Source organism: Pelophylax lessonae, assembly GCF_965119305.1.
Source record: "Pelophylax lessonae genome assembly, chromosome: 2".
Classification (NCBI taxonomy): Eukaryota; Metazoa; Chordata; class Amphibia; order Anura; family Ranidae; genus Pelophylax; species Pelophylax lessonae.
The window spans coordinates 136,080,438-136,152,526 of record NC_138769.1 but is presented as its reverse complement, the minus strand read 5'-3'; the positions used below and the strand labels follow the sequence as shown (position 1 = coordinate 136,152,526).

Here is a 72,089-nt window from a genome sequence, read left to right as displayed (position 1 = left end):
AAATGAAAAAAAAGTTTTGCCTATAGTTCTACTTTAACCACCTACGGACCGCCCACCGTGTATTTACGTCAGTACTTTGATGTTAAATACCAGGGTTATGGTTCTGCTGTAGCTGTAGGCAAGAACATATACTAAGTTCTACTGCATTGGAACTTAGTCAGGTGACACACGTGAGGTATACTAACTTCTACAGTATCGGGACTTAGTGAGCACGGTCTCGTGAGAGCAAAAAGAAAAAATACCAGGGTTATGGCAGCAGATAGCTGCCATAACCACAGTATTTTTTTAAACGGCGGGCGGCCTGCTTTAACATAAGGGTGGTCCCAGCGGCGGATTCACTGCGGGATCACCTTTATGGGCGGCGGGAGAGGGCCCCCCTCCCCTCCCGCCGCTTTCCAATCCTTTTCCCAGCTTACCGGACCTGCCGATAGAGGATAAACGATCTGGTCCGCGCTCCTCTCAGGCAGGAAGTCGAGTGAGGGCAAGATGGCCCTCATTCGACTCTATGGCCATGGAGGACCGGAGCGACATCATACATCGCTTCCTGGCAATGGATTTAAAGAGCCCATTTTTTTTCATCATGAAAAAAATTATTTTTTTTTTTCTCCTTTTTAGTGTAGATGTGAGATCTGAGGACTTTTTGACCCCAGATCTCACATTAAAGATGTCCTGACATGCCTATTTATATTACAAGGGATGTTTACATTACTTGTAATAGGAATAAAAGTGATCAAAATAAAAAAAAAAAAAAACAGTAAAAATATAAAAAATAAAAGATACCAAATAGGGAAAAAAAAAGGCTTGCATGCAGAAGCGAACGACTACGCCCACATATCAGTGGCGGAGCTAGACTTTTAAAACAGGGGTGGCAAAGGGGTGGCAAGGTATTATTTTGGGGGGTCAATATACATGCGTGTGTATATATATATATATATATACACACACACACACACACACACACACACACACACACACACACACGCACACACACATACATATACACACACTTTTATAACTAAATGTAAACAAACATCCTAAGCGGTATTAAAACATTTTTAATTAAATAAACAATTATCAAAGTAAACATTATTCTTTTAAGGCCGCACACTGATCACAGGGCTCTGCTCTAAAGGGGATCTATGGGGACCCTGCTCTAAAGGGGGATCTATTGCATAGATCCCCTTTAGAGCAGGATCCCCATATATCTCCCTTTAGGGCAGGCTAGGGCAGGTCCCCCATAGATCCTCCTTTACAGCAGGCCAGGGTGAGGTGAGGTCCCCTATATAGATCCCCTCTTACAGCAGGCCAGGGTCCTCCCCCAGACAGTCCCTATCAGTCTCCGCACCGACAGGATTGGATTCGGGAGCTGAGCAGCCAGAGGCAGAGAGCAGCAGACAGAGCGGCGGCGGCCATGGCGGAAGCACTGCATGAGGGTGATTAGGGTGTGCCTAGGCACACCCGGCACACCCCGTGCGCATGCCTATGAGTAGGGCTGCACAATATTGCCCCCCATCAATGTAGTGATCAGCATGCCCCCCCATCAATTGACAATGTAGTAACCAGCGTACCAACCCATCAATGTAGTGACCAGCGTACCAACCCATCAATGTAGTGACCACCAGCGTACCAACCCATCAATGTAGTGATTACCAGCGTACCAACCCATCAATGTAGTGATTACCAGCGTACCAACCCATCAATGTAGTGATTACAAGCGTACCAACGCATCAATGTAGTGACCACCAGCGTACCAACCCATCAATGTAGTGACCAGCATGATTGCCAACCTATCAATGTAGTGACCAGCATGATTGCCAACCTATCAATGTAGTGACCAGCGTGATTGCCAACCCATCAATGTAGTGACCAGCATGATTGCCAACCTATCAATGTAGTGACCAGCATGATTGCCAACCTATCAATGTAGTGACCAGCGTGATTGCCAACCCATCAATGTAGTGACCAGCATGATTGCCAACCTATCAATGTAGTGACCAGCGTGATTGCCAACCCATCAATGTAGTGACCAGCATGATTGCCAACCTATCAATGTAGTGACCAGCATGATTGCCAACCTATCAATGTAGTGACCAGCATGATTGCCAACCTATCAATGTAGTGACCAGCGTGATTGCCAACCTATCAATGTAGTGACCAGCATGATTGCCAACCTATCAATGTAGTGACCAGCGTGATTGCCAACCTATCAATGTAGTGACCAGCGTGATTGCCAACCTATCAATGTAGTGACCAGCGTGATTGCCAACCTATCAATGTAGTGACCAGCGTGATTGCCAACCTATCAATGTAGTGACCAGCGTGATTGCCAACCTATCAATGTAGTGACCAGCGTGATTGCCAACCCATCAATGTAGTGACCAGCGTGATTGCCAACCCATCAATGTAGTGACCACCAGCGTACCAACCCATCAATGCAGTGACCACCAGCGTACCAACCCATCAATGTAGTGACCAGCATGATTGCCAACCTATCAATGTAGTGACCAGCATGATTGCCAACCTATCAATGTAGTGACCAGCATGATTGCCAACCTATCAATGTAGTGACCAGCGTGATTGCCAACCTATCAATGTAGTGACCAGCGTGATTGCCAACCTATCAATGTAGTGACCAGCGTGCTGTGTCCCCTTCAATCATGCAGAGACCAGAGAGAGACTTACCTAAGGTTACAGGTAGAAGAAGTGAACGAGAGGGCCCCTGTGTAGCTAGTTCTCTGTGACTGTCTGTGACTGAGCGCGGTGAGCAGCAGCGGCGCCGTGATTCGCTGCCCAGCTAACCAATCACGCGTGCCTGCACACCTGATTGGTTCGCTGTGCCACTACTCACCGTGAGTAGCGGTACAGCGAACCAATCAGGTGTGTAGGCACGCGTGATTGGTTAGCTGTGCAGCGAATCACGGCGCCGCTCCTGCTCAGCTCACCGCACTCAGTCAGAGTCACAGAGAACAAGCTACACAGGCGCCCTCTCGTTCAGTTTCAGCTATGCTATGTAATGTTATACGCATAAGCGAGCGTGAGCGGCAGGGGCATTGCTAGGTGGTAAAAAGACCAGGGGCTGCAGACGGAAGGTAAATTTGATAACCCCTCCCACAAGTCCCGCCCAAGATCCACCCAATACCCGCCCCCTCACCCCTGCCCAATGCCCCACCATAAAATGACTCACCCTTCGCAGCTATAACAGGCACAGATGTTGGATGAGAAGCCCTGACCTCACAAATGTGCTTCTGGAAGAATAGAATCAGAATAGTCAGGGAGGGAGAGAGGGATAAAGAGAGAGAGAGAAATAAAGAGAGAGAGGGAGAGAGCGGGAAAGAGGGAGAAAGAGGGGGGTAGGGAGGGATAGAAGGAGAGGGAGGGAGAGAGAAGAATAGAAGGAGAGAGGGATACAGGGATAGAAGAAGAGAGAGAGGTAGTGAGAGAGTGGGAGAAGGGGAAGTAGTGAGAGAGAGGGGGGTAGTAGTGAGAGAGGGGGGAGGGGGTAGTGGTGAGAGAGGGGGAGGGGGGAAGTGGTGAGAGAGGGGTAGGGGGGTAGTAGTGAGAGAGGGGGGAGGGGGTAGTAGTGAGAGAGGGGGGTAGTAGTGAGAGAGGGGGGTAGTAGTGAGAGAGGGGGGAGGGGGGTAGTGGTGAGAGAGGGGGGGTAGTAGTGAGAGAGGGGGGTACTGGTGAGAGAGGGGGAGGGGGGTAGTGGTGAGAGAGGGGGGTAGTAGTGAGAGAGGGGGGTACTGGTGAGAGAGGGGGAGGGGGGTAGTGGTGAGAGAGGGGGGGTAGTAGTGAGAGAGGGGGTAGTGAGAGAGGGGGGTACTGGTGAGAGAGGGGGAGGGGGGTAGTGGTGAGAGAGGGGGGGTAGTAGTGAGAGAGGGGGGTAGTGGTGAGAGAGGGGGAGGGGGTAGTGGTGAGAGAGAGGGGGGTAGTAGTGAGAGAGGGGGGAGGGGGGTAGTAGTGAGAAAGGGGGGAGGGGGGTAGTAGTGAGAGAGGGGGGAGGGGGGTAGTAGTGAGAGAGGGGTAGTAGTGAGGGAGGGGGGTAGTGGTGAGAGAGGGGGAGGGGGTAGTAGTGAGAGAGGGGGAGGGGGGTAGTGGTGAGAGAGGGGGAGGGGGGTAGTAGTGAGAGAGGGGGGAAGGGGGGAAGTAGTGAGAGAGGGGGGAGGGGGTGGTAGTGAGAGGGGAGGGGGGTAGTGAGGGGGGGTAGTAGTGAGAGAGAGGGGGTGGTAGTGGGGGGTAGTGGTGAGAGAGAGGGGGGCAGAGCCAGCAACACAAGTCCAGGAACCAGAGCTAACACCATCCATCCATCCACCCTGCGGCTGAATCCTTCCTGCCCCATCCAGCTTCAGTCAGTTTCTCTCTCTGATGGTGGCAGGGAGGTGGGTGGAGCCAATTTCAGGCGCGGAGGATGAAATGAAAATCCTCCTGGCTCTGAATGCTGGGGGAGGATGGGAAGCTCAGCCTCTGTGTGCCCATACAGCAGCTACAATTGGTCCCGCCCCCTGCCAGCTTCCTTCCCAGCCAGCTTCTGTTTCTCCACGGAGCAAGGGGGCGGAGCCCCGCCCTCCCCCGCATACGGCCCCGCCCACACCCGACATCAATGCCTAAATTTGACAGCTGCAATCACATTGCAGCTGGCCCCCTCCCCCGCCGAATCAACCATTTATCACTTGCTGTGCTAGTGTGCTGCCTTTAATGTTAAAGTGTTGATATGTAGCCCCGAGTTCCCGGTCAAACCCCTCCTGCCCTGAGCAGGGTGGCAACAGGGGTGGCAAGGATTTTGTCTGGGGTGGCAATTGACACCCCAGCTAGCCCTCTGGCTCCGCCACTGATGTGGGTAAACAGTGTTCAAACCACATGTGAGGTATCGCCACAATCATTAGAGCGAGAGCAATAATTTGAGTTCTAGACCCCCTCTGTAACTCTAAACTGGTAACTTGTAGAAATTTTTAAAGTGTCATCAATGGGGATTTTTAAGTATCAATGTTTGTCGCCATTCCACGAGCGTGAGCAATTTTGAAGCATGACATGTTGGGTATCTATGTAATCAGCGTAACATTATCTTTCACATTATAGAAAAAAAATGGGCTAACTTTATTGTTTTCTTATTTTTAGAATTAGAAAAATTTAATTTCTCTTACGTCCTCCGACAGTCGCCGCCATCTTCATATTCGTCACAATGGGTATTAGACTTTGCTCCGTAGGAGTAGCTAGGCAACAGAATATGTCAATATTAAAGCTTTTAACATACCCCCACCCCAGGGGGTGGTCCCCTCAGTCTATACCCTCCTGCTTCCTGTTTCATACTCCAGTTTCAATGTCTAGCTTGTCAGGAGTAGCTGGATGTCTCTATGCTGGGGCATTTTGTCTCAGCCTTTCTCTATTCTTTTTTGATTTTTGTTTGAGTTTTTTCTCTCTCTTTACTTAGCTGTTATTTTTGTCAGCGTTAGTTAGTTCTTCTGATGAAGAGGATTCGTGCGGGCTGGGTCTCGGGCTGATCCCCCTATTAGCAGGTTGTGGGTCAGTGGCTTCCCAGCCTGCCATCGAGCGTTCAGCCAGGTAACGCTCCTGGCGCAATGAACGACCCATTCCTGTTCGGTGCAGGGATGCTATGGTGAGGTGGCTACCTCACTGGACGCTGTGCGGTTTCTCAACCCCATTTTTGCTGAGTCCTGGATGCGACTCTCCCTGTCACATGTGCAGTGGCTTGTTTGCCTGTGCGGGTTCCCCACGCCATCTAGGAGGTAAGTGTATCTGTGTGGGGACCTGTCTGTCTGGGGGGTGTCAGTCTGGGACTGTGTTACCCTGCCTGTGTTCACACTGTTAAGTTCCCTGTCTCTCTGGCCGCATGCTGTGGGCTGCGAGGAGGGGGGATGTGCTGCACTATCTGTGGCAGACTGTGAATGTGTGAACGGCTGTGTGCTGTGGGGCATGTTTATTTCATGTTTGGGGCACATTACAGCGACCGCTGCGGCGGTCCGCCATGTTTTAATACTGTGGTGTGTTTTCTCCACTTCACTGAGGTGGAGGAGCGGCGTTTTCAGCGCCAAACGGCGCCATTTTGGCAGCGCTCACTCCGGCCGCATGGTCTCACTGCGGGCGGCCATTTTCTTGTAGCCTTCCATAGGCTTTCATAGAGCGCCCCGTGTTGCATCGCTTCCTTTCCCTGGGCGCACCGATCGAGGCAGCAGCAGCAGCGGTGGTCTTTACAGGTTTTTACCTCCCTGTCCCTATTTCCTTGCCTGAGTTGAGTTTTTTCTCCCTGTGGGGGTCAAAATTGTGTTAGTGTGTGTGTGCGGTGGGCAGCCCTCGCCGCGCTTGTTTAAGGGGCTGTTAACCCTTTATTCTCCGGCATGGTATTGGGGCAATGGATTCTCAGGAAAGCATATTTCCTACCACTTTGGTGGGTGACCAAGGTACTGCTGTTTCCCCCCCAGGGGGGGATTTTGGCTGCGGTTGTGGCTAACATTGCTGCTCAGGTGCAAATGCTTGTGGCTGCTCGATCCACAGAACGACCCAGAGTTTCAATCTCCTCTGATCGGAGGGTGATGGTGATGGGGCTGCTATAGCTGGGGTCTCCTTATCGGGGTCCCGTTCCTCCCTGGATCTTGTGGGGTCCGTGGTGGAGGCTGAGGTAGAAGGGGTGGGTAATTCTCCCCCTGGCTCGCCTGAAGAGCTTGCACTCATGGATGAATTGATTGCTTTTATCAAGCAAACACTGCGTTTACAGGATGAACCATGTCCGCCTGCTGCCCTGGCAGCTTATGGGACGCAGAAAAGACGGATGACATCGCAGGTCTTTTCTTGCACTGATGATTTTAAGCGCACTGTTAAGGAACAATGGCGCAATATACGCGAGCCCTTTGCTGTACCAAGTAGGTTCAGGCTGCGGTATCCTTTCACGTCCGCTACTGATGAGCGGTGGTGTGTGCCACCTCCGGTGGATCACGCGGTGGCGGTTTTGAATAAGTCCACTGCGATTCCTGCAGAGGACACCCCGGTGTTCCGGGATGCTGCGGACAGGAGGCTGGAGTCTCTTGCCCGTCATACTTACTCTATTATGGGTTCTATGCTAAAGGCTCTATTTGCTTCGCTTATGACAGCCCAGGCTGTCGCGAATTGGAGGCAGGTACTCAGGCGCGTCCTGGTGGCTGATTCAGCCTCACCGGCGACATTGGATTTGGTGGATCAAATCCATCAGGGTGTCATGTATTTGTGTGATGCGGACTTGGATATAGTACCGTTGGCTGCACGTGTACACAGTTTGGCGGTGTTGTCTCGTCGCCAATCTGCCCTATGATGGATCTCGCCTTTTTGGAGAATCCTTGGATACACTGATAAAGGGGATCACGGGTGGTAAGAGCACGCTCTTGCCCCAATCCCGCAAGGCTAAGGTTGCTCATGGTAAGAAGCATGCTTCTTTTAGGCCCTCTCGGGGGTCCTTTCGGGCGCACTATAAGGGCAAGCTGTTCAATGGTGAAGGCTTCCAAAAGAAGCCGTGGTCAGGTTACCAGAAGTCCAGCCAGTCCGGACCCGCTGCCCATAACAATGCGGCCTGCAGGGGCGTCCTCACCAAGTTTTGGGGTGGGGGGACGCTTGCTCGGTTTTTCTTCAACCCTGGTTGGCCCGTGTTCTGGCTACAAGATCGAGTTTTCTCTCTCGGCCGGAGAGCAGTTTTTTTCCCTCAGGTGGTTCCGGTGCCTCCTCGGGACAGATTTTGGGGGTTTCTCTTCCACTCTGTTCACTGTGCCCAGGAAGGAGGGCAGGGTACGTCCAATTCTGGACTTACAGGCTCTGAACCGCTTTTTGCGGGTTCGCAAGTTCCGCATGGAATCCCTGCGGTCGGTGGTGGCTGCCCTGGTTCCGAGGGAATTCATGGCTTCCATCGACTTGAAGGATGCGTGCCTTCACATCCCGTTTTTCGAGGGTCACCAGAGGTACCTTCGATTCGCCATTGCGGAGGATCACTCCGATTCGTGGCGTTACCTTTTGGTCTCGCTTCGGCTCCACGGTTTTTCGCCAGGGTGCTTGCACCGGTTTCTGGTTTGTTGACAGCCCAGGGCATCTCTGTCCTGGGGTATCTGGAAGATATTCTGGTTCGGTCTGCGACCAGCCAGGGTCTGGAGGAGGACCTGTCCATCACGATGCTGACTCTACAGGAGTTTGGTTGGACGATGATTTTCCAAAGTCGACGCTGTGCCCGTCGATTCGTCTTCCCTACCTGGGAATGATTCTGGACTCGGTCCGGGCGAAGATCTTCCTACCAGACGACAAACTCAGGACTCTTCAGGAAGGAGTCAGGTCCCTTAGGGACGTTCCGTGCTCGTCACTCCGGACGTGCTTGAGATGTCTGGGATTGATGGTCTCGGCTTTCGAGGCGATTCCCTTCGCCCAGTTTCACACGCGGGGTCTCCAAGCGAAGATCCTGTCCAGGTGGGACGGGCAACCGCAATCTCTGGATCTCCAGATTTCGTTGGGCCATCGCACCAGAAGAGATCTTCTGTGGTGGCTCCAGTCCCCGGCGGTGTCGGGGGGCAAGTCTTTTTGTCCTCTCTCATGGACGGTGGTCACCTCGGATGCCAGCCTGTTGGGCTGGGGTGGTGTTCTGGGCGTTCTGTCCGCCCAGTGAACTTGGTCGGAGGAGGTTTCCTTCCTTCCGATCAACATTCTGGAATTGCGTGCGGTGAATCTCTGCCTTCAACGTTGGCCGGACGGGCTACAGGGCTGTCCGGTTCGGGTGCAGACGGACAATGCCACGGCGGTGGCTTCCGTCAATCGCCAAGGGGGCACCAAGAGAGCCCGAGCGGCTCGGGAAGTGGTCGACATTCTGTCTTGGGCCGAGACACACGTCCCGGCGATTCACATTCGGGGGGTGGAGAACTGGCAGGCGGATTGTCTGAAGCCGCCAGTCCCCGGACCAGGGGGAATGGTCCTTCCACCCGGATGTCTTCCAGATGTGGTGCGCGAAGTGGGGTCTTCCGGAGGTAGACCTGTTCGCGTCTCGTCTGAACAGCAAGGTGAAAAGGCTTCGTGGCAAGGCCGCGCGATCCTCGGGCAGACGCGTTGGTAGCTCCGTGGCATCAGTACCGACTGATGTATGCGTTTTCACTGTTTCAATGGCTGTCCAGGTTCCTTCGCAGGTTGAACTCGGAACCAGAACACAGTGTTTCTTGTGGCACCGGACTGGCCTCGCCGGTCCTGGTACGCAGACCTCGTGCATTTGGCGGTCGACGCCCCGTGGCGTCTGCCTCTTCGAGAAGATCTCCGGTATCAAGGGCGGATATTCCATTCTGCTTTACAGTCGCTGGCTTTGACGGCCTGGCTGTTGTGACCGAGGTCCTGAGGGATGGGGGTCTCTCCCCTGAGGTCATTCACACTTTGATCGACGCGAGGAAATTTTCCTCGGGGAAGGTCTATTACCGTACTTGGAAGGCCTATTTTGCCTGGTGTGAGTCCAGGGGGTTTTCACCTCGCCCGTACTCGGTGTCTAGGGTGTTGTCCATCCTTTGAAATGGTGTTGCCAGCGTTTGGCGCTGGCTACGATCGAGGGTCAGGTGTCTACGATGGCCATTATCTTTCAACGTCCTAGGGCATCTAACTCCTTGGTTGGCACTTTTGTTCAGGGGCATCTGGTCCCTCCTAGGAGGGTATATTCAAGTAAAAACAAAACCTCCTGCGCTCAAGTGCTGTCTGATGGAGTAGAAAGAGGTGCACTACAAGCTCAGATGTAGAGAGAGGTGTTGGGTCTTGCTGCCCCCTTCAGGATCAAGGGTATCCAGAACCACTGGTAGAAAGGAAAAAAGAAAAAGAGGGGCGCACCGACCTAGTGCATTACCATAAAAACATTTATTAAAATATTAAAAAGTGTACAAAGTACTCACAAAACTGGTGTGATACAACACACATCAAGAATAACATATACAGTTTCCAAGGTAGCCAGGTCCCGATTGTGACGCATTAGCATGCAGATGGTCGCATGGAGCTGCTATGGCTAGGCTGACGCGTTTCAGGGGCGAACCCCCTTCCTCAGAGCCAGATGAAGTGCTGCTGACAATAGGGCTCTTCATCTGGCTCTGAGGAAGGGGGTTCGCCCCTGAAACGCGTCAGCCTAGCCATAGCAGCCCCATGCGACCATCTGCATGCTAATGCGTCACAATCAAACCTGGCTACCTTGGAAACTGTATATGTTATTCTTGATGTGTGTTGTATAACACCAGTTTTGTGAGTACTTTGTACACTTTTTAATATTTTAATAAATGTTTTTATGGTAATACACTAGGTCGGTGCGCCCCTCTTTTTCTTTTTTCCTTTCCTCCTAGGAGGGTGCCTCTGCCTCCTTGGGACTGGAATCTTGTTCTGTCCGTGTTACAACATGGTCCTTTTGAATGGATCAGGTAGATCTCGTTGTCTATGTTGTCCAAGAAGGTCACCTTTTTGGGTGGCGATCACTTCGGCTCGCTGAGTGTCGGAGCTGGCTGCTTGTCCTGCAGATGTCCGTATCTGGTCACTCACTTGGTTAAGGTGGTCTTGCGACCTAGCCCTTCTTTTTTTCCGAAGAGGGTTTCGGAATTTCGCCTCGATGAGGACATTGTCTTGCCTTCGCCTTGCGCGAAGTCTATGCATCCGAAGGAGGTGGAGTTACACTTCTTGGATGTTGTTCGGGCGATTAGGATTTACCTACAATCGTCTGAATCTTTTCACATGTCGGATTCTTGTTTGTCCTTCCGGGGGTCCTCGGAAGGGCGTAGCGGCGTCGGCTTCTGCCGTTGCCAATTGGTTCGGACAGGCCATTGAACAGGCCTATGCTTTGCAGGGAACAGTTTCCCCTATGCCTGTGAAGGCGCACTCTGCCAGATCTCTGAGTACGTCTTGGGCCTGTCGTCATGGGGCTTCTGTGGCCCAGGTGTGTAGGGCGGCGACTTGGTCGACCGTGCACGCCTTCACTCTGTTTTTACAGAGTGGAGTTTCAAGCATCGGCAGATGCTACCTTTGGCCGCAAGGTTCTTAGTGCGGCGGTTCCTTAGGGTCCCTTGTTTTGGACCTTTGGGCTGTTTGGGATTTCTTTTTATCCCTGGGTTATTTGTTTTTTTCCTGGGTTATTGCTCCCGTTGAGCAAGTTTTTTCTCATGTTGCCCAGCTGGTTTCCTTCCTTTGGTAAGGTTACTTTCTTTGATGTGGAGACTGCGTTGCCTTTAGGCGCGGCTGCGTTTCCCACCCCTCATGTTTGCACTGCTTTGGGATGTCCCCATTGTGACGAATATGAAGATGGCGGCGACTGTCGGAGGACGTAAGAGAAAACTGAATTTTTGTAAAATCTTACCTGTAAAATTCCTTTCTCTGAGTCCTCCGACAGTCGCCGCCCCCGCCCCTCTTTTGGGGTTTAGGTACTCTACTGCTATTCCACTGAAACTGGAGTATGAAACAGGAAGCAGGAGGGTATAGACTGAGGGGACCACCCCCTGGGGTGGGGATATGTTAAAAGCTTTAATATTGACATATTCTGTTGCCTAGCTACTCCTACGGAGCAAAGTCTAATACCCATTGTGACGAATATGAAGATGGCGGCGACTGTCGGAGGACTCAGAGAAAGGAATTTTACAGGTAAGATTTTACAAAAATTCCGTTTTTTCCAAACAAATTGCGTTTGTAAGACCGCTGCGCAAATACAGTGTGGTGAAAAATATGCACCGATCTCCATTTTATTCTCTAGGGTCTCTGCTAAAAAAAAATATACATAATGTATGGGGGTTCTAAGTGATTTTATAGCAAAAAAACAGATTTTAACTTGTAAACAACAAGTGTCAAAAAAAGGCCCTGTGTGACGTGAGAATTACCTACCCCGTGAGAAAAACCTACCCTCGTCACTTCCGGCCAGAAACAGCTGAGCAGCGCCGCAGTGCGCATGCTCAGAGCCCCCGATACGTAATGGAGCAGTTGAGGATCAGACTAGTGCGCATGCGCACTAGTATGAAATTATCACGGTGTCCGTGATAAAAACCTACCGACGCGGCGGTTAAATTAAAACAGCTGGGCTGCACTATGAGTCATCTCCGCTCCTCTCCCTGTCACTACCCTGATCTTGGCTAGTAAATATAAAAGCGGCTCTGGGCTCCGTGATTTATCTTTTCATACAGCCGCCGCCGCTTTTATATTTACTAGCCCAGATCAGGGAAGTGACAGGGACAGGAGCGGTGATGACTCGTATTGCAGGTCAGCTGTTTTAATGAAACCGCCGCATTAAACACACTGCCGTGCAAGCGGAAGTGACGAGGGTAGGTTTTTCTCACGGGTAGGTAATTCTCACAGAACACCGGTCCAGAAGTGTTTAAAGTCTAAGTATTTTGTCACGTGATGAATGGGAGGGATGACGGGATCACCTCACCAAATGCCTAGGCTAATGTAAGCAGCATTTTTTTTCCAACAATGGTACCCTAGCACCTTCTCTATTACCCTTTATCCAAATCAGCAATACTGTTTTCATAGGTTTAGGCTCATATAGGAGTTTGAGGCGGTAGTCAGTTTCCCCTTTTTATGAACAATTTGACATATGATGAATTAGCAGCAGTCACAAATGCATAAAACTGAATTCCAGCATTGTCATCAGTCTTACACAGCTGTACAGGTTCCTCTCCTGTACTGAAAACGCTTACTGATTTCACTGCACACTGTGGGCTTCTCACAGTGCGCATTAGAAGCTGCAGCAAATCAGATAGAAGAGGCGGAGGACATTCAGCATCATCCAAGCTCTTTGATCCCCAGACTTGCTGCCACTGAACTTCCCCCTTTTTATTCATTTAATTTCAGTGCTTTCAATCATGGAGGATCTGTATCATGTGTGGGCGTTACCTAGGAATGTATAAATGCAAATGCAGCCTGCACCCACTTCTGCAGACTGACACCCACTTATCAAGGCATTTTGATGTTGACATATCTCCTCCCAAGAGTCAGCCCCCAGATCACATCAGGGCTGAGGACTCTTGAGAGAAGAACTGAGACAGGGTGCTGTGATGTTTGTACAGCACTCAGCAAGCCCCTCCCATGACCGTGATCTGCCTGCATTGCATATAAAAACATAGAGACCCAGAAATGGTGTCAATGAATGTAAAGTAAGCAATAAAAGCAAATATAATTTATTTTTAAGTTAAATTGAATTATTGAAAGTAGAGAGAAGGAACCAAAAAAGGATAATAATTAGCAGAATAAACCCAAAGTATAACTAAAGGCAAATTCTTTTTTGTAGTTTTGGATAGAGCAGAGAGGGGTTAGAACACCTTTCATTTTTTTTTTTATTAGCTGTCCCTGTTAAAGCGATTCACCCTCTTTATTTGTTCAGTTTACCATTATCATTGAAAGTAAAAGAAATTACCAACATTTTGGGTTGTTCCCAGAAAAGTAATATAGGGGGAATCTTCCAATGGGGACACTAGTTCTGGTGACCTGGAGGTCCCGCAAGGTATTCCCTTCATTTGCAGGGATTTCCTCTCACTTCCTATTTGGCTATGAAACAGGAAGTGAAGGGAAATCTCCGCAATGCCACACAGATAGCAAGCAAAAAAAAAAAAACAACGGAATTTTTGTAAAATCTTACCGTAAAATTCCTTTCTCTGAGTCCTCAGACAGTCACCGCCCACTCACAAGTCTTCACCAATGGGTATTGGGCTGAAATGCTTCACCTTTCCTGGGAAAAATGCTGCTTCAGGTTTCCCCCAGTGTTCACACAACTTAAAGAGGTTGTAAACCCATGAACGTTTTTTTTTTTTTTTTTCTGTAACCTGAAAGAGAAACGCATAATGAGCTAGTATGCATCATCGCATACTAGCTCATTACAAAATACTTACCTAAGAACGAGCCCCCCCGCCGTGCCGCTCACTCACCTGTATGACGGACGACATGTCCAGTCGCCCGTCTTCCGGGATCGCGGCATCCGGCCATCTGATTGGCCGGAGCCGCGGTGACGTCACTCCCGCGCACGCGCGCGGGAGCCGACGGTCACGGCACGGGGCTCTGAAGAAACGGCACCAGCGGACGTTCCTTCAGAGCGCATGCGCCAGTGACGTCACTGGCTGCATGTAAGGTAAATATCTCCTAAACGGTACATGTTTAGGAGATATTTACACTACCAATAGGTAAGCCTTAATATAGGCTTACCTATAGGTAAAAGTGTCAGAGGAGGGTTTACTTCCTCTTTAAAGTATAACTAAAGGCAAAAGTTTTTTTTTGGTTTTGGATCGAATGGAGAGGGGTTAGAACACCTATCAGTGTTTTATTTACTGTCTGTGTTCCTGTTAAGGGGATTCACCCTCTTTATTTGTTCTGTTTACCATTTTCATTGAAAGTAAAAGAAATGACCCAAATTTTGGGTTGTCCCCAGAAAAGTAATAGAGGGGAAATCTTCCAATGGGGACACTAGTTCTGGTGACCTGGGGGTCCCCAAGGTATTACCTTAATTTGCAGGGATTTCCTCTCACATCCTATTTGGCTATGGGACAGGAAGTGAAGGGAAATCTCCGCAATGGCACACAGATAGCAAAAAGAAAAAGTTGTCAGGGGTTATAACCCTTCCTTACTCCATCCAAAATGAAAGAAAAAAGTTTTGCCTATACTTCTGCTTTAAGCTTTAACCACTTGCGGACCGCTCACATTGCTGCTACTGGAGCAGAGCGGCAAGGCTGGGTCTGGTGACGTAAACCTACGTCGCCAGATATCTCCCTTTCTCTGTGGCGCCACCACAGGCTCACTCCCACTGTGTTTAGACACAGCGGGAATCGGGCCAGGGGAGGAGAGGCGGTGATCACCGCCTCTCATCCCCGAACGTCGAGGAAAGACTGAGGAAATCCGCCCGCCCCCCACACACACACGTCAGTAAGCATGAGGCATACATTTAACCCCTTGATCACCAATAAAGTTAACCGCTTCCCTGCCAGTGTCATTATTACAGTAACAGTGCATATTTATAGCACTGATTACGGTAGTAATGTCACTGGTCCCCCCGAAAGTGTAAAAAATGTCAGTTAGGAGTCCGATCTGTCCGCCGCAATGTCACAGTCCCGCAAAAAAATCGCAGATCGCCGCCATTACTAGTAAAAAAAAATAAACAATAAAAATGACAAATCTTTCCCGTAGTTAGTAAACGTGATAAATTTTGCGCAAACCAATCAAAATACGCTTATTGCGACTTTTTTTTACCAAAAATATGTAGCAGAAAACCAATTGGCCTAAAGTGTTAAAAAATTTTGATTTGTAAATTTTTTTGGGGGAATGTTATATATCACAATGTGAAAAATATAGTTTTTTTTTTCAAAATTGTTGCTCTTTTTTTCAAAAATTAAAAATCACACAGGTGATCAAATACCACCAAAAGAAAGCTCTATTTGTGTGGAAAATTAAAATAAAATAAAAATTTAATTTGGGTACAGCTTCACACGACCGCGCAATTGTCTGTTAAAATAACGCAGTGCGGAATCGCAAAATATGGCCTAGTATGGGAATGAGGTAAAATCTTCCGGTCCTAAAGTGGTAAAAAATATGCTCATTGAGAATTTTTTTGTCAAAGACATGTAGCTAAATACATTTGGCCTAAATATATGACAAAAATTGAATATATTGGATATTTTTTAACTGTCAAAGTAGAAAATGTCAATTTTTTGCAAAATTTTCGCTCTTTTTTTATTAATATCGCAAAAAATGAAAAGCGCAGAGGTGATCAAATACCACCAAAAAAAGCTCTGTTTGAGGGAAAAAAAGGGTGTAAATTTCGTTTGGGTACAGCGTTGCATGACCGCGCAATTGTCAGTTGAATTTGTGTAGTGCCAAGTTGAAAAAGTGGCCTGGACGTTAAGCAGGAAAATCCTCCAGTCTTAAAGTGGTTAAATTATTGACTGGGTAAAAATTGTTATTCATGATGTTATTAGTATTGGTCATTATGAAGAACAGATCTTCTTCTCCTTCTCAGTTATAGGTGTTCATGTTTTTCACTCTCGTTTTTAGAATCTCTAATTTTCAGTGAAGATTTAATCTAATTTCTAACATTCCACTGTCTTTCAGAGCCCAACTGAGGGAGAAACACTGTAGTGCTCTCTCACATTCAGTGAGTTTGGTTGAAAAGGTACAGTGGAGGAGTTCCCCCTTACACTGGTGAGCAGTAAAAAAGGAAGCAGATTTAATTTCTCCTTTCCCTAAGTATTATGCGATGCATACTTGCACATTATGCCATTAACTTGCAAGTGGGGAGTTTTATTGACAGCCTTTACTATTGCATTAGGTCAAACGCTGCCAAAGCCAAGTTATTCAGTTCCAGTCTGGCTATTCTGTGACCTGCAGTGATATAGCATTTGTAGAACATTCTACTAGTGCTCCTTGCCTGTCTCCATTGCTCATCAGTTTGGAACCCACATTGGCTTTCAATGCAGAGATGCCAGCGTGCCCCCTTTCAATGTACAGAGACCAGCATGCCCCCTTTCAATGCACAGAGACCAGCATGCCCCCTTTCAATGCACAGAGACCAACCAGCATGCCCCCTTTCAATGCACAGAGACCAGCGTGCCCCCTTTCAATGCACAGAGACCAGCGTGCCCCCTTTCAATGCAGTGACCAGCGTGCCCCCTTCAATGCAGAGATCATCGTGCCCCTTTCAATGCAGAGACCAGCGTGCCCCCTTTCAATGCAGAGATGCCAGCGTGCCCCCTTTCAATGCAGAGATGCCAGCGTGCCCCCTTTCAATGCAGAGATGCCATCGTGCCCCCTTTCAATGCAGAGATGCCATTGTGCCCCCTTTCAATGGAGAGATGCCATTGTGCCCCCTTTCAATGCAGAGATGCCAGCGTGCCCCCTTTCAATGCAGAGATGCCATCGTGCCCCCTTTCAATGCAGAGATGCCAGTGTGCCCCCTTTCAATGCAGAGATGCCAGCGTGCCCCCTTTCAATGCAGAGATGCCAGCATGCCCCCTTTCAAATGCAGAGAGCCATTGTGCCCCCTTTCAATGCAGAGATGCCAGTGTGCCCTCTTTCAATGCAGAGATGCCAGCATGCCCCCTTTCATTGCAGAGATGCCAGCATGCCATCTTTCAATGGAGAGATGCCATCGTGCCCGCTTTCAATGCAGAGATGCCAGTGTGCCCCCCCCCCCCCGCGTGAGACCAGCGCACTTACCTCAGCCTTGCTGACAGTGTTTGGTCTCTTCTAGAGGCAGCCTCAGTGATCAGCGCTCCTCCATGGACTCGGTGCGAGAGGTGTTGGGCTCCTGGGGCCCCCCCCCAATGCGGTGAAGTCCGGCATGGAGAGGGAGGTGAACTGGCTGCGGACTTTCTGGAACTGGTCGGGCTCGGTGTCCAGCGGTGGCTCACGGCTTCTCTTCAGTTCCCTGGCGTGGCGGCGTCTCCCGCCTCCTCCCCAGCCAATGGCATGGTTTGCCTTTCGACCAATCAGGAAGCGCGTATCGGACCCGCTTCCTGATTGGCCAGGAGGAGGATCCGTGTGACAATAGCGAATTTTCATTCGCTATTGCCACACAATGGGTGGGCTCGGGGTGCACTGCTCTGTGCCCCGGGTCCACCCTTTCCTTGAGCCTATTAGAGCCGCTGATTCTAATCAGGTGATTAAAAAAAAGAAAAAAGCCCATTGAACTCCTTGCGTCCAGCTCCCCACATGTAGATTAGGGGGCCGGACGCATGGATAGGGGGGGCGGCTCCCCTGCGCCCCCAACACACCGGCCGCCACTGCTGCCAACCTGCCTGTTAGTGAGATCTAGCTAAGTTTTAAATGTTGCTTTGTATTGTTGGTGTAGTCTACTACGTACCCTAATCTTTAAGTCATTGGTTCGAGGTATACAGAGTGTCCCTTGCTATTCCTTATGTAGCTGTAATATGGAACCTTGTCTGTGTTATACAGCCAAGGCATACATTAGTTGAGGTGAGTGGGAGGTGACATATGGCAGTTCACCTAACCGGGGGGTAAAGGGCACTGAGGTCATGAGTATAAATCTAGAACTGGGTAACAATACCTTCTAGTGTAAATCCTGAAGAACAGCAGAGCTGTTTAAAGTGTCTCTAAAGGCAGAAGGCTTTTACCTTAATGCATTATCTGAATTAGGGTACAAAGGCTTATTTGTGCATCCCCCCCCCCACCTTCCATTATACTGACCTGAGTCTAATCTCGATCCAGCACTGTGCCTCGAGAGCAGCAGCTCATATGCCTCTTTGTCCCTCCTCACTGGTCATGGAGGCAGTAGCAGGAGCCATTACTCCTGTTGCGGTCAATCACAGCCTGTGAGTAGGGGCGGGGCTGAACTGTGCTCTGTGTGTCAATGGACACTCTGAGCTTGGTTCAGAAATGAGCTTGCACGAGTGCCCCCATAGCAAGCAGCTTGCTATGGGGGCACTCAGGCAGGGAGGAGCACCGGTGGGGGACCCCAGAAGAAAATAATCTGGGCTGCTCTGCGCAAAACAGAGCAGGTTAAGCATAAAATGTTTGTTGTTTAAAAAGAAAAACATTTTTTATTTTTACATCACTTTAACACCATATAGCACCCTCCTAGGTAGGTGCTAGTGAGAGAGTATAGTTTTGAGCTCAGTTTGCTTACCAGAGGGGCTGTAGGTAAATCTATATTGTTCTCTGCCTACCAGAGAGCAGGATCTGTTAGTGAGGTCTGCTCATTGTGCTCAGTATGCGATTCATTCAATCTGGAGAGTGTTTCACGCTGGTCCAATAGGGAGGCATGTTGGACAGTGGGAGGAAACCTGATGAATGGGTGCATAGGCTTTGATACAGTCCTGATGATTGGCAGAGGGCAGGTCGCCTCAGTGCATGCTGGGATACTGTATAAAAAGCCAGGAGCACATGTGCTCGGGGTCTTTCGTTGGAAAGCGGAGTCCTGGAGGGAGGCTGCGGTTGCCTCCTTCCCTGTAGAGGTGCCATGCGGTGGCAGGAGGTCGTCCTGAGGGCCAGAGGAGCGGTTGAGAGGCGCTAAACCCAGAGGTCCAGGGAAGCTGACTGAGAGGGGAGACAGTGGAGACCCTGTGGCTGTAGTATCGTGAGTTCAGGGACTCATGTCAAGGGGCCTGACCTGAGGGGGGGCACCCCTGCTCATAGGATAGACAGTGGACAGGGGTCAGCAGAGAGAGGATACTAGGGAGAGTGTCCTGAGGATAAGAAACGGTTCATCAAGTTGTCTTGAGAGAAAGCAAGAGACTTAACTCTATTCATCTTAAGTGGCAGGATGAATTAACAGCCTGGCTGTTCCATACCTACAAGTGTAGCAGCAAAGATAGAAGTCCTCAAATACTGTGAATAGTTAAATTGGAGTATCCCACTATTTCCTTCTTCTATCCCCATCACAAATAAACAACAAAACAAGCAAATACCCCTGGACTGATTATTGAAATGAGAGCCAAGAGAAATGTAAAAATTGCATTTGCTTATAGCCGTGTGTTGGTAATCGGAGGGACCCGCAGAGTGGATATCTAGCAATCCTTACGGGGGCAGTGCTACAACCATGTTACATACTGTACCCATATTTAGGGTATAACCTGTAACGTAGCAGACCCCCACCCTCAGACAGCGTGCCAGGATTCTTCTCCCTGGCTTCAACTGTTCAGATTTGAAATCAGTGAAGCTTCACCTGCACAGCCACATCATTCATTAACAAGAATCTGTGAATGCATTACCTAAAAGACACGTCCCCCCACAGTGGCAGACTGATTTGTAGCCCTGGTATACACCAGTGCAGCTTTAAAGGCATGCTACTTCAGCGTGACAAAGCCGACTATTGGTGTGATTTCATGTGCGGCTTGCTGACATCTGTGCGACTTCATTTAACAGATTTCAATGCAAGTCGCACAGAAAGAGTGCAGGAGCCTTTTTCAAAGTATGAACACAAACTAAAAATTCCGCGCTTAGGATGAGTAGACGAGAGTTAGGGAGTTATATATACAATAGAAAGGTTGGCTGCAGCCCACTTCGAAATATAGTCCTATAGAGGGCTATATGATAAGTGTGTGAAGGAAAAGGGAAGTGATTGGCGCTGCCAGTATGTGAAAGAAATATTGGGTATGTATTAGTAGAAAGGATGTTGGTTGATAAAATACCTGTAAAATTCTTATAAAAATGCCTTCTAAAACATATGTATATAAAAATTGATAAAATCAGCACATCTGTAATAGGTAAGCCCTTGATATATATCAGCAAAGGATGAGTAATCTACGCTGTATTATACAGTAACACTAAGGGTTAACAATAATCACATATAGCAAACATAGGCACTAAATAAGTGACTTGTGCCTAAAAAGAATCCCTTCAAATAAATATAATAAGATGATATAAGGTGCAATAAAATTATTATAGTGCAATAGGTGCCTTGAAGTGCATAATAAATGGCTTAAATAGATTTGATAAGACAATATAAAGTGCAATATGATAAAGGTGTAATGGATGCTATAAAGTGCACAGTAAATAAATACGATAAACAAAATATTGGGAGATACAATACAATAGGTGGCGTGAAGTGCACCATAGATAAAGTGCAATAAATAGAATAAAAAAAGGAGATGCAATAGTTGCAGTGGGTGTAAGGTAAATAAATGACAGATATAAAATCAACTCAAAATGAATCATATATAGTGAATAAAAGTGCTGGGTGCTAATAGTGTAATAACTCGCTTAGGTCAGCTTAAATAAGACCCCATAAAGTGAAATAAAAATAATTGATAGAAGTATCCAATCAAAAAACGTTTGAATTAATTGGAAAAATCAATAATAAATATCTTATACGCAAGTGATAAAGAAGCTCTTTAGACAAATAAAAACCAATAGATATATAGTTCAAAGAAATATATACAAAAAACGTATATAAATAGATGTGCAAAAAAAGTGCAAATCCGGTGCAAAAGGAGTCCCCAGAAGGGTACTAATTTAGGACAGTCCGTAGAAAATTAATGGTGTTAATATCCGAGGTGAAGTGGAGTGGTAATGAAAAGAGTGAGGATTCAGGTGCTCCCCTCTCCAGTATGTCCCGCGCTTACCAGAGGCAGGTACCTCCACAGGGGTGGAGCGCAGTTCGATACTAGGGATCGCTCCCGTGTAGCAGGGGTCCCGGTCCCTGATCCTCCTTCAATAATTCCAATACTCCGCTACTCCCGATGACGTCAGTGTGACGAAACGCGTCGAGTGCGTACCACATCACTTCCGCTTTCTTCTGGTCCATCAGCTTGAGGCGCACATCCGGTCGGTGGAACGCATAGCGTTCAGGAAGTACACCGCTAGAGAGGAATTTGCGGCTCCTAAGCCAGACGGAAGCTTTTGGATTGTTTATTTTATGTGAGTACCTGATTTTATGCTACTTAAATAAAGGCTTTTGATTGCAATACTTCACTATATGCGGCATTCCTTTCATATATGTCCTGGATGGTTCTTGAGGAGCTATGAGGTTGATGTAAAGCTAGCTGCTGCTGATACGGAGTGTGACCTGGAGTATTGGAATTATTGAAGGAGGATCAGGGACCGGGACCCCTGCTACACGGGAGCGATCCCTAGTATCGAACTGCGCTTCACCCCTGTGGAGGTACCTGCCTCTGGTAAGCGCGGGACATACTGGAGAGGGGAACACCTGAATCCTCACTCTTTTCATTACCACTCCACGTCACCTCGGATATTAACACCATTAATTTTCTACGGACTGTCCTAAATTAGTACCCTTCTGGGGACTCCTTTTGCACCGGATTTGCACTTTTTTTGCACATCTATTTATATACATTTTTTGTATATATTTCTTTGAACTATATATCTATTGGTTTTTATTTGTCTAAAGAGCTTCTTTATCACTTGCGTATAAGATATTTATTATTGATTTTTCCAATCAATTCAAACGTTTTTTGATTGGATACTTCTATCAATTATTTTTATTTCACTTTATGGGGTCTTATTTAAGCTGACCTAAGCGAGTTATTACACTATTAGCACCCAGCACTTTTATTCACTATATATGATTCATTTTGAGTTGATTTTATATCTGTCATTTATTTACCTTACACCCACTGCAACTATTGCATCTCCTTTTTTTATTCTATTTATTGCACTTTATCTATGGTGCACTTCACGCCACCTATTGTATTGTATCTCCCAATATTTTGTTTATCGTATTTATTTACTGTGCACTTTATAGCATCCATTACACCTTTATCATATTGCACTTTATATTGTCTTATCAAATCTATTTAAGCCATTTATTATGCACTTCAAGGCACCTATTGCACTATAATAATTTTATTGCACCTTATATCGTCTTATTATATTTATTTGAAGGGATTCTTTTTAGGCACAAGTCACTTATTTAGTGCCATATGTTTGCTATGTGATTATTGTTAACCCTTAGTGTTACTGTATAATACAGCGTAGATTACTCATCCTTTGCTGATATTTCAAGGGGTTACCTATTACAGATGTGCTGATTTTATCCTTTTTCAAAGTAGCTGTGACTTGCAAGTCTTGCAAATAGGGTGAAAGTTGTCATACAACTTTGAACTGTCAAGTTGCATAAAATTTTGCGATGGTCTGAACCAGGGCATAGTTCTCAATGAAGCACAAGTGTGGTGGTTACCGCACCTGTACTCTATTGACAATTTCTCCAGCTCTACAATTGAAAGCCTGTATATCAGTACGGACATAGAGCTGGAGAAGCCTGCAAGAGCCTGGCATTGCATGGGCGATCCACTTGTAGCACCTTCCTAGGTAGGTGCTAGTGAGAAAGTATAGTTTTTGGCTTTGTCTGCCTATCAGAGGAGCATCAGGCAAATCTATATTGCTTTCTGCCTACCAGAGAGCAGGATCTGTGACTTAGGTCTGCTCAGTGTGCTCAGTATGTGATTCATTGGGTATAGAGAGTGTTTTGCACTGGTCCAATAGGGAGGCATATTGCACAGTGGAAGGAAACCTGACCAATGGATACATAGGCTTTGATATAGTCCTGGTGAGTGGTAGAGACAAGCTGTCTCTGTGCATTCTGGGATACTGTATAAAAGCCAGGAGCACATGCGGGGTCTTTTGGCTAGTGAGCAGAGTCCCGGAGGGAGGGTGGCGGCTGCCTCCTCCTCTGTAGTGATGGCACGTGGTTGCAGACGGTAGGCCTGGGGACCAGAGGAACCTGACCCAGTAGTCAGGTTTTACACTATGGGCATCTCCATTATCATTTTTATGTGAACCTCGGAGCCATATTGGTGGGTCAGCCTTTATACCTCAAGGGACCGGACCGTTTACAGGGGATAGGATACCTTATCAAGTGCCATCCGGACTTGTGATTTATGCATTAATATGCTTATTTCTGGTAAGCAGGGATTTATGGTGACGGTCCTAATGGGGTCACGAGCTATCTGAGTGATCATATACGTTTGTTATATCTGTTCAATCTGGTAATTAAATTGTGAATAAGGTGGTGGCTCTTCTTACGGCTTATTTCATTCATTTGGGATTGATTTGCCTTATTTACTTTTATTCTGGTAAGCAGCCTGTGATGGTGGTGGTTTCTATCAGCACTTTCCTTTCTGATACACACGGGAGTGGTTAATATACACCTTCATTATACAGTATCACGCTATGTTTTTGCATTTGTTTTTCACCCCCAACATCCACCCAATTGTGATCCTGGGACGGCTATCGCTGATGAGGAATCCTCCACAGATCTTCATCTTGCTTGGCTAATTATGCTTAAGGCTCATTATACTGCTACATCTGGTAAGCAGTAACTTTATTCATTGTCTGCACCTGTGGATTTTTGGCTGAATGTTTGGACTTTTTTGTTGATTCAACTATTCATATGTTAATCAACATTTTTGGGACTTTTTTCAGACTCAATTTTATTCATCTTCATTTATGTTTTGTGTCACTTAGCGCAGCTTCCCCCATTTACTGTTTTTTTGATGTTTGTCACATATTAAGTTGCCTCTACCTTTCTTTGATATTTAGCGCAGTTTCTTCCCCGCTTTTTTCCAAGGATGTTGTCAAATCTGTTATTTATTGTATCCATCCTTTTTGCTTTTAGATGTAATGCTGGCCATACACTAGTCGAAAGATCGTTTGAAAATCTGTCATTTGGTCCGATCGTTCGTTTTTCGTCCAGTTAATGGGCACAAATAGAAAATCATTTTAACTTTTCATAGCCGAAAAATCAAAGGAACAGTTTTGAAAATCTGCCGGCCGAACGATAAACAAACAATAACTGAACGGTTAATGTGTTTCTCGGCCGACCTGTTTCCACTAGGTAAATGTGACAAACTGAATCAAAAACTGATTCATTTATGTCCATTGAACGATTTATCGTTCGAAATTCAGTCATTACATGATGGCACGATCGTCTGCTCTCACGGCCGATTTTCCGTTTTTCGAAAATGAGTTTGCCCGATATTTCGGCTAGTATATGGCCAGCATTAGCTACATTGGACTGGGATTGTACTTTAGATAGATGTGGGATAAATAAATTATCCTGTGTGGATATCAAGCTTTAGAGATATTGTTATATTGCACATTCCTATTGTGACTGCTGAGCCAGTGAGCATTTTTAGTATCCTGAGGAATGGCCAGCCAGAGGTGACTTCTCTTCATCTACAGTTTTACAGCAGTATTAAATCCAAAAGCAAACATTTATTATATTGCAGCTTACCAATTCTTAGATGTGATGATTTCTTTAGCTTTCTTTTTTAAGCTGGTCATAAATGGAGCAATTTTCTTTCCTGCAACCACGAGTTACAGGAAAGAAAATCGCTTGATTCTTCCCAGCAGGATGTTCTCCCGACGGTGGGGCAGGGGGAGCCACCCTTCCCATAAAAACAGTGATTATTGCTAGCGGCTATAATAGCCACTAGCAATAATCACATGTAAAATCCAACAGGCAAGTCGATGGATCAATTAACTTGGGTACGTTCAGCCCTGCCCATATATAGTTAAAAATAACGAAAATCAACAGACTTACAAGGCAAGATCACCAGGGGAGAATAGAGAAAGAAAGGCAAAAGCTGCTAAACCGGTCAAGATTCAAGCCATCTATGGCCTGCTTTAGGCTTTCTTTCTTCTATTTTCACCTGGTGATCTAGCCTTGTTGGTCTGTTTTTTCTTTTCTTTTTTTTCTTTAAAGAACAAGCTCTCTTCCAGGTGTTTTGATAGGGATGCTTACAATGATCAGCTTTTATTTATGTAAAATCTTTATCCCAAAATGGAAAAAAACAGTTTGCTGTAACTAATTATAAAGTATTAGCTGTGGTTTGGCTTCAATTTGTTAGTGTATTTAAATCTGCTAGTACATCTAACTTGACACTTTCTGCAGACTGACAATGATGTTGTCCAATGGTGCCCTCTGTGCTCCTTCATTCAGAGTGGGGGCACTTTAATACCGGAGGTGTGTTACTGACCAGATCACCAAGTGAAAACTGAGGGGAAAAAAGCCTAAGGGCTCTTTCACACGGGCGTTCCTTTTTTTTTGCCCGATCAGGTCCTTTTTTTTTTTTTTGTAACGGACACGGATGACACTTGTGTCATCCGGTCCGTATGTCCGTTTTTCATCCCATCCGTTTGCGGATGAAAAACTGACATAATGCATGTCTATGTAAAAACGGATGTCTGCGGATGACACCACTGACATCCGTTTTTGCTTCAGTTCCGTTTTTTGAAAGGAAGAAAAAATAGGGTTCTCCTCCGTTCAAAAAAACTGAACTGAACTGAACTGACAAAAAACGGATGTCAGAGGATGATCATCCGATGACATCCGTATTTACATAGAGATACATTATGTCCGTTTTTCATCCGCAAATGGATGGGATGAAAAACGGACATACGGAACGCCCGTGTGAAAGAGCCCTTAGGGCTCTTTCACACGGGCTGTCCGTTTTTCATCCCATCTGTTTCCGGATGAAAAACGGACATGATGTATCTCCATGTAAATACGGATGTCAGTGGATGATCATCCGCTGACATCCGTTTTTCGTCAGTTCAGTTCAGTTCAGTTTTTTTGAACGGAGGAGAACCCTATTTTTTCTTCCTTTCAAAAAACGTAACGGACGCAAAAACGGATGTCAGTGGTGTCATCCGCTGACATCCGTATTTACATAGACATGCATTATGTCCGTTTTTCATCCTCAAACGGATGGGATGAAAAACGGACATACGGACCGGATGACACAAGTGTCATCCGTGTCCGTTACAAAAAAAAAAGAAAGGAACTGATCGGGCAAAAAAAAAGGAACGCCCGTGTGAAAGAAGCCTAAAGGGAAAAAAAAAAAAATAATGCAGCTGCAATATATAAAATTTTTGGCTTTGGGTTTAATACTGCTTTAAATTAGTATGACACATATGTAAGGAATGCTGACATTTCCTTTATATCTTCTTTTAGATGAACAAGCCCGATATCGGTTCCAGTTGGAATTGGAGTTTGTTCAGTGCCTGGCAAATCCTAATTACCTTAACTGTAAATATATTATGGAAATAGTTTCCTAGTCGTGTCTATTTTGTTCATTTACAAATCATAAAGCGGTGGACATTTTCTTTTAACCACTTCTGGGCCAAGCCTATTTCTGACACTTGTTGTTCACAAGTTAAATTCAGTATTTTTTGCTGGAAAATTACTTAGAACCCCCAAATATTATATCTATATATATATATATATATATATATATATATATATATATATACATATATTTTTAGCAGAGACTCTAGGGAATAAAATGGAGATCGTTGCAATACTTTGTCACATCGAATTTGTGCAGCGGTCTTAGAAACGCAATTTTTTTGGAAAAAAAATATTCTTTTTGTGCATTAAGAAGTACTGTAAGTAAGCTTAGCCTAGATTTTTTCTATTATGTGAAAGATGATGTTACGCTGAGTAAATTGATACCTAACATGCCATGCTTCAAAATTGCGCACGCTCCTGGAATGGCAACAAAAAATGGTACTTAAAAATCTCCATAGCCGACACTTTAAAAAATTCTAGTTTAGTACCAGTTTAGAGTTACAAAGGAGGTAACGATCACGGCGATACCTCACATGTGTGATTTGAACAACATTTTCATATGTGGGCGCGACTTGCGTATGCGCTCGTTTTTGCGCGCCAGCTTGGAGGAACGATACGCTTTCATTTTATTTTTTTCTACACTGTCCCTTTAAAAAAAAAAATGTTTTGATCACTTTTATCCCTATTACAAGAAATGCAAACATCCCTTGTAATAGAAATAAGCAGGACAGGTCCTCTTTAATGTGAAATCTGGGGTCAAAAAGATCTCACATCGACCCATAAAAAAAAATTATCTGTTGGGCGGAAGCGACGTCTGACATCACTCCGGTCCCCCGAGGCCATCTTGCCCTTACTCGACTACCTGTCTAGGACCTGAAAGGACCGGATTGTTTTCCCTACTACAGAAGGCTTTGGTAAGTGGAGAAAATGACTGGGAAGCGGCGGGAGTGGGTGGGCACCTCTCCCGCTGCCCATAAAAGTGATCCTGTGATGAATCTGCCACTGGGACCACTTTTATCTAAAAGAGAACCGCAGGCCGTGTAGGAAAATACCAGGGTTATGGCAGCTATCTGCTGCCATAACTCTGGTATTTTACGTCAAAGTAGCGACATAAATACACGGTGGGTGGTCCGGAAGTGGTTAAATGATAAGTTCACCTTTACTGAAAAAAAATATTAAATGTCCATTTTTTTGCAGGTAAAAAAATATGCATTTATTTTTATTATTTTTTTGTAATGAACCTGTAAAGCATTGCACCCACAATCGGCAGATTGTGGTTGTAATGCCAAGGGTCTGCAGACTGTCTGTGTATATGTCTGGCTGTACCTCTGGCTGATACGGCCAGGCAGTTACACTGTGACAGGAAGACTTCATGAACTAGCACAGCTCTCAACAGCGCCCTGGTAGTTCATTGAGAACCTTGCAGTTTTCCCATTCACAGAACACTGTGAATGGATGACTCGGTCTGGTGGGAGGAGCCCCGAGCGGACGTGAACAGGGGAACGGGAGCTGGTGCACCTTCACTGGTTTCATGATTTGGTTTGATTCCGAATATCCTGACATCTATTAGATTCAGTTCCTCGATGCATCACAATTACTGCCCATGGTTTTCTTCAATAACCCATCAAGTGCAGCCTCACCAATGCCCATCAAGTGCAGCCTCATCAGTGCCTGAATCACACAGAGCGGGGATCTCTCGCTGTGACACGGAGCTTGGATTTGAATTGCCCGGCGGCCGCTGTCAACAAACTCCCACCTCCTGGATCGGCTCCTATGATACACCTCACACTGATTCAATTTCCCAGCATTGGATCAGTGTGCTGTCTATGAAAGGAGGCGGGACTTTGTTACATCGGCCGCAGGAGCATTTCAGATTCAAGGTCAGTGTCGCAGCGGGAGATCCCCGCTGTGTGTGACATACACATGGAAAGGAGGAGGGAGGGAAGGACTCTGACAGGGAGGTCATTGACACAGTCCCAGTTCAGCCATTCTCTGCATCAATACAGAATTGTTTAAGGCTGAATCGCGATGCATCGATTTTACGATTATCTTCAACACCATCTATAACATGTTACATCCTGAATATGAGTGTAACATGTTCCAAAAGTGAACTTCTCCTTTAAGCCTCATTGCATAGAAAATATGACACCCCCCCCCCTTCCCCCGTAACCCATTCTGCAATTTTTATGTTCTTACCTGTTGAAGCAGGTCCTCTGCTGGTATAATTTTTGGGTGCGGAGGACCGCTAAGGATGATCCCTCAATCATTGATTCCCTTGAGGATGTCACTTCTCTTCTGGATCTTGAGAGGAAACCGCCACTGGACAGCCAATAGGAAGTGTCCATGTCATACAAGCAGTGACATAGACATCACAAGAAGGACTCCGCCAGAAGGAAACATGACTGGCTTTAGGTAACTAAAAAGGGCATTTAGTTAGGGATTTTTTTTAAAGAGTTCTGTTCCCCCCCCAAAAAAAATAGTCAGCAGCTACAAATTCTGTAACTGCTGACTGCTGACTTGTACGATTAGGGCACTTACCTGTCCAGGCATCCAGCGGTGTCCTCACTTGAGCTTATTGTTGAATCAGCTCTCAGGTGCTGGCGCTGCAATCTTGGGTAGCGGAAACTGGCAGTGAAGCCTGGTGGCTTCACAGCCGGTTCCCTACTGTGCACGTGCGAATCGCACTGTGCTTTGTGAATGGCCCGAACTTCCAGCTCACTTCGCCGTCAAAGCCAGGTACCTGCTCCCCCCCCCTCCAGAAAGGTGCCAAATATGGCAGCATAGGGGGGGGGGGGGAGGCAGACATGCGGAGCTTTCACTTTTGGGTGGAGCTCTGCTTTAAAGAGGTTGTAAACCCTTTTTTTTTTTTTCCTTTTGTACCCTGCAAGAGAAACACATAATGAGCTAGTATGCATCGCATACTAGCTCATTATGAAATACTCACCTTAGAACGAGCCCCGGCCGTGCCATCGCTTACCTGTATGACGGGCGACATGTCCAGTCGCCCGTCTTCCGGGATCGCGGCATCCTGCCATCTGATTGGCCGGAGCCGCGGTGACATCACTCCCGCGCACGCGCGCGGGAGCCGACGGTCAGGCACGGAGTTCTGAAGGAACGGCACGAGCGGCCGTTCCTTCAGAGCGCATGCGCCAGTGAGGTCACTGGATACATCTAAGGTAAATATCTCCTAAACGGTACATGTTTAGGAGATATTTACAGTACCTATAGGTAAGTCTTATCATAGGCTTACCTATAGGTACAAGTGTCAGAGGAGGGTTTACTTCCTTTTTAAGTTGGTGCAGAGTGTATTATGCTGTAAAGAGCATATTTTTTAGTATGACCTGATGGTTAAATGGCTGCAGTACTTTGAGTCAGTGAAGGTTGTGCGATACTGTACCCAAATAAAAGTGATATCCTTTTTTTTCCCCCACAAATAGAGCTTTCTTTTGGTGGTAATTAATCACCTTTGCAGTTTTTTTTTTTTTGCTCTATCAGCAAAAAAAGACTGACAATTTTGAAAATAAAATAATATTTTTTACTTTCTGCTATAAAACCTTTTTAATAAAAAAAAAAAAAATTAAAAATCGAATTTCTTCATCAATTTTGGACAATATGTACTCTGCTACATATTTTTGGTAAAAAAATATCCCAATATGCTTATATTAATTGGTTTTCGCAAACGTTATAGCGTCTACAAACGATGGGATATATTTATGGAATTTTTGTTTCTATATTTTTAACTGGTAATGGCGGCGATCAGTGACTTATAGCAGGACTGATACTGCGGCGGATAAATTGGACACTGACACTTACTTGACACTTTTTATTGAAATCAGTGACCATAATACAGTCATCAGTGCTAAAAAAAAAAATGCACTGTCTCTGTACTAATGACACTGGCTGGGAAGGGGTTAACATCAGAGGCGATCAAAGGATTAAATGTGTTCCTAGGGATTGCTTGCTAACTGTGGGGGGGGATGCTTGTACTGTGGGAAGGCAGAGATCCATGTTTTTTCTTAGCATAAACACAAGATCACTGCCTTCCCTTGTCACAGAACGGCGATATGCCTTGTTCACATAGGCAGATCACCGCTCTACCTGTGCCTTGAATGATCGGCGGGTCCCAGCGGACATCGCGTCCAATAAGAGAAGGAGTGGGTCCCCGCAGTAAAAAATGTGGGCCAGTCGGCAAGAGGTTAATGGCAGCACAAATCACTAATATGTATGCAGTGCATTAATATGCATTGTGGTAACATGCTTGTTATACGCTGAGCTATTGAACTGTGTTGGTGTGAATGGCCCTTATTTTTCTTGGTCAGTGACTCAAACTACTGAAGTCAGAGGGGTCAGCATGAAAGCCAGGCAAAAGAAAAAATATTAGTCTTAGAATTGTTACCAATATTGAGCGTAGGAAAGGATATAGACAGCAAGAAACACATGACGGAAATTCTAACCCTTCCTGCATCTAAGCTAAGGCTTTACAATAACGTTTTTGACTGGACCTACACCTTATAATATTTTTGCTCTGAACTGGTATTGCTCATATATCTTTTGTACAGTGCTGATTTTTGAATTGATTTGATGAGTTGATTTTTGACTCTTTATGAAGTGCTATCTTCTACTGAGTATGATCATGTACAGTAATTTATTGTTGCCTTCTCTATAGTTCTAGCACAGCGGGGATTCTTCAAGGACAAGTCATTTGATAATTATCTGAAATACCTGCTCTACTGGAAGGATCCTGAATATGCAAAATATTTAAAGTAAGTGTAAAATCCCTTTTTAGTTCTTTTTATCATTTGTGTAGTTACTGTACTTTGCCCTATAGGTGTAGGTGGAATTGTCAATACCAAAGAGATAGATAGAGTGGATAAAAAGATGGCTCATGTCTGTCAGAACCAAGGCTGCAATAAATATTTCCTTTTTTTTTTCACAATCAAAGTTTATTAAAGAAAAACAACAAAATACAGAAAATGATATTCATCAAGCAATAAGTACATCAACATACAACGAGGCAAAGCAGTGCAATGATAACAACGTGAAGTTTCTTCGTTTATGACAGGGCCTCAGTTATTATATGCAAACTCCTCATAATACCTAAGGTGAATCACAGTATAGGTTATGGTAAGCTAACCATCTAGCATTAGTATTAGGTATACCATCATAATAGGCTAGATAACCAAATAACAGGGCATACCTAATTGGTAAAGGTAAATTGCCTAGTGAGCAGAATATACATTTAACAAATTATGGCTGCTGAAGAACCAACTTCTGGGTCAATTAGAATGTCAGTAGTGTGGAAAGGGAGGAGAGGGGAAGGTAAGGGGTATCAAAAAAGCAGTACATCCATGCATAAATAGAAAGGATATCTTGTAGGTAGTAGAGAACCATCATGGCTCTCTTGCATGTACAATGGAGAAGCAGTGACAGAAACGTAGACATCCAGTATAGGAGGTTAGAGCGTTTCATGTTAGCGTACAATGAGAATCGGTGAGGGTTTCATAGCGAGAGGTGTATCGAAAGACATGCCAAGCGGACCACATTTTGTTTAATCTCTTGAGGTTATCATTAGCAACCGCTACCGATTCCTCCATGTTATAGATCTCATTCACCGTCAGGAGTCACTCTTTAATCGTAGCGTGGAAGTGGATTTCCAGCGTCTGGGAATCAAGGACTTAGCTGCATTGAGTAAAAAACGTTTTATCGACTTCTAATACGTACTGAGTGAGCAATCCGCTATATGTAGAAAGTAGCATTCAGGTGTAAGAGAGATAGTGGTGCTAGTAATTTCACGGATAAGATCACAGAGCTGGCTACAAAAGCTAGAAATCTGTGGGCAGCCCCGCCAGATATGTACTAATGTGCCCGGAGACTGGCCACATCTCCAGCTCAAGTTCGAGGTTTAAAGGGAACCATTTGTGAAGCCTATCAGGAGTGAAGTACCAGCCCGTGAGAAGTTTGTAGGCATTCTCCTGAAATCTAGAGCTTACAAAGCATTTATGTGATAATATGCAGGCGTTCGTCCATTGTCCGTCCTGCCCATGTTATAAAGCCAGTGGAGCCGTGAGTGTAAGCTGCGGAGCCGTCTGTGTCATGGAGCTCTTCTAATGTGCTGCCACCTCCATCGCGTCCCAAGCCACGCCCCCGCAATATTTTTTCTGATCACTGAAAGTTGTGTATATTCCAGGATGAGCACATTCTGTAGTGTCACCTGCAGGGATGTTCCTGCCCCCGATATACACAGTTGTGCAGTGTCAATTGATTGGAGGGGCACAAACTAATATCATGTTTGCATACACTGTATAAATTAATTTAAAAATCGGCGCTGATTCATGTATGATTCATATTCCAAAACAATCCACATGATCCAAATGTAAAACTGATGTGCTATAAATATAAGATAAAAAGTGTTACGATAAAAATATCTAATTACTGTGTTCTTCAAAATAGTACAGATGGATAAATACACACATCCGTACAGATGGATGATTTACAGAAGGTGAATAGGGTATATCTTCCAATCTGTGGATCCAATATAGACAAAATGTATAAAGAAACTTACACTAATATGATGATGTGAGTGAACGGTACAGATGGATAAATGTGTGCGAATCTGTACGTGTTGAATAAAAAATAATAAAAGTTGTGTGTCAGTAAAAGATGATCTAAAAATTAAAAGATCATATAAGTGTATCAATCAGAATGATAAAAGGTACAGATGGATAAATGATGTGTTAAAGCTATGTTCTTCTCTTAAAAATCAAAGATAATAGGTAAAGGATGCTACATAATAGTGCACGTGATATGCCAGAAAAAGTGATATAGTGCAACAGTACAAGTGGCAGGATCAACAAAAATTACAAACTAAAAATAGTCCATATAGTGAATAATGTGAATCAATGGTGACTCCCAATGGTAGAGTGACTTGAGCAGGTAAAACAATAAGTATATCAGGTGACTTCCTTGTGAATACAAGCAAATAAGTGCAGAAAGTGTTGTCTGATGACCGTGATATATCACTCCAGTGAACTAAAATACAAACTGTGTACAATGGCCGCTTACCTCACTGCACACTCAAAAGAGCGTGTCTGTGATAGATATCACTTGGACCGATGATATTCTTTAGGATAGATGGATGGATAGATAGTTTCCACAACCCCTCTATCTTCTTCATACACTCTCAGGGTTTTAATGATGGATGTTGAACTATGAGCTAGCTGTCTTTCTCCTTTCCTATGGATCGCTCCAAAGTACCCCGCTGATGGTGGTCCATTGCCTCTCATCTCTGGTATCCAGAGGGCTTCCCGGGAACCCCAGACATGGCAGAATCCCACCAGCTGGTCAGTGCCTTGGTACTGATGCCATGCTCCAGATGATTAAAGGACACCTGTTCTTCTCATTGGGGGGAAGCATCTGTGACATGAGGGGGCGGCGTCTCCTAAAGACGTCACCTGGCGGCCACAATGGCTATATAACAAGCTGCAGAGACCGGCATAATCACCGGAGACATTGTCTGAGGAGGACCGGAGGAAGAAGAAGAGCCGAGGGCAAAAGAGCAGAAGATTGGACAGCAGAAGAGCGGACAGCAAAAGAGCAGAAGACCAGAAGAGCGGAGAGGAGAAGACAAGAAGAGCGGAGAGGGAGAAGACCAGAGCGGAGAAGTCCGGATGAAGATTTTTAATAAATTTTCCAAAACATCTCCTGTCGTTATTTACATACACTGTCTTTTATGGAGTGAATGGGTAGGGGTACAGTGTATCCCATACCCATTCACATAGGGAGGGGGTCCGGGATCTGGGGGCCCCCTTGTTAAAGGGGGCATCCAGATTCCGATGAGCCCCCTGCCTGCAGACCCCCACAACCACCGGCCAGGGTTGTGGGGATGAGGCCCTTGTCCCCATCAACATGGGGGCAAGGTGCTTTGAGGTGGGGAGTGCAGAGCTTCCCCTGCCCCAAAGCACCAACACCCCCCCATGTTGAGGGCATGTGGCCTGGTATGGTCCAGGGGGGGTAGGGCCGCTCGCTCGTCCCCTCCCCCTTCCTGCCCTACCGTGCTGCATGCTCGGTTAAGGGTCTGGTATGGATTTTGGGGGGGACCCCACGCCCTTTTTTCGGTGTGGGGCTACACTCAAATTCCATACCAGACCCGAAGGGCCTGGTTTGGAACCTGGGGGAGACCCCCACGCAGTTTTTTTCCCATTTTTGGCGTGGAGTTCCCCCTCAAGATTCTCACAGCAGCAAGTCGGATCATCCTGATCCGACTTGCGGTGCGACTTCCATTCAAATCAATAGGCTCCCATAGGGAACCATTGATTTTGAATGGAAGAAAAAAAAAAACGTATAACGTGGCTGAACGTACTTCATCACGTTCGGTCGCGTTGGGTCCTGTTTTTGCGTTTGAAACGCCGGGAAACACACGTTCGAACGCAAATAATTGCGTTCCAAAAAATGTCCCTGAACTCAACTGCCTGCAAATGACCCTGTGTATATATGGACAGATAAGATAACATGCAGGTGGGTTCAGGGGCTTCTGAAAAAAACGCCCAACTGCTCCTAAACGGCCATTTACAACGTCCCGTGTACATGGAGCCTTACTGTATACACTTGGGACTTTCTAAAAATAAATGTCTGTTAACGCTGTCCTGATGCCAGCCGACGCTAACCAGTGTTCACTGACGCTAGTAACACACTGTAACTTGAAAGAAGTGCTAGATCCCCGACTTTAAGTCCAGAAGATCCAGGACTGTAGAATAAAGAGCTTCTGACACTGTTTACACTTGCAGAGTCACTGACTACACTCCCCAGCCTTGCACTGGCTTGTAGTTGATTGCTAAAGGTTCCTGTATGAATGCACCTCTCAACCGACACTGTATAATTCAGGGGCCCTACCGCAGGCGCCCCCTTTACACTTGTTACTCTTCAGGGTCCACTGACTATGTACCCCCTCTGTAACTTTCATGTGGGCTTCCAGCCTCAACCCACTCTCCCTGTCTCCCACAGTTGCAGTCTCACACCCGGCCCGGCGCTTGAATAGCACAGGAGCCAGAGCGGAGACTTCCCCTTCAGCTCAACACATCTGGAACTCATGACACCTTACTAAAGAATCATGGCCCTGCTGTTAGGCAGACAAGGCCCACTATACATTTACCTACCACCTACCTGTAGGGTGCTACACCCACCCCACACCAAACGAGTCAGGTCCCTCTGACTCTGAGGCAAATGCCTCCTATTAAAAACTGCCAAAAATCAGGAGTATCCCACAAACCTGGAAAGGGGGAAAAGGGAAAACAAATTTACAAATAAATTAGCGTGAAAAAATATATCTTTACACTCTGCTGTATATGTATATACACAGTTTCAAGTGCATGATAACTGATGCACCCCCCACCAAACAAACTCATTTGGTGGGGAACAACGAACAAAAATACAGTACAATGTTCCTGACTAACTACTTCTAAATCAGTCATCACCCAGAGATTAAAGGAAGCAAAAGTTAGACAGCTGCATATGCATAGATTGTAAGCTCTTTTGAGCAGGGCCCTCTAAATCCTCTTGTATTTTATTGTATTGTATATGTACTGTCTCCCTCTATTATTGGAAAGCGCTGCGTAAATTGCTGGCGCTATAGAAATCCTTAATAATAATAATATGCATAAGAAAATTATAGGCCTAACTTCCTGAACAGTTGAGTGGAAAAACCCTCCTTCAAAAATGCAAGGGCGACCTTTCCACTCCCTCCCTGACTGCCTCTGCTAGCCAGTGTCTTGACACGCCGGGGTCCTCCTTTAACTGGAAGAGCTTGTCCCCCTAACACTAGCTGTCTAGACAGAGTCCTATTTGTAGAAGTGAAACACAGCACCCTCTGCTGTCTCTTTACAAATAATGTGCTCATGGGAGATCACTCCAAAAAAGTGCCACATCCCAAAATATACAACAGTAGAGAAATTCCCCTAGGGGTGGGACTTTATAGGCACATGGATAAATACAAGAAAATTGGTTTCAACATATAAACAAATTTATTGAAGAATAATAACATGTACAAAAGGAATTTTAAAAGAATAAGGCAAGCTTAATACAATTCATGTAGTCATATGGCATGGGGATACCGCTGTGTTGAAGGTGAGTGCCCGACGCGTTTCAAAGACATAAGTCAAGGCTCCTTCTTCAGGGAAAACCTTACAATAGCGGTCTGTAAGTGATCAATCACAGGAGTAATTAATCAATGGCATATATGCAAAATTGTTACAAATATGCAATTTAGAAAATATACAATGCACTTATAAGACAATTATTGCATGGTAAAACAGTCCACATGGAATGTCAATATAAAAGAGAATAACACGGAACACTTACAGAATCTGCCGTGTGACTGTTTAAAGTGTATGCCTGCCAATATTGTTAAAAACAAGTGGCTGGGTTTTTCTCATCGCTGCATTGGGGTGCTTCATTGGAGAAGATGAACGATTTAGAAGCAGGGATAGTTCATATAGCCAACCTCCAATTGTGTATGCCCATCAACTAAAAAAGCTGATTGGAGACAGCTGAAACCCAAAAGAATTGGGAGATCTGCCAGGTGAGGAAAAGGGGGTAATTAGAAAAAAGTTTGTAAATATAATTGCTAAGGTAGCAACGAAATTAGTGATTACGCTTGTTATGTTGTAAATCAAATTTGTCCAACCTTGCTGCATATGCTCAAAAAAGAAAGAGAAAAAAGTTGGACTGTTTGATAGAACAAAGAAAAATAGTTAATAATAATGCTGATCATGATTATACCATTTGCTGGTATCCTTAGGTAGTCGGAATGCACCAAACTGCCCCGGCCATTAAACATAGCCCATTTAATGTAGGATAGAAACCCATTCAGCAAAAACCGTTGCTAGTTAGAAGCTAAAGCAGCATATAAAAGAAGGGCTGATTCGGCAGATGCAGCAATGCTGACAAGCAATTTACATAACATGTAACCTCAAATCTGTAAGTGAATCCAGATCAAATTACCTTGGTGGTCTCATGGGCCGATGTGAAAATGTGCAGCAAACGTCCGCCTTCCAGCAGGTGAGTGATACAACTCACCTCTCGAAAGGGGGCTGTTTAAATAGGAAAGCGAGTTAGCTTGATGGAAATCAGCTGGTTGTACTTACTTTGTTTCCTCAGGCTGGCAGTTCCCGGGTGGGTTCCCTGGTGCGCAGCCGCCGGACAGGTTCTCCACGACGCATGCGCGCACGCATAGCGAAGCGGAAACCCGTGCAGCCGATGCGTTCCACCGGCACGGTCAACATCTGCCGGCGTGAATCGCAAGCGGAAGTGGATGGGCGAGCCAAGAGGATCTCGAGGAGAGCCAATAGCGTACGCTCGAGGATCTGGACCGAGAATTTAAGACCAAATGGGAAAAAACTCTCAATGAATGTTCAGCGTCTCTTATGACTCTTTTAATAGATGAACATACCACCCGTGCCGCTAAATTGGATGTCGAAATTGAGCTTATTTGCGAAAAAATTCACAAATATAAAACTCATAAATTATTTCAGGAAAAAGAAAAACAATTGAAAGAACATCTAGAAATTTTTAATAGAAATATTCTAATTAAAAAACAAAAGAAGCTCAACCGAGACATCCATGCCTTCCAACAAGGCAAAGCGTATAGGTGGAATCCCATCAAATCCACATATAATAATATACCTAATAAATTACCTCAAGACACTCCAGCACATCCCCCACTCAAAAATGGATCACATCCCTCACTTAATGCCATGAGACCTAAAACCGAGGCAAACGCACATACCAAGGTGATTCCACGATGGAACAATCCACGAAAAGATCAAACACACAACAGGGCCACAAAACCAATCTCTCTTTATTCAAATCGCAAAATCCCCCCACACAATCACCAAATATGGATGAACCACCTGGTGGGTTCAACTCCAATGTTCCCCCTTCCGCCCACCCTCCACCATCACTCCTATCCACTTTGAATCTACAGGATTCCATTTTTTTAGAAGCACTCCACCAACGAGCCCCAAAAATCACTCCAACCACCCTATCATCACCATAGAGGACACAGCAGCAAACTTGCCTCATACAGTTTCTAGTACTCCCGAGCAACCTGACTTGTCAATCATCAATCTTTCAAGCTACAAACTATTCATGGATGAAGCTGAGGTTCTATCTAAGGGCCTCAGTTTCTGTCCAAATGCCAAACTGGATAAGTTCGAATTTATAAAAGATTTACACCTTTTTGCCCGGAAACTTAATTTCAAAGTCCTATTTGATAAACAAAATTCCACACAGTCCTCTACGAAAAAAGATCCAGCCCTTGAAACCTTAATATCCTTACTTGAAGAAAATGAAGACCTTATAGATAAAATAGATCTGCCAGCATTGCTAGCAGATGTAGACTCTGAGGCAGGGCCGGACTGGGAATAAAAACCAGCCCTGGAAATAATTTCATACCAGCCCCATAGCATTATTATACTGGCCCAACAGCATAGCGTCATTTTCTTGATCATAAAAGGGAAAACCATGCATTTTAAAGCACATGTGAAGCGTGTATTATATGTAGATAAGACAGATATGAAATCACATAGGGTTTTATATATATGTATATAGATAGATACATACATACTGTACATAAGAGCAAATTCCAGTTAAAAGTGGAGCAATTATCAAGAACAGTCCACTTATTGCGATGGTGATATATTACCAGAATAAAAAATAATCAAAGTCTGCCTTTACATGAGGGTCCGCAGAGTTCCCCCTTGCAATGTAATGGTGAATCCTGCAGACTGATGTAAAGGGGAACCCCAGGAACTCTGGAAATGTGACCAGAGACCACCTTCTGCAGAAAGAATGGGGGGGGGGGGTTACTGATATAAGGGGGGGCCTTTATATCAGTGCCCCCTTACGTTACTGTATTCACTTCCCCCTTATGTCACTGACCCCCACTCAGACTGGTCTGGTGGAGCTGTCACTGACCTCCTCTCAGGTGCACCGTGCAGGGCTCAGTCAGTTGGTTCCAGCTTGTTGCCTCTGGGTTTATCCTATAGTCTTCTCTCCACAGTCCACATACATCTGACTTCTCCCGTGACCCCCATCCCGGCGGCCCTCCCACTCCTGACTCCTCTCCAGACTCCCCCTCAGGGACTGCAGACATGATAAAAGACAAGAGATGGTCATAGGCTGTGCGGACATGGTACAGGAGATGTCAGAGTTTGCAGACATGGTACAGGAGAGGTCAGAGGTTTCAGACATGGTACAGGAGATGTCAGAGGTTGCAGACATGGTAAAGGAGAGGTCATAGGCTGCGGACATGGTACAGGAGATGTCAGAGGTTGCAGACATGGTACAGGAGATGTGAGAGGTTGCAGACATGGTACAGGAGATGTCAGAGGCTGCGGAGGGGTCCAGTCTTACCCGCCCCTGGTGTAGAAAGGCGCGCTCCACCACCCCGACCAAGATCAGTGCCTTCCTGTAAAAATGACACCGCCCAGTGCCATTACGTCACTACTGGCCTTTCCCAGCCTAGCTGCAGCCATATACTATATGGGTGCCACCAGGGCTGGTGGAAAGATTTTTGACACCCTAGTAGAGCTGCACGATTCTGGCCAAAATGAGAATCACGATTTTTTAGCTTGGAATAAAGATCACGATTCTCTCACGATTCTCTGTGTAACAAAAAAAAAAATTGGGATAACTTTACTGTTACGTTTTTTTTTTTTTCATTAAAGTCTATTAATTGCGTTTGAAAGACTGCTGCGCAAATACAGTGTGACATAAAATATTACAACAATCGCCATTTTATTCTGTAGGGTCTCTGAAAAAAAAATATATAACATGTTTGGGGGTTCTAAGTACTTTTTTAACTTGCAAGCAACAATTGTCAGAAAAAGGTCTAGTCTTTAAGAGGTTAAACTTCCTTTCTCCCTGGCAGAGGGAAGGAAAAAATACAATGTAATCATTTTTGTTTATAGTTACTGGGAGACTTTGCTGATAGGCGTTTGCCAGGAGGCTTTTTTTTTTTTTCCACAGCTGTTCTCTCTGCTATTTAGCTATGCAAAGAATCGACCATATCTCAGGTTCAGATCGTCAGGGGGGGTGAATCGAGATCGCGATTTTCATACGATTAATCGTGCAGCTCTACACCCTAGGCAACCCCCCTCCCCCCAGCTAGGAAGCAGGGCCAAGAGGAGTGAGCTGGGTACGGGCCTCCTGTATGAGGCCCAGGCCCCATCAGTTCAGCAGGAGGGCCCAGGCAGTAGGAGGAATCAGATCATGGAAAAGGGGGGTGACTGGTGCGGCGGGAGGAAAATTACAGGAACCGATCCCCTGTATGGGTCTCCCTGCAGCAGCTGAAAGCTGGCTTTTCCTCCTCCCTCTCCTGCTGCTTTGGTTCTTGCAATTGCCCCCCTCTATACTGATCACCCCCTCCTGTCCATGATCAGATTCCCCCTTTTCCCTGCTGCCCAGTGTCCCCCTTACTCGCAGCACTGCTGGCTTCATCTTCTCTCCCTTCCACCAGTTTTCAGTTGCTGCAGAGGGGGGGGGGGGGGGAACCACAGGAGATCTGTTCTAGTAAACCACTGTTGATGACCAATTTCCGCCTGCTGTCCTTTGTGCCCCTACAGCAGCGCTGACGCTTCTCTTTTTTCTGCTGCCGGCTGCAGGGTAGGGGAGAATAGCTTCAGGATAAAAAAAAACAGGTCTGGTAGGCTATACAGGGCCCCTATAATTTCTAAAGGCAGCCCTGGTTGTAGGTGAGGAGGGTGATATCAGTGGCAGTGCTGAGGGGGGTGGGATAAGTGGCAGTGGATGTGGTGAGGAGGTGGGATCAGTGGCAGCAGTGGTAGTGAAGAGGGTGGAATCAGTGGCAGCAGTGGTGATGATGATGGTGGTGGTGAGGGGGGGGGGGTTGGGATCAGTGGCAGCGGTGGTGGTGAGGGGGGTGGGATCAGTGGCAGCGGTGGTGGTGAGGGGGGGGTCGGATCGGTGGCAGCGGTGGTGGTGATGAGGGGGGTGGGATCGGTGGCAGCGGTGGTGGTGATGAGGGGGGTGGGATCGGTGGCAGCGGTGGTGGTGATGAGGTGGGTGGGATCAGTGGCAGCGGTGGTGGTGATGAGGGGGGTGGGATCGGTGGCAGCGGTGGTGGTGATGAGGGGGTGGGATCAGTGGCAGCGGTGGTGGAGGTGGTGAGGGGGGTGGCAGCGGTGGTGGTTGTAAGGGGGGTGGGATCGGTGGCAGCAGTGGTGGTGAGGGGGGTGGGATTGGTGGCAGTGGTGGTGGTGAGGGGGGTGGGATCGGTGGCAGTGGTGATGAGGGAGGTGGCAGCGGTGGTGGAATCGGTGGCAGCAGTGGTGAGGGGGTGGGATCAGTGGCAGCGATGGTGGTAGTGATGAGGGGGGTGGGATGAGTGGCAGCAGGGGTGGTGGTGGTGAGGGGGTGGGATCGGTGGCAGTGGTGGTGGTGAGGGGGGTGGGATCAGTGGCAGGGGTGGTGGTGGTGGGGGGGTTGGAGGGAGTGGGATCAGTGGCAGCTATAGTGGTGAGGGGAGATTGGTGGCAGTGGTGATGGGGGGGTGCCCCCCCCCCCAATCCTATCAGGGATAAGATATGTGGGGGTGGTGAGATCAGCAGGGGGCAGTGGTGATGGAGGATGGGATTAATTGCACTGCTGATTACTGTACTTACTTTGTCAGTCGATTCCTCCTCAGCCTCAGTGCCTCTTCACACGTGCCTGCAGGGAAGCTTCTTCTGACGTGTGGGTCTCCCAGTCCCAGCAGAGAGCAGAGCTCCTCCCCCTCACTCTATTGGTCGTCAGCTACACCGGCACCTTCAGCTTCTCTCTCTGAAGCTATGGGCGGAGAGGATAGGTGGTCTGCAGTGACACTGCTCAGCCAGCCTCCCCTTAGCTGCAAGCAGTCACACACAGCAGCGGAACTTGCAGGCGGGCGGCCGTGAATGGCGGGCGGGCGGCCGGCCGGAACTTGCGGGCGGGCGACCAGAACTTGCGGGCAGGCGACCAGAACTTGCGGGCGGGCGGGAGGCCGTGAATGGCGGGCGGCCGTGAATGGCGGGCGGGCGGCCTGAACTTGCGGGCGGCCGGAACTTGCGGGTGGGCGGGCCCTCTGAGTGCTGCTGCTCTCAAAGCGGCCCCAGGGCAGTCGGCCTACCGGGAAATCTCCCGGTATCCCGGTACGCCAGTCCGGCCCTGCTCTGAGGGGCCCTCCCTCACTGCTCAGACATCACTGCTAAAGAAAAAGTCTGACAAATTTCCCAATACATCCAATGCCAACATTGCCGCCTTTGTCAAGCTTGTCTCCAAAGAAGTGGACAAACTCCATACTCGTTCACCATCTAAACCAAACATCACATCTCAACAAAAACAAGCGATCAAAAAATTAGCAGATAATCATTTAATCACAATCAAACAGGCTGACAAGGGCGGCAATGTTGTCATTATGGATAGCAATCAATACATCCAAATGTGCCAAAATATTTTAAAAAACCACAATTGGTACCGCAGAATCACCTCTGATATTGTGGTTAAATACCAACAAACTTTTTACCAACTAATAGATGCTGCATATTTAAATGGCACAATCCCTAAACAGACATGGGAATTTATCCGTATATCATTTCCAGTGACTCCAACCTTTTACGCACTTCCGAAAATCCACAAACACGCCACTAATCCACCAGGGCGACCCATTATCTCGGGAAGAGGATCAATCTCGGATAATGCGAGTAAATTGGTGGACACATATTTGAAACCCTTCGTCACTGCCCTACCCTCACATGTACGCGATACAATTCATTTTCTACAAATAATTGAAAATGTTATCATTCCTGAAAATTGCTTATTGGTTACTATAGATGTAGAAGCCCTATACAGCTCGATCCCGCATGATCGTGGGATCTCGGCTGTGAGACATACACTCATGCAAAGTGGCAAATTTGATGCTTATGGTGAATTTATGGTGTCTATTTTGCACTATATACTCCTCCATAATGTGTTTACATTCAACGGCTCCCATTTCCTCCAGGTGCAGGGCGTAGCGATGGGCACATGTTGTGCCCCATCCTACGCCAATTTGTACCTGGGGGAGTGGGAGCAATTCTTTTTACACAATGATTCAACCTCTATGTACACGGACCACATTGTCTTGTGGGTCCGTTACATAGATGATATTTTCATGTTATGGCAAGGACCAACGGAATTATTACACAGTTGTCTGCTCAGAATGAACAAGAATGAATTTAACCTTACGTTCACTATGAACTTTGATCAAAAATGTGTCACGTTCCTGGATGTGGAGATTCACCAGGGTGAGGATGGTGCTCTCCGCAGTGGTCTTTACCGCAAGCCCACTGCGGGGAACACCGTCCTGCATGCCTCGAGCTTCCACCCCGAGACTCTCGTTCGTTCGATTCCATTCGGACAGTACTTGAGGATCAGGCGCAATTGTACGGATCTGCAAAGCTTCCAGCTTGCTGCAAACAATTTAAGGGATAGACTCCTTCTTAGGGGCTACACAAGAACCACTCTAAAAAAAGCCTACAAAAAGGCAGTTGCATCTGATAGAAAAACCTTATTAGCCCCTCGGGCTTCCAAGGAACCTGACCACATTCTGAGAATTATTATGAAATACTCTGAGCAACACCAAAATATAAGACAAATTGTGTCAAAATACTGGCATGTGTTAACTTTGGACCCCACTGTGGGGAAATATGTCCCAGATCGCCCCCAGTTCACTTTCAAAAAGGTGCCAGCCTTAAAGGAGAAGCTGGTACAAAGTGAATTTAGAATGCATAAAAATCAAGATCCTTGTAAATTGAAGGGCACTTATATCTGTGGTAATTGCAACTACTGTCGATATATGCTAACCACCAAAAATCCAACACTACCGAACAGTCAATCTTTTCTTCCCAAGCACTTTGCCAATTGCCGCACCCACGGAGTTGTATACTTACTCCTCTGTGGGTGCGGCTGTTTCTATGTCGGCAAAACTAAATTGCCATTTTTCAAACGAGCAAATAGACATGTGAAAAGCATGAAAACAAGCAATCCAGACTTACCTTTAGGACGTCACACCAAGCTAGTACACGCAGGCAAGTTCCCAAAAATAAAATTTCTAATTTTAGATAGAATCCACCCCAGTCCCCGCGGAGGGGACTGGAACAAAATTATTTTACAGATGGAGTTACGGTGGATACCCTCCACCCCCCTCACCACCACCACTGCCACCGATCCCACCCCCTCACCACCACCACCCCTGCTGCCACTCATCCCACCCCCCTCATCACTACCACCATCGCTAAGGGCCACAGATCCGCCAGGGTTAAACGAAATGGTTTCCTATAAACCTTTTCTAGAAGGATTCACATCAGGAGGCATGGAGCAATAGGCTCCCTCTGACATCTCTCTATCGATTTCTAACTTCTCTACAATTTTCATCTAGATATGGGACAATCAATATTCATTGTTTTCCGTTTATTGCCCTACACTTTCCTTTCTAGTTTTACATCAGATAAGTAATGTTTATTATTCATTGTTATCTGGTATTATTATTATTTGCAACAATTGAATATAATTTTCTATACTTTTCCTTTTTATTTCCCTAGGTTTTGTAAAAACTCCCATGTAATTATTAAGGAAAGTTTTGTTTGATCTGCACAGTTGTCACATTTGGCCGGTACTCTTTATCCCTGCCTTGGGCTGATAACTTCATGGGGAACCTTCCTAAATTTGATTACACTTCAGTGTATCTACTTCTAATAAACATTTCCAAGGTGTATCCTGTATCCAATAACTATTACTTTTTTACCAAGCAGAGTATCATTATCTCCCATTTGTGTATTTTGCCCGAGGAGACATGCCCGGCACGGTAGGCGGACACCCTCATGGAGGTCCGCCTTTTGGGCGTACTCTATTGGCTCTCCTCGAGATCCTCTTGGCTCGCCCATCCACTTCCGCTTGCGATTCACGCCGGCGGATGTTGACCGTGCCGGTGGAACGCATCGGCCGCACGGGTTTCCGCTTCGCTATGCGTGCGCGCATGCGTCGTGGGGAACCTGTCCGGCGGCTGCGCACCAGGGAACCCAACCGGGAACTGCCAGCCTGAGGAAACAAAGTAAGTACAACCAGCTGATTTCCATCAAGCTATTTCCTATTTAAACAGCCCCCTTTCGAGAGGTGAGTTGTATCACTCACCTGCTGGAAGGCAGACGTTTGCTGCACATTTTCACATCGGCCCATGAGACCACCAAGGTAATTTGATCTGGATTCACTCACAGATTTGAGGTTACATGTTATGTAAATTGCTTGTCAGCATTGCTGCATCTGCCGAATCAGCCCTTCTTTTATATGCTGCTTTAGCTTCTAACTAGCAACGGTTTTTGCTGAATGGGTTTCTATCCTACATTAAATGGGCTATGTTTAATGGCCGGGGCAGTTTGGTGCATTCCGACTACCTAAGGATACCAGCAAATGGTATAATCATGATCAGCATTATTATTAACTATTTTTCTTTGTTCTATCAAACAGTCAAACTTTTTTCTCTTTCTTTTTTGAGCATATGCAGCAAGGTTGGACAAATTTGATTTACAACATAACAAGCGTAATCACTAATTTCGTTGCTACCTTAGCAATTATATTTACAAACTTTTTTCTAATTACCCCCTTTTCCTCACCTGGCAGATCTCCCAATTCTTTTGGGTTTCAGCTGTCTCCAATCAGCTTTTTTAGTTGATGGGCATACACAATTGGAGGTTGGCTATATGAACTATCCCTGCTTCTAAATCGTTCATCTTTTCCAATGAAGCACCCCAATGCAGCGATGAGAAAAACCCAGCCACTTGTTTTTAACAATATTGGCAGGCATACACTTTAAACAGTCACACGGTAGATTCTGTAAGTGTTCCGTGTTATTCTCTTTTATATTGACATTCCATGTGGACTGTTTTACCATGCAATAATTGTCTTATAAGTGCATTGTATATTTTCTAAATTGCATATTTGTAACAATTTTGCATATATGCCATTGATTAATTACTCCTGTGATTGATCACTTACAGACCGCTATTGTAAGGTTTTCCCTGAAGAAGGAGCCTTGACTTATGTCTTTGAAACGCGTCGGGCACTCACCTTCAACACAGCGGTATCCCCATGCCATATGACTACATGAATTGTATTAAGCTAGCCTTATTCTTTTAAAATTCCTTTTGTACATGTTATTATTCTTCAATAAATTTGTTTATATGTTGAAACCAATTTTCTTGTATTTATCCATGTGCCTATAAAGTCCCACCCCTAGGGGAATTTCTCTTCTGCTGTCTCTTTGAGCACTTCAATGAGGAAACAGGGCAGGCCACAGTCTCTCATGACCTACAGTCCTGCTGCGTCAGGGAAACATCACAGGGGTCCAGCAGGGCACCCCCACCAAAGTTCCTGGACACTTGAACTTTGAAGCAACATCTCCATCTGTAAAGACTGTGGATGAAGTCCCACACAGCCATTTGTAATCCACAAAAGGTCCTGGCCCTGTGGCCCAAGGGACCTGACACACAAGTTTGCATTCCACAAGTTTGCAATTTAGATTTTAATTTTTGTCACCTTGCTCACAGCATTATTCAGTAGACACTTCTAGGTAGCGCCATTTGCCTCTCCCTTTCCCCTCCTCCTTTCCATGTGTATGTCACACACAGCGGGGATCTCCTGCTGTGACACTGACCTTGAATCTGAAATGCCCGGCGGCCGCTGTAACAAAGTCCCGCCTCCTGTGACAGACAGCACACTGATCTAATGCTGGGAAATTGAATCAGCATGACTTGTATCATAGGGGTAGGTCAAGGAGGCGCGACTTTGTTGACAGCGGCCGCCGGGCAATTGAAATCCAAGCTCCGTGTCACAGCAGAAGATCCCCGCTCTGTGTGATTCAGGCACTGGTGAGGCTGCACTTGATGGGTCATTGATGAAAATCATGGGCAGTAATTGTGATGCATCGCAGAACTGAATCCAATAGTTGACAGGATATTCGGAATCTAATCGAATCATGAAACCAGTGAAGGTGCACCAGCTCTTGGAGGACCAGAGCGACGTCAGACATCACTTTACATTTTTAAAGGGACAGTGTAAAAAAAAAAAAAATAAATAAATGAAAGCGTCCCTTCAAGCTCGGGCGCAGAAGTGAACGCATACGCAAGTCGTGCCCACATATGTAAACATTGTTCAAAACACAAGTGAGGTATCGGCGCAATCGTTAGAGTGAGAGCAATAATTCTAGCTCTAGACCTCCTCTGTCCAACTCTAAGCTGGTAACCTGTAGACATTTTTAAAGCGTCGCCTATGGAGATTTTAAGTACCACTGTACCCACCAGACCGTGTCATCCATTCACGGTGTCCTGTGAATGGGAAAAACTACAAGGTTGTGGCTTGGTTGCCGGTTGTGGGTGCAATGCTATACAGGTCCATTACAAAAAAAATAAATAAAAATAAATGCATATTTTTTTACCTGCAAAAAAAAAAAATGTGCATTTAATATTTTTTTATATTTTTTATAAAGGTGAACTTATCATTTAACCACTTCCGGACCACCCAGAATAGGGTTAGGGTTAAGAGTTAGAGTTAGGGGGGTTAGGGTTTGACAGAGGAGAGAAAGGGGAGGGTTAGGGCTTAGGGTCAGACAGAGGAGACAAAGGGGAGGGTTTTGACTCAGAGGTCAAAGGTCACAGTTTCACCTACTGTTGGGCACAGGAAGTAGGCATGGACACAGGAGGTGGCACTTGTATTTACATCGCTACTTTGACTTGAAATACCAGAGTTATGGCAGCAGATAAGCTTCCAAAACCATGGTATTTTCCTACATGGCCAGTGGTCCTCTTTTATATAAAAGTGGTCCCAGTGGCGGATTCATCGCAGGATCACTCTTATGGGCAGTGGGAGAGGTGCCCACCCCTCCTACCGCTTCCCCGTCATTTTCTCCGCTTACCAAAGCCGTCGGTAGTGGCGAAAAAATCCGGTCGTTTCAGGTCCTAGGCAGGAAGTCGAGTAAGGGCAAGATGGCCCACACTTGACTCTATGACCTTGGGGGACCAGAGTGACGTCAGACATCACTTCCGCCCAACGGCCTTAAAGGGCCTATTTTTTTTTTTGTTCTTTTTCTTCTTTTCTGAAAAAAATAAATAAATAATTTTAAAGGCACAGTGAAAAAAAAAAAGAAAAAAAATGAAAGTGTCTCGTCCCTCCAAGCTCGCTCACAGAAGTGAACGCATTCGCAAGTCGCGCCCAGATATGTAAACGTTGTTCAAATCACACATGTGATATATCGCCGCAATCGTTAGAGTAAGAGCAATAATTCTAGCACTAGACCTTCTCTGTAACTCTAAACTGGTAACCTGTAGAAATTTTTAAAGCATCGCCAATGGAGATTTTCAAGTACCATTGTTTGTAGCCATTCCACGAGCGTGCGCAATCTTGAAACATGGCATGTTCAGTATCAATTTACTCAGAGTAACATCATCTTTCACATAATAGAAACAAACTGGGCTAACCTTACTGATTTTTTAATTCAAAAAGGTGTATGTTTTCCAAAAAAAATTGCGTTTCTAAGACACCTGTGCAAATACGGTGTGACAAATTATTGCAACGATCTCTATTTTATTCTCTAGGGTCTCTGCTAAAAAAAAAAAAGTTTGGGGGATCTAAGTAATTTTCTAGCAAAAAATACTGAATTTAACTTGTGAGCAAGTGTCAGAAATAGGCTTTATGATTTGTAAATGAACAAAATAGACATGACTAGGAAACTATTTCCATAATATACTTACAGTTAAGGTAATTAGGATTTGCCAGGCACTGAACAAACTCCAATTCCAACTAGAACCGATATCGGGCTTGTTCATCTAAAAGAAGAGATAAAGGAAATGTCAACATTCCTTACATATGTGTCATACTAATTTAAAGCAGTATTAAACCCAAAGCCAAAAATTGTATATATTGCAGCTGCATTTTGTTTTTCCTTTAGGCTTTTTCGCCCTCAGTTTTCCCTTGATGATCTGGTCAGTAACACACCTCCTGTATTAAAGTGCCCCCACTCTGAATGAAGGAGCACAGAGGGCACCATTGGACAACATCATTGTTAGTCTGGAAAAAGTGTCAAGTTAGATGTACTAGCAGATTTAAATACACTAACAAATTGAAGCCAAACCACAGCTACTACTTTATATTTAGTTACAGCAAACAGTTCTTTTCCCTTTTAGGATAAAGATTTTACATCAATAAAAGCTGATCATTGTAAGGATCCCTGTCAATGGTAAATTGCCTCATCCCTGTATACACCTGGAATAGAGCTTGTTCCTTAAAAAAAAAACAGACCAACAAGGCTAGATCACCAGGTGAAAATAGAAGAAAGAAAGCCTAAAACTGGCCATAGATGGCTTGAATCTTGGTTTAGCAGCTTTAGGGTCCTTTCACACTGTGCGGTCCTTTCTCTGCTTAGGGGGGGATCGATCCGCCGATCCCCGCTGAGCAGGCAGATGACAGCTCCGTCTCCGCTCTGTGTGCAGAGACAGATCTGTCAGATCCCCGCTGTTCTCTATGGGGGAATTGGATGAGAATGGACTGACTGTCCGTTCTCATACGATCCCATCCGATCCGCTGGATGGATGGAAAATAGGGTTTCCAGCCATCCGGATTTCACGGACAGGATTGGAAGTGGATAGCAGCGGGTGTCAGCGGAGATGTCTCCGCTGACATCCGCTGCCCCATAGAGATGCTTGGAGCATCCGATCAGGTCCGCCTGTAAAACTGAAAGGCGGATCTGATCGGATCGTTCGTGTGAAAGGACCCTTAGGCTTTCTTTCTTCTATTTTCACCTGATGATCTCGCCTTGTAAGTCTGTTGTTTTTTGTTATTTTTAACTATGTATGGGCAGGGCTGAACGTACTCAAGTTAATTGATCGATCAACTTAGGTACAACTAGCCTGTTGGATTTTACATGTGATTATTGCTAGTGGCTATTATAGCCGCTAGCAATAATCACTGTTTTTACGGGAGGGGTGGCTCCCCCCGCCCCACCGTCGGGAGAACACCCTGCCGGGAAGAATCAAGCGATTTTCTTTCCTGTAACCCGTGGTTGCAGGAAAGAAAATTGCTCCATTTATGACCAGCTTTAAAAAGAAAGCTAAAGCAATCATCACATCTAAGAATTGGTAAGCTGCAGTATAATAAATGTTTGCTTTTGGATTTAACACTGCTGTAGAACTGTAGATGAAGAGAAGTCATCTCTGGCTGGCCATTCCTCAGGATGCTAAAAATGCTCACTGGCTCAGCAGTCACAATAGGAATGTGCAATATAACAACATCTCTAACGTTTGCCTCTCTCTCTGACGTTGGCCTCGCTTTGAGGCTGCTGGGTTGAGGCGGCTAATATAAGGACCCTCCCTCCAACTTTACTTTCAGCAGTATACGGAGCTGGCGGTTTGTCACAGATACTTGCTATCTACCTCCTTTGATATCCTTGCTCTTGGCTTCTCTATCGGTTTGCTGGCTGTTTGATATCCATAGATTTACCTCTGGGATTTATATCTCTTATAATTTCCTTATAAAGTTATCTCTTCTCTATATATTTTAAATGTATACCTTATGCCGTCTGCTCCATCTGCAGGTACCTTAGGCCCTTGTATTTTGGTCTGCGGATTGATTTTGGAAATCATCCAGCCTGTGACGTCTCACCTCTCCAGCCAGCTGAGCCATACCATTGGCTCCCCCGCTAGCCTAGTCTTTGATAGGCTCATCATCTTGATGGTATGATATACCTGCTTTTTGTCATCAATTTTATCGCAGTAATTGACTATTATCAACTTTGGGCTCTATATTACTCATCCTGGTTATATTTTATTATATAATTTTTTTCTTTACATTGGTTGTAGTGTCCTGGATACCATCATATAGACCTTAGCTTTATTTTAAGGGTCCTTGTCCCCCTATTGGTTGCCTCCGTGCTCGCCTGGGGGAGATTCCATACCTTGCTGCCCCCGTGCTCTTTGGTCAGACGGCTGCTGACGGTTTTAAGGTGGGTTCTCTAAAGGGATTCGGCATATTGGGGAGTTGGACGCAGTTCGATGTTAATGTTGAAATCCTTGATATGTTTGATTATTTAGTATGTTGTACTTAACATGTTTTTGTTTCACATTCAGTATATGTATATGATATCAATCTCGCACCATCTCTGGCCCCTGAAGAAGCTGGTTTCCGCGAAACATGTCAGGCATCTTGGGCACCACAGCAGCTACACTCTTCTGACTATGCCGCTTAGTCATTGAGGGCATTATCTCCTGATATGTCTCATGTTTGATGTAGTCTGTGTACTTTATACAATGTAGTTGTCCTTAATTTACATATACATTTTTATGCTGTATTGTATTGTCTATGCATACTTTGATATTATATTTTAAAAAATAACTTTGTTCTATGTAATAAAATTTTGATATTTTATTTTATTGGTTTGTTTTCCTATACTATTGGTCATTAGACGGTACCCTTTAAAGTCCCCCAAGCCCCTCCTTCCTTCCCTTACCATGTCTATTTACTCTGGGACACAGCTACCTAGTATTGATTAGTCTATCTCATTCTGAGCTCACTCAACTAACATCTCTAAAGCTTGATATCCACACTGGATAATTCATTTATCCCACATCTATCTAAAGTACATTCCCAGTCTAATGTAGCTTACATCTAAAAGCAAAAAGGATGGATACAACAAATAACAGGTTTGACAACATCCTTGCCTTGTAGAAACAGTAGTTGCCCCCGTCCTCTGACTATCCTACATCGGGGTTGCCCCCCTCAGGTAAGGTCCCTAGACACAATCCCCTGTACTCATGATACTGTTTTTCAAGGGTCTCCAGTGTCTCTCCCCTTTAGTCAGCTCTCCTGGACCTCTGGGTTCAGTTCCGTTCCTCTGGTCCCCCAGGCCGACCGCCTGCGACCACATGCCATCACTACAGAGGAGGAGGCAGCCGCCACCCTCCCTCCGAGACACCGCTCACCAGGCAAAAGACCAAGAAGCACATGTGCTCCTGGCTTTTATACAGTATCCCAGAATGCACTGAGACAGCCTGTCTCTACCAATCACCAGGACTGCATCAAAGCCTATGTATCCATTGGTCAGGTTTCCTCCCACTGTCCAATATGCCTCCCTATTGGACCAGTGCAAAGCACTCTCTAGACCCAATGAATCACATACTGAGCACACTGAGCAGACCTAAGTCACAGATCCTGCTCTCTGGTAGGCAGAAAGCAATATAGATTTGCCTGCTGCTCCTCTGATAGGCAGACAAAGCCAAAAACTTTACTCTCTCACTAGCACCTACCTAGGATGGTGCTACAAGTGGATCGCCCTTGCAATGCCAGGCTCTTGCAGGATTCTCCAGCTCTATGTCCATACTGATATACAGGCTTTCAATTGTAGAGCTGGGGGAACTGTCAATAGAGTACAGGTGGGGTAACCACCACACTTGTGCTTCATTGAGAACTATGCCCTGGTTCAGACCATCGCAAAATTTTATGTGACTTGACCGTTCAAAGCTGTATGACAACTTACACCCTATTTGCAGCATTGGAACCGTTCAAGTCACAGCTACTTTGAAAAAGGCTCCTGCACTCTTTCTGTGCTACTTGCATTGAAATCTGTTAAATGAAGTCGCACAGATGTCAGCAAGCCGCACATGAAATCACACTAATAGTTGGCTTTGTCACGCTGAAGTAGCATGCCTTTTAAGCTGCACTGTATATACCAGGGTTACAAATCGGTCTGCCACTGTGGAGGAGTGTCTTTTAGGTAATGCATTCACAGATTTCTGTTAATGAATGATGTGGCTGTGCGGGTGAAGCTTCACTGATTTCAAATCTGACAGCTGAAGCCAGGGAGAAGAATCCTGGCACGCTGTCTGAGGGTGGGGGTCTGCTAGACACCATGTTACAGGTTATCCCCCTAATAAGGATACAATATGTAACATGGTTGTAGCACTGCCCCAGTAAGGATTGCTAGATATCCACTCTGCAGGTCCCTCCGATTACCAACACACGGCTATAAGCAAATGCAATTTTTACATTCCTCTTGGCTCTCATTTCAATAATCATTCCAGGGGTATTTGGTTGTTTTGTTGTTTATTTGTGATGGGGATAGAAGAAGGAAATAGTGGGATACTCCAATTTAACTATTCACAGTATTTGAGGACTTCTATCTTTGCTGCTACACTTGTAGGTTTGGAACAGCCAGGCTGTTAATTCATCCTGCCACTTTAGATGAATAGAGTTAAGTCTCTTGCTTTCTCTCAAGATGACTTGATGAACTGTATCCTATCTTCAGGACACTCTCCCTAGTATCCTCTCTGCTGACACCCGTCCACTGACTATCCTATGAGCAGGGGTGCCCCCCCCCCCCCAGGTCAGGTCCCTTGACACGAGTCCCTGTACTCACAAGCTGCAGCCACAGGGTCTCCAGTGTTTCCCCTCTCAGTCAGCTTCCCTGGACCTCTGGGTTTAGCGCCTCTCAACTGCTCCTCTGGCCCTCAGGATGACCTTCTGCCACCGCATGGCACCTCTATAGGGAAGGAGGCAACCGCAGCCTCCCTCCGGGACTCCGCTTTCCAACGAAAGACCCCGAGCACATGTGCTCCTGGCTTTTTATACAGTATCCCAGCATGCACCGAGGTGACCTGCCCTCTGCCAAACATCGGGACTGTATCAAAGCCTATGCACCCATTTGTCAGGTTTCCTCCCACTGTCCAACATGCCTCCCTATTGGACCAGCGTGAAACACTCTCCAGACTGAATGAATCGCATACTGAGCACAATGAGCAGACCTCACTAACAGATTCTGCTCTCTGGTAGGCAGAGAACAATATAGATTTACCTACAGCCCCTCTGGTAAGCAGACAGAGCTCAAAGCTATACTCTCTCACTAGTACCTACCTAGGAGGGTGCTACATGGTGTTAAAGTGATTTAAAAATAAAAAATGTTTTTCTTTTTAAACAACAAACATAGTATGCTTACCTGCTCTGTTTTGCACAGAGCAGCCCAGATTATTTTCTTCCAGGTCCCCCAACGGTGCTCCTCCTCCCTGCCTGAGTGCCCCCATAGCAAGCTGCTTGCTATGGGGGCACTCGTGCAGGCTCAATCCTGAACCAAGCTCAGAGTGTCCATTGACACACAGAGCGCAGTTCAGCCCCGCCCCCTCCTCACAGGCTGTGACTGACAGCAACAGGAGCCAATGGCTCCTGCTACTGCCTCCATGTCCAGTGAGGAGGGACAAAGAGGCAAAAGAGCCACTGCTCTCGGGCACAGTGCTGGATCGAGATTGGACTCAGGTCAGTATAATGGGGGGCTGGGGGGTAGCTGCACACAGAAGCTTTTTACCCTAATGAAGATAATGCATTAAGGTAAAAAAACCTTCTGCCTTTAGAGCCTTTTTAAACAGCTCTACAGTTCTTCAGGATTTACACTAGAAGGTATTGTTACCCAGGTATAGATTTATACTGCCATATGTCACCTCCCACTCACCTCAACTAACGTATGCCTTGGCTGTTTAACACAGACAAGGTTCCATATTACAGCCACATAAGGAATAGCAAGGGACACTCTGTATACCTTGAACCAATGACCTAAAGATTAGGGTACATAGTACACTATACCAACAATACAAAGCAACATTTAAGACATAGCTAGATCTCACTAACAGGCAGGTTGGCAGTCCAGAAGCTATATATATATGCTAATGTGTAAGCATGCGATAGCAACATGATGTATAGATGACTGGGTGCTACACGAGAAAACGCTCTAGGCCTTGACCTATCTTGGTAGTAGGGGAAAAAATAAGAGAAGTACCAAATAATCTCTTAGGGTAAAAGTCAATGTGGGTTCCAAACAGATGAGCAATAGAGACAGGCAAGGAGCACTAGTAGAATGTGCAACAACTGCTATATTACTGCAGGTCACAGAAAAGCCAGCCTTGACCTGAATAACTTGGCTTTGGCAGCTGGGGACATAATGCCATAGTAAAGGCTGTCAATAAAAAATATAAAACTCCCCCTTGCAAGTCAATGGCATAATGTGCTAGTATCGCATAGAATGAGTCCACCGCATGTGAATGAACATATCCCTGTATCTGGACCGCTGACACGTTTCGGGAGGCACGCTCCCTTCCTCAGAGCATCCAGAACCCAAGGCAAGAATCCAGAAGTGCGCCTCCCTCCCCCACTGTTAATTAATGACGTAAAATGGGTGTACCACTCTTTTTTGCCCTTTGCTTCACTGCACCCAGGGCAACTTTCCCTTCTGCCCACCCCTTGTCCCAGCCCTGACTACACCGCAGTTGCCGTTTTGCTTTGCAGCCATGGCATGTGTACAGCCTAATCTGGTTATATTGTGAAAGGTCAGGTTTAAGCTTCAACTCTTCTGGGAAGGTTGTCCAGAAGGTTAAGGAGTTTGTCTATGTGAATGTTAGACCATTCTTCCAGAAGCGTATTTGTGAGGTCAGGCACTGATGTTGGATGAGAAAGCCCGGCTCACAGTCTCCACTCTAATTCATCCCAAAGGTGTTCTATTGGGTTTAGGTCAGAACTCTGTGCAGGCCAGTCAAGTTCCTCCACCCCAAATTTGCTCATCCATGCTTTTATGGACCTTGCTTTGTTCACTGGTGCGCAGTCATGTTGGAACAGGATGGGGCCATCCCCAAACTGTTCCCACAAAGTTGGGAGCATGAAATTGTCCAAAATGTCATGGTATGCTGACCCCTTAAGAGTTCCCGCCACTGGAACTAAGGGGCCAAGCCCAACCCCTGAGAAGAAATCCCACTTGGTGGTATTTGATCGCCTGTGCCATTTTTATTTTTTGTGCTACGAACAAAAAACAGAGCGAAAATTCTGAAAAAGAAAACAATATTTTTCATTTTCTGGCATGGCATTATTCCCTAATATTGGCCCCTATGGGAAATCTTGGTCAGCTTGGCATGGCTCCCTGTCTATAACATTGATGTCTATGGGAAAACTTGGTCAGCTTGGCACGGCACTGCTCCCTATCTTTAATGTCCTTTTTTCCCCACAAACAGAGCTTTCTTTTAGTGGTGTTTGATCACCTGTGCGATTTTTATACAAAAAAGAGCGAAAATTCTGAAAAATAAAACAATATTTTTCATTTTCTTTCATTGGCGTCTATGGGAAATCTTGGTCTGCTTGGCATGGCACTGCTCCCTGTCTTTAATGTCCCTTTTTTTCCCACAAATAGAGATTTCTTTTGGTGGTGTTTGTTCACCTGTGCGATTTTTATACAAAAAAGACCGAAAATTCGGAAAAAAATAGTTTTCATTTTCTTTCATTGTCGTCTATGGGAAATCTTGGTCAGTTTGGCACAGCATTGCTCCCATCTTTAACGTCGCTTTTTTTCCCACAAATAGAACTTTCTTTTGGAGGTGTCTAATCACCTGTGCGATTTTTGGTCAGCTTGGCACGGCACTGCTCCCCATATTTAACATTGGCATCTTTGAGAAACCGTGGTCAGCTTGGCATAGCTCCCTGTCTTTAACATTCGCCTCTATGGGAAATCAACAAATCACTGAGGAAGCTCCCGCCCTTCATCCAGCACTATGCTGCCTCCCCCTCTCTGCTCTGCAGTGAACATGAGTGAACATGAGCTGTGGTCAGGATGCACCTGTCGGCTCCCTGTGGTCGACCGGTCAATTGTGATTAACGGCTTGCCAACCCCCGCTCCTTAGTTTAGATTGGAAGCTTTCTCGAACACATATCACCTTCTATTTTGTAAAGCACTATACAAATTATTAGCGCTATATAAATCCTGTATAATATTATTAATAATAATAATAATAAGCTTTCTTATGCATGAAAGGAAGAAAAGATCTGCCTATCTGCAGTTAAAGAGGAATGGTCATTCAGAGATAATACCTACAAAATCAGCTTTTACACTTTTTAGCAAACACTACTACAGGGGTTGATTTTCTAAAACTGGGGGTTGCAAAATCTGGTGCAGCTCTGCATAGAAACCATTCAGCTCCTATTTTCCATCCGTCTGGAGGATCGGATAGGATCGGATGAAAACGGACAGGCGGTCCGTTCTCATCCGATCTCCCCATAGAGTAGAGAGGCGATCTGACAGCTCTGTCTCTGCACACAGAGCGGAGACGGAGCTGTCACCCGCCTGCTCAGCTGGGATCAGCGGATCGATCCCCCACTGAGCAGAACGGACTCCGTTGGGCGCACCGCCCATGTGAAAGAAGTCATATCCCCATTTTAACCGGTTGCCGACTGCGCACAGTATATTTACTGCGGCAGTCGGCCCCGTACAGGCAGAGTGACGTAGGTCTACGTCGCTCGCCTGTCACTCCTTCTAGAGCCAATAGCGGGCGGGCGCGCGCCCGCCTCGGCTCGTTCACGGAGGAGTGCGGGAGTTTGACTAGCGGACCCGATGTCCGCCGGTCACACTACGATCGCCGGTACAGCGGGAGAAAGACAGAGCGGCTTATGTAAACAAGCCGCCTGTCAGTTCTCCCTGTGTAAAAGTGAAGATCAGACAGTTCTACTATGTAGAACTGTTGATCTTTGTTTTTACACTAGTAGACCTGTCCCTGCACAGTTAGAATCACGCCCCTAGGACACACTTAACCCCTCCCTGTCCAATACTGTTAACCCCTTCCCTGCCAGTGTCATTTTTGCAGTAACAGTGCATATATATAGCACTGATTACTGCAGTAATGTCACTGGTACCCCCAAAAGTGTCAAAAATGTCAGTCAAGGGTCCGATCTGTCCGCCGCAATGACGCAGTACCGCAAAAAAAATCGCAGATCGCCACCATTACTCGTTAAAAAAAAAAATGACAAAAATCTTTCCCTTTGTTAGTAAACGCGATAACTTTTGCACAAACCAATCAAAATACGGTAAGCGTAAAACAAACAGGTAGCGTAAAACAAATTGGCCGAAAATAATAAAAAATTTTGATTTTTACATTTTTTTTGGGGGAATTTCATATAAAAAAAAAGTGAAAAATATTGTTGTTTTTGCAAAAATTACGCTTTTTTTTTGTTTATAGCGCGTGATCAAAAAATCGCACAGGTGATCAAATACCACCAAAAGAAAGCTCTGTTTGTGGGAAAAAAAGGACGTGAAATTCGTTTAGGTACAGCGTCGCACGACCGCGCAATTGTCCGTTAAAGTCACGCAGTAAAAAATCGCAAAAAACCCCCTGGTCTTTTAGCAGGAAAATCCTCCGGTGGTAAAGTGGTTAATACATTAAATCTCACATCTGCTTATAGAAAACAAGGCTTTAGTATATAAAGGTAACCCTTTCATCACCATGGTGCTGAATAGTAAAGCGTGAATACAAAAGGCGTCATAGAATCCCCCCCCCCTCCCTTTCCCCAGTATAATAAAGCTATCACAGCATACATGCGACTCTATTTGAGCTACCGTTACATAATTGTTTTTGCAAGTTTTCGCTATTTAACCTTTTCCATTCAGTAGGAAGGTTATCCTACCTACAGGATGCTGACAGTGAATTCTACAGGAACAGCATGAGGCATATCTCCTAACTCTACTAATTATTAATAAATACAGCCGTTCTAATTTATATAAACTAACGCCACAACTCACACTGGAACCTAAAGTCAGATGTTAAAGGGGTTGTAAAGTCAGAAGGTTTTTTATTTTAATGCATTCTATGCATTAGGATAAAAAACCTTCTGTGTGCAGCAGCCCCCCTCACACTAACCTGAGGTCCCTCCCTGTCCAGCGATGTCCACGAGTGTCTCACCTGTCCGAGATTCTCCCTCCTGATTGGCCAATAGCGCTATTGGCTGCCGCTGATGTCAATCAAAAGTCAGCTAGCCAATTTAGGAGGGGGGCTGGGGCTGGGACTCCATGTCTGAATGGAGTCAGCTCCGGTGCCTCCACAGCAAGATGCTTTCTGTGGGGGCACTATACAGGAGGGAGGGGCCAGGAGAGCAGAAGAGGGATCCAAAAAGAGGAGGATCCAGGCTGCTCTCTGTAAATCCACTTCACAGAGCAGGAAAGTAAAGTATTTTAAAGTGTTTTTTAACCTACTTTTCTCTTACGTCCTCCGACAGTCGCCGCCATCTTCATATTCGTCACAATGGGGTATTAGACTTTGCTCCGAAGGAGTAGCTAGGCAACAGAATATGTTAACATTAAAGCTTTTAACATATCCCACCCCCAGGGGGTGGTCCCCTCAGTCAATACCCTCCTACTTCCTGCATCCATATCTCAGTTTCAATGTCTAGCTTGTCAGGAGTAGCTGGATGTCTCTATGCTGGGGCATTTTGCCTCAGCCTTTCTCTTCTTTTTTGATTTTTGTTTGAGTTTTTTCTCTCTCTTTACTTAGCTGTTCTTTTTGTCAGCATTAGTTAGTTCTTCTGATGAAGAGGATTCGTGCGGGCTGGGTCTCGGGCTGATCCCCCTGGTAACAGGTTGTGGGTCAGTGGCTTCCCAGCCTGCCATCGAGCGTTCAGCCAGGTAACGCTCCTGGCACATTGAACGACCCATCCCTGTTCGGTGCAGGGATGCTATGGTGAGGTGGCTACCTCACTGGACGCTGTGCGGTTTCTCAACCCCAGTTTTTTCTGCGTCCTGAATGCGACTCTCCCTGTAACATGTGCAGTGGCTTGTTCGCCTGTGCGGGTTCCCCACGCCATCTAAGAGGTAAGTGTATCTGTGTGGGGACCTGTCTGTTTGGGGAGGGTGTCAGTCTGGGACTGTGTAACCTGCCTCTGTTCACACTGTTGAGCTCCCTATCTCTCTGGCTGCATGCTGTGGGCTGCAAGGGGGGGGGGGGCTGTGCTGCACTATCTGTGTCAGACTGTGGATGTGTGACAGGCTGCGTGCTGTGGGGCATGATTTGTCATGTTTGGGCACATACAGCGATCGCTGCGTTTTTTACTATGCTGTGGTGTTGTACTGCGGTCCTCACAGTAGTGGAGGAGCGGCGGTTTCGGCGCCAAACGGCGCCATTTTGGCTGCGCTCGCTCCGGCCGCATGTTTACACTGCAGGTGGCCATTTTCTTGTAGCCTTCCATAGGCTTTAATAGAGCGCCCTGGTCTCATCACTTCCTTTTCCCTGGGCGCACCGATCGAGGCGGCAGCAGCAGCAGTGGTCTCTTCAGGTTTTATCCTCTCTTCTTCCTATATCCATTGCCTAAGTTACGTTTTTATCCCTGTGGGGGTCTAATTGTGCTAGTGTGTGTGTGCGGTGGGCTGCGCTCGCCGCGCTTGTTAAAGGGGCAGTTAACCCTTTATTCTCCAGCATATTTTTTTGGGGCAATGGATTCTCAGGAAGGCAAATTTCCTGCCACTTTGGTGGGAAGCTAGGGGACTGCTGTGTCCCCCCCAGGGGGTGATTTGGCTACGGTTGTGGCTAACCTTGCTGCTCAGGAGCAGATGCTTGTGGCTGCTCAATCCACAAAAAGGCCCAGAGTTTCAATTTCCTCTGATTCAGAGGGTGATGGTGATGGGGCTGCTATGGCTGGGGTCTCCTTATCGGGGTCCCGTTCCTCCCTGGATCTCTCGGGGTGTCCGAGGTGGAGGCTGAGGTTGAAGGGGTTGATAATTCTCCCCCTGGCTCGCCTGAAGAGCTTGCAATCATGGATGAATTGGTTGCTTCTATTAAACAAACGCTGCGTTTGCAGGATGAACCATGTCCCCCTGCTGCCCTGGCGGCTTATGGGACACAGAAAAGACGCAAGACATCGCAGGTCTTTCCTTGCACTGATGATTTTCAGCACGCTGTTAAGGAACAATGGCGCAATTTACGCAAACCTTTTGCTGTGCCAAGTAGGTTCAGGCTGCGTTATCCTTTCACGCCTACCACTGATGAACGGTGGTGTGTGCCACCTCCGGTGGATCACGCGATAGCGGTTTTGAATAAGTCCACTGCGATTCCTGCAGAGGATACTCCGGTGTTCCGAGATGCCACGGATAGGAGACTGGAATCTCTTGCCCGTCATACTTATTCTCTTACGGGCTCGATGCTAAAAGCTCTGTTAGCCTCTCTAATGGCAGCCCAGGCTGTCGCGAGTTGGACGCAGGTGCTTAGGCGCGTCCTAGTGGCTGATTCGGCCTCACCGGCGACATTGGATATGGTGGATCAAATCCATCAGGGTGTCATGTATTTGTGTGATGCGGACTTGGACTTAGTGCCATTGGCTGCACGTGTACACAGCGTGGCGGTGTTGTCTCGCCGCCTGGTTTGGTTAAAGTGTTGGTCTGTGGACCAATCTTCGCGCAAGACCTTAGCCAATCTGCCTTATGATGGATCTCGCCTTTTTGGAGAATCCTTGGATACGTTGATAAAGGGGATCACGGGCGGTAAGAGCACGCTCTTGCCCCACTTCCCCAAGGCTAAGGGGGCTCCTGGTAAGAAGCATGCTAATTTTCGGCCTCCTCAGGGGTCCTTTCGTGCCTTTCGGTCGCACTACAAGGGCAAACCGTTCAAGGGTCAAGGCTCCCAAAAGAAGCCGTGGTCTGGTAAGCAGAAGTCCGGCCAGTCCGGACCCGCTGCCCATAACAATGCGGCCTGAAGGGACGCCCTCACCTAGTTCTGGGGTGGGGGGACGCTTGCTCGGTTTTCTTCAACCCTGGCTGGCCCGCGTTCGGGACCGGTGGGTTCAGGAAATCGTTCGATCTGGCTTCAAGATCGAATTTCTCTCTCGGCCGGAGAGCAGATTCTTTCCCTCAAATCTTCAACTGTCTCCAGAGCGTTTGCGGGATCTGCACCTAGCGGTGCGGGACCTGAGGGCTCAGGGAGTGGTGGTTCCGGTTCCTCATCGGGACAGATTTCGGGGATTTTACTCCAATCTGTTCACCGTGCCCAGGAAGGAGGGAAAGGTTCGTCCAATTCTGGACTTGAAGGCTCTGAACCGCTGTCATGGTCTTACCTTCTTGCTGTTCTCCTTCGTTTGACATGTGCTGGCGGCCATCTTGGTTTCTGGGTTTCTTGTAGCCTCCCACCCTGCGGCTCCTCCTTCCCACTGGGAGGAGCTGGATGCCTAGCTCATATATATAGGAGGTCTGTGGCTTCAGTTCCCTGCTTGGTCCTCCTGTGTTCACATGCTACTAAGACTGCTGCTACTTCTGGTTCCTGTTCCTGGCTTCGTCTGACTACCCTGTTGGTTCCTGATCCTGGCTTCGTCTGACTACCCTGTTGGTTCCTGATCCTGGCTTCGTCTGACTACCCTGCTGGTTCCTGACCCCTGGCTTCGCTAAGACTCTGCATCGGTTTCGCCATCCGTTTGGACTTTTGCTTTATAGCTTGTTTTTCAATAAAGCTGTCTTATTTTCACTTATCTGTTGTTGTACGTCTGGTTCATGGTTCCGTGACATTAGGACCAAGCCATGAATTCTGACGGTACAGGGCCATCCTCGCTACCCACGCTGGTTGCCAGACTTGATCAGCAGGATCACCTGTTGGGTCGGTTCGCCGTGGCGTTGCAAACCCTGCTTGAACGCACGGTACCACAGGCCACGAATTCTGACGGTACAGGGCCATCCTCACTACCCACGCTGGTTGCCAGACTTGATCAGCAGGATCACCTGTTGGGTCAGTTCGCCGTGGCGTTGCAAACCCTGCTTGAACGCACGGTTCATTTCGCTCCCGTTGCCGATGGGTCGGTTGTCGCTCCTGGGTCCGCTCCTACTGCCGCTCCGGTTGTTGCGCCAGAGTCTACCCCGACACCTGTTGTTGCGCCCGCGGTGTTTCGGGGTATGTCCGGTTCTGCCCCCCTTCCACAGCGCTTTGGGGGAGAGCCAACTCAGTGCCGAGGTTTCCTTAACCAGGTGGGCATTTATTTCGAGTTGCTGCCACATGCCTTTCCTACTGAGAGATCAAAGGTGGGCTTCTTAATCTCGCTGCTCTCGGACAAGGCCTTGGCCTGGGCCAGCCCTTTATGGGAGAACAACAATCCGGTGGTTGCCGAGTTTTCCGGTTTTGTTGCTTCTCTTCGGAAGGTATTCGATGTGCCGGCTCGTGCTGCCTCTGCTGCGAAGCTCCTTATGTCCATCAGACAGGGTTCACGATCCGTAGCTGAATACGCCATTGAGTTTCGTACCCTGGCAGCAGAGGTGGGCTGGAATAATGAGGCTCTGGTCGCTGCTTTCTCTCATGGTCTCTCGGATGCCTTGAAGGATGAGGTTGCAGCTAAGGACCTACCAGTGGAGCTCGAGTCTCTTAATTCTTTCCTGATTTTGATTGACACCAGACTCAGGGAGAGACCTTCCTTTAAGGAGAGTCTGCGGAGGCCTCCTAACAGATTGGCGCCTACCTTTGTTGTCCCACCCGTGCCTCCCTCTCCTCCCACGCCTCCTGGGGATGACTTGTCTGGGGGTGAACCCATGCAGCTGGGGTTTGCTCGCCTGTCCGAGGGGGAGAGGGTACTCCGGAGACGCGAGGGCCGATGCATGTACTGTGGTCTCGGTGGGCATTTTCGGTTGGCATGTCCGAACCGTCCAGGGAAACGCTCGCACCTGAGATCCTGTCGGGGGCAGATCTTGGGTGGAGTCTCCTCGTCCCCGGTTTCCCGTGTTGACAAACCACTGATCACTGTTGTCCTTTCCTGGGTCGGGGGCTCGGTGACGACCCAGGCGTTGGTGGACTCTGGTGCTGGTGGTTTGTTCATTGATAGTGTGTTCGCTGCCGCCAATTCCATTCCTCTGCAGGCTCGAGGTTCTCCTCTGGCTCTTGAGGCGATAGACGGCAGACCCCTTCTGCCGCCACACGTGACTCATGAGACCCTTCCAGTGGGGTTAGCCATTGGTGCCGTCCACAGAGAGTCGGTCTGCTTCCAGGTTATTTCGTCTCCACACTACTCGGTGGTCTTGGGGTACCCCTGGCTCCAGAAGCATAATCCGATTTTCGATTGGAGATCGGCCGAGATCCTCTCGTGGTCACCGCAGTGTGGGACTAGTTGCATCCATGGGCCTGTCAAGTTGCTGTGTACTTCCTCGGACTCTCTGTTGCCCCCTGAATACGAGGAGTACCGGGATGTATTCGATAAGGTGCGCGCGGTTGCCCTACCTCCGCACCGCCCATACGATTGTGCCATCGAGTTACAATCTGGTGCCGTTCCTCCTCGTGGCAAAGTCTATCCACTGTCGGTAGCGGAGAATGAGGCCATGGAGGAGTACGTGAGGGAGGCGCTTTCACGTGGACACATTCGCAAATCCTCGTCCCCGGCAGGGGCTGGATTTTTCTTTGTGAAAAAGAAGGGCGGTGAGTTGAGGCCTTGCATCGATTACAGGGGTCTCAATCGCATCACGATCAAGAACGCTTACCCGATACCCTTGATTTCCGAGCTGTTCGATCGCCTTAAAGGGGCCAAGGTCTTTACCAAACTCGACCTGAGGGCGGCATATAACCTCGTAAGGATCAAGGCGGGCGATGAGTGGAAGACCGCGTTTAACACCAGGACCGGTCATTATGAATCCTTGGTTATGCCCTTTGGGCTGTGCAATGCGCCCGCAGTCTTTCAGGAATTCATCAACGATGTTTTCCGTGACCTGTTGCAGCAGTGTGTGGTGGTCTACCTGGATGACATCTTGGTATATTCTGAGTCCATGGAGACCCACATTCTGGATGTCAAACGAGTGTTGCAACGGTTACGAGAGAACAAGCTGTTCGGTAAGCTTGAGAAATGCGAATTTCACCGATCCCAGGTAACCTTCTTAGGTTACATCATTTCCGCTGAGGGGTTCTCCATGGATCCTGAGAAGGTTTCGGCTGTCTTACAGTGGCCCCAGCCCAGTGGTCTTCGCTCCCTGCAGCGCTTTTTGGGCTTCGCCAATTATTATCGGAAGTTCATCAGGGACTTTTCCATGCTAGCCAAGCCTCTCACGGATCTGACCAGGAAGGGCAGTAATTCCCAGGTCTGGCCGCCCGAGGCCATCCGAGCTTTTGAGGCTCTAAAGTCCGCCTTTGTGTCGGCTCCGATTCTGTCGCATCCCAACCCTGGGTTGCCCTTTGTCCTCGAGGTGGACGCGTCTGAGACGGGAGTAGGCGCCCTTCTGTCTCAGCGTAGAACACCAGAGGGTCCTCTGCTTCCTTGTGGGTTTTACTCCCGGAAACTGTCTTCCGCGGAGTGCAACTACCAGATTGGTGACAGGGAGTTGTTGGCCATCGTGCAGGCTCTTAAAGAATGGAGGCACTTGCTCGAGGGTTCGGTGGTTCCGGTCCTCATCCTGACGGACCACAAGAATCTGACCTACCTCTCTGAGGCCAAGAGATTGACACCACGTCAGGCCAGATGGGCTCTGTTCTTGTCACGTTTTAATTACGTGGTCTCCTACCTACCCGGTTCCAAGAACATCAGGGCTGATGCCTTATCACGGCAGTACTCCGACCTGTCCAGGGAGGAGTCGATTCCGACTTCGGTCATACCTCCGAATCAGATCCTGGCTGCCATTCGCACCAGCCTGACCTCTCCCCTGGGTGAGCAGATTTTGGCGGCTCAATCTGGTGCTCCCTCTGGGAGACCCAACGGCAGATGTTTTGTGCCTGAGGAGTTGCGCACTCGGTTGTTGCGAACCTACCATAACTCCAAGACCGCGGGGCATCCTGGAAAGAATCAGCTGTCCTGGGCTGTTTCACGTCTGTTCTGGTGGCCTTCCCTACGTTCCGACATCGCCGCATATGTAGCGGCATGCTCCGTTTGTGCCCAGAGTAAGTCCCCTCGGCACCTTCCGTTGGGCCTTCTGCAACCCTTAGCCACCGGGGAGCGCCCATGGTCACACCTGGGGATGGATTTCATTGTGGACCTCCCTGCATCCCGAGGCCATACGGTCATTCTCATGATTGTGGATCGGTTTTCCAAAATGTGTCACTGTGTTCCTCTCAAGAAGTTACCCTCTGCACAGAAGTTGGCCACGATTTTTGCCAGGGAGGTTTTCCGGTTGCACGGTTTGCCCAAGGAGATTGTGTCGGATCGGGGGAGTCAGTTTGTGTCCAGGTTCTGGCGCGCCTTTTGCTCCCAGTTGGGGATTCATCTCTCCTTCTCCTCGGCCTACCACCCTCAGTCCAATGGGGCCGCAGAACGATCCAATCAGGCCTTGGAGCAATTCCTTCGTTGCTATGTCTCCGATCACCAAGACAATTGGGTTGACCTCCTGCCTTGGGCTGAGTTTGCCAGGAACACGGCGGTGAACTCTTCCTCTGGGACGTCTCCCTTCATGGCCAACTATGGGTTCCAACCTGCCGTGTTACCGGAGGTATTCTCTCCCCAGGATATTCCGGCTGTGGAGGATCACCTTTCCGTCCTACGTGCTTCTTGGGTACAGATCCAGAAGTCCCTTGAGGTCTCTGCGCAGCGCCAGAGACTCCAGGCTGATCGCAGACGAGCGCCTGCTCCTTCTTACCAGGCCGGAGACCGTGTATGGTTGTCCACCCGCAACCTCAACCTTCGAGTGCCCACTCCCAAGCTGGCGCCTCGCTTTGTTGGTCCCTTCCGAGTGCTTCGCAGGGTAAACCCGGTAGCCTATGCCCTTGCGCTTCCTCCTGGCATGCGGATCTCCAACGTGTTTCATGTCTCCCTGTTGAAGCCTCTGGTGTGTAATCGTTTCACTTCCTCGGTTCCTCGGCCTCGTCCGGTCCGAGTGGGCAATCGTGAGGAGTATGAGGTGAGCAATATCCTGGACTCACGCCTGGTCCGCGGTCGGGTGCAGTTTTTGGTTCATTGGCGTGGTTATGGTCCAGAGGAGCGTTCCTGGGTTCCCTCCGCAGATGTCCATGCTCCTGCCTTGCTCCGAGCCTTCCACGCACGCTTCCCTCAGAAACCGTTCTTTACTCCGCGGAGGAGGGGCCCTTGAGGGGGAGGTACTGTCATGGTCTTACCTTCTTGCTGTTCTCCTTCGTTTGACATGTGCTGGCAGCCATCTTGGTTTCTGGGTTTCTTGTAGCCTCCCACCCTGCGGCTCCTCCTTCCCACTGGGAGGAGCTGGATGCCTAGCTCATATATATAGGAGGTCTGTGGCTTCAGTTCCCTGCTTGGTCCTCCTGTGTTCACATGCTACTAAGACTGCTGCTACTTCTGGTTCCTGTTCCTGGCTTCGTCTGACTACCCTGTTGGTTCCTGATCCTGGCTTCGTCTGACTACCCTGTTGGTTCCTGATCCTGGCTTCGTCTGACTACCCTGCTGGTTCCTGACCCCTGGCTTCGCTAAGACTCTGCATCGGTTTCGCCATCCGTTTGGACTTTTGCTTTATAGCTTGTTTTTCAATAAAGCTGTCTTATTTTCACTTATCTGTTGTTGTACGTCTGGTTCATGGTTCCGTGACAACCGCTTTGTGCGGGTTCGCAAGTTCCGCATGGAATCCCTGCGGTCGGTGGTGGCTGCCCTGGTTCCGGGGGAATTCATGGCCTCCATCAATTTGAAGGATGCGTACCTTCACATCCCGATTTCCGAGGGTCACCAGAGGTTCCTTCGATTCGCCATTGCGGAGGATCATTACCAATTCGTGGCGTTACCTTTTGGTCTCGCCTCGGCTCCACGGGTGTTCACCAAGGTGCTTGCACCGGTTCTGGCCTTGTTGAGAGCCCAGGGCATCTCTGTCCTGGGGTATCTGGACGATATTCTGGTTCGGTCTGCGACCAGCCAGGGTCTGGAAAAGGACCTGTCCGTCACGATGCAAACTCTACAGGGGTTTGGTTGGACGATAAATTTTCCGAAGTCGACGCTGGGTCCGTCGGTTCGTCTTCCCTACCTGGGAATGATCCTGGACTCGGTCCAGGCGAAGGTCTTCCTACCGGACGACAAACTCAGGACTCTTCAGGAAGAAGTCAGATCCCTCAGGGACGTTCCGCACTCGTCACTCCGGACGTGCATGCGATGTCTGGGGTTGATGGTCTCGGCTTTCGAGGCGATCCCCTTTGCCCAGTTTCACACGCGGGGTCTCCAAGCGGAGATCCTGTCCAGATGGGACGGGCGACCACAATCTCTGGATCTCCAGATCTCGTTGAGCCATCGCACCAGAAGGGATCTTCTGTGGTGGCTCCAGTCCCCGGCGGTGTCGGGGGGCAAGTCTTTTCGTCCTCTCTCATGGACAGTGATCACCACGGATGCCAGCCTGTCGGGCTGGGGTGGTGTTCTGGGCGTTCTGTCCGCCCAGGGAACTTGGTCGGAGGGGGGAGTCCTCCCTTCCGATCAACATTCTGGAATTGCGTGCGATAAATCTCTGCCTTCGTCGTTGGACGGACCGGCTGCAGGGCTGTCCGGTTCGGGTGCAGACGGACAATGCCACGGCGGTGGCCTACATCAACCACCAAGGGGGCACCAGGAGTGCCCGAGCGGCTCGGGAAGTAGCCGACATTCTGTCTTGGGCCGAGACTCATGTCCCGGCGATAACGGCAGTTCACATTCCGGGGGTGGAGAACTGGCAGGCGGACTATCTGAGTCGCCAGACCCTGGATCAGGGGGAATGGTCTCTCCACCCGGATGTCTTCCAGATGTTGTGCGCGAAGTGGGGTCTTCCAGATGTGGACCTGTTCGCGTCTCGTCTGAACAACAAGGTGAAAAGGTTCGTGGCAAGGACGCGCGACCCTCGGGCAGACACGTCAGACGCGTTGGTGGCCCCGTGGCATCAGTACCGACTGATGTATGCGTTACCACCGATTCAATTGCTGTCCAGGTTCCTTCGCAGGTTGCACTCGGAACGCAGCACGGTGATTCTTGTGGCACCGGACTGGCCTCGCCGGTCCTGGTACGCAGACCGCGTGAATCTGGCGGTCGACGCCCCGTGGCATCTGCCTCTTCGAGACGATCTCCTGTCTCAAGGGCCGATATTCCATCCTGCTTTACAGTCGCTGGCTTTGACGGCCTGGCTGTTGAGACCGAGGTCCTGAAGGATAGGGGTCTCTCCCCTGAGGTCATTCACACTTTGATCAACGCGAGGAAGCCTTCCTCGGGGAAGGTCTATTACCGTACTTGGAAGGCCTATTTTGCCTGGTGTGAGTCCAGGGGGTTTTCACCTGGCACGTACTCGGTTTCTCGAGTGTTGTCCTTCCTTCAAACGGGTGTCGACCAGCGTTTGGCGCTGGCTACAGTCAAGGGTCAGGTGTCTGCGCTGGCCGTTCTTTTTCAACGTCCTGTGGCTTCTAACTCCTTGGTTGGCACTTTTGCTCAAGGGGTGCGGCATCTGGTCCCTCCTAGGAGGGATCCTCTGCCTCCTTGGGACTTGAATCTCGTTCTATCCTTTTGAACAGATCAGGGAGATATCGTTGTCTATGTTGTCCAAAAAGGTCGCCTTTTTGGTGGCGATCACTTCGGCTCGCAGAGTGTCGGAGCTGGCGGCTTTGTCCTGCAAGTCTCCGTATCTGGTTATTCACTTGGATAAGGTGGTCTTGCGACCTAACCCTTTTTTTCTTCCGAAGTGAGTTTCGGAATTTCATCTCAATGAGGATATTGTCTTGCCTTCGCTTTGCGCGAAACCTAAACATCCGAAGGAGGTGAGGTTGCACTCCTTGGATGTTGTTCGGGCGATTAGGGTTTACCTTAAATCGACTGAGTCTTTTCGCAAGACGGATTCTTTGTTTGTCCTTCCGGAAGGTCCTCGGAAGGGCATGGCGGCGTCGGCTTCTACCATCGCCAAATGGATCAGACAGACCATTGAGCAGGCATATGCTTTGCAGGGAAAAGTTCCCCCTATGCCTGTGAAGGCGCACTCTACTAGATCTCTGAGTACGTCTTGGGCCTGTCGTCATGGGGCTTCTGTGGCCCAGGTGTGCAAGGCGGCGATCTGGTCGACCGTGCACACTTTTACAAAATTCTACAGAGTGGATGTTCAGGCATCGGCTGATGCTTCCTTTGGCCGCAAGGTTCTTAGTGCGGCAGTTCCTTAGGGTCCCTTGTTTTTGGACCCCTGGCTGTTTGGGATACATTTTTTATCCCTGGGTTATTTGTTTTTCCTGGGTTGTTGCTCCTGTTGAGCACTCTTTCTGTCATGTTGCCCAGCTGGTTTCCTTCCTTTGGTAAGGTTCCTTTCTTTGATGTGGAGACTGCGTTGCCTTTAGGCGCGGCTGCGTTTCCCACCCTTCATGTTTGCACTGCTTTGGGACGTCCCCATTGTGACGAATATGAAGATGGCGGCGACTGTCGGAGGACGTAAGAGAAAACTGAATTTTTGTAAAATCTTACCTGTAAAATTCCTTTCTCTGAGTCCTCCGACAGTCGCCGCCCCTGCCCCTCTTTTGGGGTTTGGTTGTATACTCTACTGCTATTCCACTGAAACTGAGATATGGATGCAGGAAGTAGGAGGGTATTGACTGAGGGGACCACCCCCTGGGGGTGGGATATGTTAAAAGCTTTAATGTTAACATATTCTGTTGCCTAGCTACTCCTTAGCAAAGTCTAATACCCCATTGTGACGAATATGAAGATGGCGGCGACTGTCGGAGGACTCAGAGAAAGGAATTTTACAGGTAAGATTTTACAAAAATTCCGTTATTGTGGTTACTACAATCCCCTCTGTTATAATAAATTCTGTGCCCCACTGTATGTGTTTTCTAAAAAATCTGCCGATAAATACCTTATTTTATAGCGCCGATTGGCGTCACGTGACCGGCCGTCTCCTCTGAAGGTCTGACAGCAAAGCGGTCGGGGCTAAGAATCCCCTGCTGATGTCAGCCGGGAAGAGGAGAGGAGATGAGGAGAGATACGGCCGTCACGTGACAGGCGAGTGGCGCTATAAAATAAGGCATTTATCTGCAGATTTTTTTTTTAGAAAACACATACAGTGGGGCACAGCATTTATTATAACAGAGGAGATTGTAGTAACAACAATAAGTTATGATACCAGCAGGAAGGAGGGGTGGGCACTGGTACGAGCTGACAGACAGGGAGGGAGGGGGGAGGAAGACACTGGGGCACAAAGGAGAGCAGAGAGCAGGGCTGCGGATGACAGAGGCACGTAAACTGACCACTGTGTCAGGGCTTAGCAGCCATGATATACCCTGGTCAGTTTACAGAGCGGTGGGTATAGCCAGGCAGGATTAGGCAGGTATTTCAGGTGTCACAGGAGACCAAATGACACAGCACAAACACTGTGCTGTATAACATGTTTTAGGGAAACAGGATCCAATTTTTATTTTGTATATTAGCAAACATTTTAAGTGAGGTCCTAGAATCGAAATAGATATTAATACACTGAATCTGAATTCTTAAAACCAGAACTTGCTCCTGAATCTTTTTTATTTGTTGATAATAATAGGGGAACCAAGGTATGCAATGAAAAATAAAACTCCATCCTTTTGCTTAACCCAGCTATGATAAACCTTTTTTTTTTTCCTACCCTAGAGGAACCCTTGAAATAATCATTACGTCTCTTGGAACCCTGCTAAAATAAATAATTGGGGTCAGAGGAAAGAATGTTCTTTACATCGGTGGTCAGTAGAAGGAATGTCCCTTACATTGGTATTCAATAAGAGGAATGTCCCTTACATTGGTGGTCAGTAAGAAGAATGTCCCTTACATTGGTGATCAGTAGGAGGAATGTCCCTTACATTGGTGGTCAGTAAGAGGAATGTCCCTTACATTGGTGGTCAGTAAGAGGAATGTCCCT

At 47.1% G+C, this 72,089-nt stretch overlaps 1 long non-coding RNA gene across 1 annotated transcript; it reads left to right on the top strand.

Annotated features, from left to right (window-relative positions):
* The first annotated feature begins 26,268 nt into the window (after positions 1–26,268).
* LOC309547848 lies at positions 26,269–31,336 on the top strand. The gene is made up of 2 exons (XR_014224988.1): positions 26,269–26,440; positions 31,149–31,336. It is a non-coding gene; the product is annotated as an uncharacterized lncRNA (long non-coding RNA).
* Positions 31,337–72,089: the final 40,753 nt, after the last annotated feature.